The sequence below is a fragment of the Mytilus californianus genome, unplaced genomic scaffold (genome assembly GCF_021869535.1).
Source record: "Mytilus californianus isolate M0D057914Y unplaced genomic scaffold, xbMytCali1.0.p SCAF_23, whole genome shotgun sequence".
Classification (NCBI taxonomy): Eukaryota; Metazoa; Mollusca; class Bivalvia; order Mytilida; family Mytilidae; genus Mytilus; species Mytilus californianus.
The window spans coordinates 4632654-4704742 of NW_026262672.1; the positions used below are offsets into that span (position 1 = coordinate 4632654).

The following is a 72089-nucleotide window of genomic DNA, read 5'->3' on the forward strand; positions in this document are numbered from 1 at the left end:
TGGCAGTAAAAGAATATGATAATTTGAAACAAACTTACCTCAAAATAATAGCAATATCCATCTTTGAAACGTGTGTTTACGTGATAAGACACTCATGACAAGGTGCCCGATCAGCTGATGATCACGAAGTATGACGTGATGTGCATGTGCAAGCCCAACCTTGACGTTGATGGAACGATCAGGCCAATCAGATTCCGCGTAGTTTGGTAAATGACGTCAGATTTCGATTTCGATGCAAACACCGATATTCAGTGCCAGTTTTTTTTAAAGTACATTAACCTACCTGCGAAGTACAAAGCCAACACATACCAAGCTAAGAGACATCATGCGGGACACAATGTAAATGCTAATATTTCATTAAAGAAGTTACCACGTTTTGGGATGGTAGAGGACTGGTTGAGGAGAGATAAAAGCCCATTATTGCAGGTCAAATGTGAATTATCAACTGGACAGAAGCACTGAATTTAAAAACGATTTTGTGCAGAATATGGGTAAAAGTATGAAAAAAACTACTAGAATGGACCACCAGTTTGACTAATCAAGAACAAACGCAGGCACACCAATGACGCATTTATTTTTAGAAGCATTATCTACAAATGTTGTCTTAAAGACTGACAATTCTACAGTGATGAATGTTGAAAGATCAGGACAACCTGTTACTCTCGTGAACATTTCTCTTTACGAGCCAGACACTGTACATTGTATTTATATTGATTGATTGATTGTTGGTTGCTTAACGTCCAGTGGCAAATATGTCATGCATATTCAGGACGAGAACAAGTTAACAATAAATACAATAGGTGGGTTCTGTAATAGATTAAGGGATTGAGGTCGGAGAAATTTAGACTGCCACGGGAAATGAGGGTATATTGGATAGGGACAGAAATTTAGCCTTGCAACAGGTCACCTACGGACCCCTCAAAGAGTTGTTGCAAGGGTTCTTAACGTGCAAAGAACGTGGCACTTTCTTCACACGAGGCATCGGATTTAACGTCCCCATTCTGACCGGACGTGGCTGCAAGTTTGTACATCCCGCACAGCCAAACGGACGCCCCACTTTAGAACGGGTTTTACTGCCGGTCGGAGGAAGACCAATGGTGACCATACTTCTATTCCCCAGTCACCCTTGGGGGGCATTGTATTTAGATGTTTCAACGAATTGTTCCACCTGTTGACCATTCCTAGATCACTTATCTCGGAATCAAGAAACTGGCACTTTGAAGAAAGGCTGGATATTTGTTGTTGATTATGGTCTATCTGTAGCTCCATCAAATTCTTTAGTCAGAATGTTCTTGGTCAGATTGGTCAACTTCTTGAAATTTGACAAAGTTTAACAAGTTTCATTTGAAAAGATTGAACTAAACGGACAAGTTCCCGACAACCCAGCAGAACGTCCACATGCATCTGAAAACTTAGCACTCAGCAGACATGGTCCTTTCAAAACCTGTGAAATCTTCAAATACTCCAATGCTAAACCAGGTAGTAGTGAACACATGTTAAATATGGAAGAAATGGCAGAATACGTGATTTCATGTTTGTAAACTGCTCACTTTGGAGCAAAGTCTTTCTTTTGGTTTCGTGGAGTCAAAGAGAATTACATTATTGATGATGACATGGCTTTGCACACTTTCATCAAACGGTCTGAACAAGGCAAACATGAACGTGTTGAAGAACATATCGCAAGAAAATGCCATCACAAAAGTAGGGAAAATAAAAGAAGCATTTAAAGGAAACTACATTGCAAAGCCGTTTCTAATTATTTGTTTGACCAGAAATGGACAAAGTGACAAGTTCTAGTGAATTTGTCGAACAAATGGTAACATTTATTGCAACTGGGTTATACTTAATCAGTTATGTTAAATATTGACACATGAACGCAATAAAATTCCTTTTCTTCGGACTTCATCCATCATCTTTGAAATGAAAGGAAGTCAATGGACAAGCATTTATCTGAGGTTCAGGCAAAAAAGAGAAAGAGAGAAACAGCATCAAATACAAAAAATATTTCTAGGGGGAAAAGTGAATCTCGCATGGGGTATGGCAAATGGTTTACCTGCTCACCTGAGGATTAGGATGACAGGACAATAAATATACAGTGTGGCTGGCTGAAAACAGACAAAATGAGGCGTTAATCTTAAGATGAATTTAACATTTACTGCTATTGTTGATCCTTATCCATTTCCCAAAGAAAAGAGACAGTTTGTACTTTTTTATTTCCAAAATTCTCTGATTGTTGGAGTGATTTTGTTTGTTATAAATAAACTTGAAATTGATGTAGGTATAAATTCATTGTGAAAAAAACAAGTTTCTCCGACTCACTTAATATATATGTACAATAAGATTTACGACTTCTCATCTCGCATGTCACCAGTTTAAAATATTCCTGCACTAATCATTTGATTATTTATTCCAATGGACCGAACTTATCCCAAGTTAGTAACCTGTACCAAGTGATATGAATATTAGTATATCTGGTGGATAGGTTGATCATACCATGTTTTTTATTCTTAAAGTGTTTTTTTTTTTGACTTTTTTAAAATTACTAATGGAGTTCACACGTTTGGGTCCAAATGAAAAGGATGGTAGATTAGAGGATGTCTTTTACAGTGGTTTTGGACAAGTTTATTGGGTCCAACTGTTTCACAAACTAAGTCTAAGAAACTCTTCCCACAACTGAAAGAACAAGTAAATCAAATTGTTCTACTAAGAACAGAAGTGGAGAGAAAATGTAAGTTCAAATTGATTAATAACAAATTGTCATGTAATAACTTTTTTTTAAATGTAAGAAATGCCTTCAACTTCTCCATTGTACATTGTATGTTGCTTGCATGATTATTTGTGCATCATTAGCGCTCTAACTGGTACAATCTTTGTGACATTTTTATCTAATTTAGATGAGCAATGTCTCTCAGTCTGGAAAAAATAGAAAATCCGAGCCGATAAACAAGTTTTAAGAGATATCCTCTAAAAACAGCAGTTTAACCTTTCTAAATGTCCACAATTTTAAGTGATGGTTAACACCATTAATAGCAATGGGAAAACCAAGTCATATAAGATACACCAGATTCTCCAACAATTCAGAGAATAAGTACATTAACCTTACCAGTACCAGTAGAACAAGTGAAAGTGTAATACACACCAGGGGGTGTACAAATAAATGAATTGAACAATTATTTCAGGAGGCAGAGTACAAAGTTCCTTCCAAGATTTATCATTTGAAAAAAAAACGGTGAAGTAAACTACTTTTATAACCAAAGCTGAAAAGGAAGTGGATAAGCACATAAAAAGCAGCAAAGACGATGAGGAACCAGATTTATATTATTTGTTAGTTAAACCAGCAGAATTTATTGTAAGGGAGAAAGTACAATAGCATGATTCAAATGGCGTGTTAAAGTGTCTTCAATTTAGATTATCCTAGAAAATATAATCAGTGCATAAGATTTTGGCAACAGTATGTTTAAGGAGGTGCTTTTACAGGTTAAAAGTGTGTAAAATATAAGAGTTTGTGAGTACAATAACAAGTTACATCTAATTCGTGGGAATAAGGAGAAAAATGAAATTAGATTTTACTCATTAGAAAGAGATATTTACTGTGGGTTTTTTTTACAACATTACACCTATCTCACATTTAAAAACAGTTTATAACCAAGACATAGTATAATGTCAGTCCAACTTTTTACCTTGTCATTTTTACTGTTTGAAGGTAAGCTCAGACACTCCAACAGGAATTAATATTGCTTGTCCATTATCAAGGACTTATTCAATATAATCATAAACCTCTGTTACATCTGTAAAATCAAGCACACAATCATTTCATCGAATACAACTGTCAATTTACATCTCCAATATATGTGTGATTTGTGGTTCTTCTTTATTCAGATTGACATTACAGATCATCTTCTTGTAGGTTAACAGTAATCGTGTGTTCCATTAATTGATATGTACATGTTGCTATTTGAGAAAAAAAAGTGTTAATAATCATTAGGAATATAATAATACCCCTTTAATAAATATAACTATTACAAGGATTGTTACCTTTGTCCGTATTTAACGCAATTCAAAATAGATCTACACTTACAATTTTTTAAATGCATATCATTAAAATGTGTACATGTATGTTTCTATAATAACGTAGAGATTGTGAGGAAAAAGAAAACTGAATAACTTGGAAACACAAACCAGTAAAAACTTAAAACAGATACAATGCGGGAACAACCAGCCCTTTCGAGTAGGAAACAGAATCCCTCCATATCTAGCAAGAGACGATGACTCTTCCTCAAGGACAGAAAAAAGCTGTCCCCACCGGAAAATGAAGTAACCTATAATTTTAATGCCATTCACCTTTCAAGATCGGCAGATATTCATATTGGTTAAAAGGATATAATATTAAAATGTACATATATTTAGTTAAGGGTTCAATTATGAGTTTGACGTGGGATTCAAAGGTTCTGTTTTTAGGCTGTAAAGGCAATAGTAGAATACCATTGTTCAATAGTCCTAAATCTATTTAACTAAAACAAATCCGGGTCACTAACCAAAACTGAGGGAAACACATCAACTGTAAGAGGAAACAAAACGAAACAACCGAAACACTGAACTGCTACATAATACAGTTGATAACCTGTTATCAGCAAAGACTAAACCAGATATGGCAAGACGACAAATTCAAAATAAAATTAGTGCAAAAAGATTTTTTGGCCCTTTCAAAACCTTTGACAGATATGCATTTATCCCTTATTGGCCTATCCGAAAAGAAACTGCCTGTGACATATAGAATGATACACCACTTATCTTTCTCTGAAGGGTCATCAATCAACGACAGCATACAACAAGACAAATGAAGCGTACAGTATGTTTCCATTCAAGAAGCAATGGAACTGATAATGATCGTAGGAAGATAAAGTTTTTGTGCACAAACTGACATTTCCAGTGCATTTAAAATCATAAACATAAAATAATCACAATATAACCTGTTTTGTTTCATGTGGGATGGGAAATACTATTACGATTAAAATTTGCAAATGGGCTGTAGTTCCAGTTGTCATTTTTTTTAATATTAGCACAGTACTTCATGATAGTTGACAAAACTGAAGATGGATGAAAGAAAAAAAAGATTGTTTCCTTGCGATATAGAGTTACTCGGAGACGTAAAAGGAGAGTCAACATTACTCGATAATCACAACATTGAATGCGAACTTTCACAAAGAGCAGTGTCACAAGCAAAGAAGTGCTCAAATATGAACTGTTTGAAAAATATAAATTTTGACACCCCATATCAAACAATGAGATTCCCTTACTGTAACATGAAACAAAAGGTGTCGAACCTTATCACATCTACAACTGCACTTTTAAAGACCAGAAACAACACCACATACACACTGGATGAAACAGAACTACAGGACTTCCTCAAACGTCAGAACCAAGAGTCACTATTCGAAGACCCTCATCTTCTGGAAGATGTCATTTTAGACGTTGAATCTTTCATCATTCAACATGACAACAAGAACAAAATCAAAATCTCAAGAAATTGTTAGCCATGTAAACCGAAATTTCACTGTTGCAATGAAGACTTTCATATTATTGATAAAAATCTGAATAAGTACATTACAACTAGTATAATAATATTTGATGACTTTCAGATAAAAGAGATTGTTCCATGTAACAAATTTTTTACAGTAACCAAAACTTACAATGAAATACTGCACTTCTTTTGTTCATCATATGGTACGACAAACACTGACAGTTCCACATTTTCATTATAATCAGCGTTGCAACTTCACCAACACCAATACTATTACTATAGTTTTTTTTTATATATATACTAATAAAAAATATCTAACATGAAACTATTACTTCTACATTGTAATTTACTAAATCAAATAGAAATACTATTTGTATTCCATCTAGACAGATTCTTAGAAACGGTTTTCATACATAAGAATTATGTATATAATATAGGTTTATACAGAAGACACTTAACCCCTTTCCGTTCCCCGTTGCTTTTTATCTACACTTAATTATTTTAACACGTGAGAACTATTTTTAAATTCACATTGTTTACGTTGCAAAAATCACCATTCTTTGCTGTTAATATTATTAACAATTAATCGACTAATTTATCTACAACCAAGCGAGTTCTGATTAAATTCGATTTAAAATTGACATTTCTTATCAATCAGGTTTTATCTTGACATTAATGTGTAGTTTACATTTGATTCACAGTTTTACACACACATTTCATGAACTATTGATGAACCTTCGAAACCCGAGATGTTGATTTTTAATGTGTTACAGAGGATAAATGTATACACATATCTATCCTTCGTACGTAAGTACATTAGCTAGAACAATATGAGTGGTAGAAAACGGCCACGTCGGCAAAACAGTGCAAACATTAGAAATTGGCCAAAAGAAACATACCTAGCAAACTAAAAAAAGATGAGTATCGGGGTCAATTCTACGTGGAAGGTAGAGAAGCTGCGTCAATTGTATTTGGCTAATAAACCAAAAAAACTACATCGATTACAAGTCCTAATTCATCAAATCAGGCTCCCATACCTCTACCTGTTAATGAGTCGCAAAACCTTACAAATGCGGCTGATACAGAAGTAGAATTATTTCACTCGTCCATGTTACTTTTTGTAACTGATATGCGTATTCATACGCCTGATAACCTTCCGGCTTATCAGGACAATGTAAACAATGAGGTATTCTTTAGGGTATCTGCCGCAGCACTAAGTAAAAAGGATAGAAAACTTTTAAGGCCTACATTTGACATTAGTAAAAATCAATGGAAAATTGTGTGGGCCAAACAAAAGCAGTGGAACATTCAATTTTAATTTCAATGCAAACTGCTAAATTTAAATTGGCAATTTTTCTAAAAGTTCTAAGTAAAGTTGATAATCAAACTGTTAAAATTTGTTATATTTTGAATTTCAAATTTGATTTAACATATTATCTTTGTTCAGTTTCATTGCTTCGTTTCTATACTACAAAAGGAAGAGACCGATATCATTGAACCGCATTTTCTCTGAAACCATACAAAGTCGGAAATATTTGTGATATGACGTATAAATGAAGTGTTTTGTACTTCCTACATTTTTCTTTGAAACAATCTTTTTCCCACAGAAAACGACTATTTTTAAAAACAGTCAAACTTGCTACACCTGCCCCCGTTACTCCATCAGTCCCAGTACTTTCACCAACACTAGTTGCTATACCAGCCCCAGTTACTCCATCAGTCCCAGTACCTTCACCTACACCAGTACCTTTACCAACACAATTGCTAAATCAGTCCCAGTACCTTCACCAACACCACCCCCAGTTACTCCATCAGTCCCAGTACCTTCACCAACACCAGGTGCACTGCAAGCAGATATCTGCCTAATTGATTTTGAAGACATGATGCAAATAGACTACACACTAGACTTTCTAGAGATAGAGGCAGTGCGATTTTAAGTAAGTTTTGTACTCAGTTGGTGACAGTGCAGGAAAAAACACTAGAAAAATGACCATTAAATGTGATGTGTGTAATAAAATAATCAGCTGAAAAAGCAAAGGCGTCATTTAAAAAAACACAATGACAACATAAACAACCTAGAAGCAACACTAGTAGATGAGAGAAACGAGATTTTTTAGTAAATATAATCGGTAAAGGACCGCAATACTCAGTACATGTACAGAATAAAATGTACGGGTCATTACATCGGGTAGTTTGTACCGAAAAGACATGTTTTGACACTAAAGCATTGGCGGTAGCCTCAGGAAGACATGGATTCACGTGTCGAACACGTAAAAGCCACACAAGACCTGAAGGAAAATGCGGATATGTTGAACCTTCAAGATAGAAGTTTGGAAGAATGTTTGGCAGAAAATTTAATGAATAATGATGTGGTGGCGACGCAGCAAAAGAAATTCCTGACATTCAATGTTTGGAAAGCATCATTAGTACTGAACTACGCTCTAAGAAACTTATAAAAGAGGATCCATTGTTATTGATTGATTGTTGGTTGCTAAACGTCAAGTGGCAACTATTTCATGCATATTCAGGACGAGAACAAATAAACACAGTAAGTAGGTTATGCAATAGAGGCGTCCGGAATTTAGGTCGGGGAAATTTAGACTGCACAGAAAATTAGCCTTGCAACAGGCCACCTACGGACCCCTCAAAGTGTTGTTGCAAGGATTCTTAACGTGCAAAGAACGTGGCTCTCTCGTTACACGAGGCATCGGATTTAACGTCCCCATTCTGACCGGACATCGCTGCAACTTTGTACATCCCGCACAGCCAAGCGGACGCCCCACTTAGGCGAGGGTTTTACTGCCCGTCGGAGGAAGACCATTGGTGACCATACTTCTATTCCCCAGTCACCCTTGGAGGATCCATTGATAAAACTGCTTGATATTCCCAGTGCTCTGGTTTTCTACGGGAAATGCTTCAAACAATCTCAACCGTTCTATCGTTTCAATAGTAAATATGTGAGCAGAATGACAGTGACATCCTTGCAAGTTGTCTACACAACAGTATGGCAACATGCGAGTTTTTTTTCATGCTCTTCTTTTATCTGACCTATTTGGTAAGATAACCCAGCTTTTGGTAAGATTGATTGATTGTTGGTTGCTTAACGTCCAGTGGCAAATATTTCATGCATATTCAGGACGAGAACAAGTTCACAATAAATACAATAGGTAGGTTCTGTAATAGATTAAGGGATTAAGGTCGGAGAAATTTAGACTGCCACTGGAAATGAGGGTATATTGGATAGGGACAGAAATTTAGCCTTGCAACAGGTCACCTACGGACCCCTCAAAGAGTTGTTGCAGGGGTTCTTAACGTGCAAAGAGCGTGGCACTCTCTTTACACGAGACATCGGATTTAACGTCCCCATTCTGACCGGACGTGGCTGCAAATTTGTACATCCCGCACAGCCAAACGGACGCCCCACTTTAGCGAGGGTTTTACCGCCGGTCGGAGGAAGACCAATGGTGACCATACTTCTATTCCCCAGTCACCCTTGGGGGCGCTTTTGGTAAGATAACCCAGCTAAGTAAATCGCTTCAGAAATGTGACTTGTCATATGCCACCGTTAAACAACTAGATATGGGTCGAATTTCTCAAATCCACAAATACTATCATCTTTAAGCGTTACTGTCGTGAAATTAATCTTAAGCCAAGAGCCGTGCAATGTGCTCGACTCAAGCATGACAATATTCGTGATTGATTTCACGACAGCAAAATTTCTCGAACCGTGTCGGTGACCTTCCGCGCTATTAGTCCAGTCAATCTAGAGGTGAAACAACTTAAAGCTCAAAACGAAATCGCAACACACAATTAATCTATGTGTATATAGCACTGTCTTATATATACTTCGAGTCATATAAAAAGTTTTATTTTGTGTACTTATGTAGAAAGTGGACAAGAGCTGTATCTGTAATTAATGTATGTTAACAGTTGGTGTTTATTTTAAAGTCTCAAGTGACAAAATTTTAACCGAACACACGAGAACATCAAATATTTTAAAAGTGCTGTAAGAATATTGCTGCACAAGAACTTGTATGCGGTCATTTAAATTTCATTACAAAGTTAGTCAACGAGAAGAGAACACTAGTCAATAAACCCTGCAGTGGTTGTCCGACAAATTGATGAAGCAAGCCAATGTTGATAAAAGTAAACGGGTTCTAACAGAGAGAGATATTAGTTTGTCTAACTGCATTTGTCAAAATTTGTAACATCATTAAAAGTGTGTATTCCAGAAAATGCCTTTCTTCAAACAAGACACACGAGAACGCTATTGTGTCAGGTTTCGACAGAGAACAACCAATTACATAACAGCAGTGAACTGGTTTGAGGACTACGTCACATTTCAGGGAGACAGAATGACCCATGATACTATTGTTTATTTACCGTATAGAACAAAAAGTATGTAATTTTCAAACAAAATAAAAGAGATTAACAGTGCTCAGAAAAGGTCCGCCTTCTGTAGGATGTGGATAGCATTGTTCTCGCATGTTGGAGTGAAAGAGGCAATGTTCTTTATGGAAATGCAAGGCATTTGATATTCGGAAACACACCTACACAAGAAGACTACGCAGAGATATTAAGCATTGGATAACAGATACAATGTTTTACAAAGGCAAGCCGAAGCAAACATTTATTATACATATTTCTAAAAATAAATTTGGAGTAAAATTTAAAGAAAACAAGAGTGCACACGCTGAAATGTCTCGCCTTCTTTACTAATCATTTATATTATGTTGATAGTCCTAAATAGGAAGCTTTATTACAACTGTCACATAAACTTAACATAAACCAAGTAAACTAAACATTGACCAATGAACCATGAAAATGAGGTCAAGGTCAGATGAACCATGCTAGGCAGGCATGTACAGCTAACAATTCTTCCATACAACAAATATAGTTGACCTATTGTTTATAGTTAAAGAAAAACAGACCAAAACACAAAAACTTAACACTGAGCAATGAACCTTGAAAATGAGGTCATGGTCAAATAAAACCTGCCTGACTGACATATAGATCATAAAATATTTCCATACACCAAAAATAGTTGAAACTATTGCATACAGTATTAGAAAAAAAGACAAAATTAAAAAACTTAACTTTGACCACTGATCCATGAAAATGAGGTCAAGGTCAGATGACACCTGCCAGTTGGACATGTACACCAAATATAGTAGACCTATTGCATACAGTATAAGAAAAACTGACCAAAACACAAAAACTTAACACTGAGCAATGAACCTTGAAAATGAGGTCAAGGTCAAATAAAACCTGCGTGACTGACATATAGATCATAAAATATTTCCATACACCAAATATAGTTGAACTATTACATATAGTATTAGAAAAAAAGACCAAAACTCAAAAACTTAACTTTGACCACTGAACCATGAAAATGAAGTCAAGGTCAGATGACACCTGCCAGCTAGACATGTACACCTTACAATCATTCCATACACCAAATATAGTAGACCTATTGCATACAGTATAAGAAAAACAGACCAAAACACAAAAACTTAACTATAACCACTGAACCATGAAAATGAGGTCAAGGTCAGATGACACCTGCCAGTTGGACATGTACACCTTACAGTCCTTCCATACACGGAATATACTAGACCTATTGCTTATAGTATCTGAGATATGGACTTGACCACCAAAACTTAACCTTGTTCACTGATCCATAAAATGAGGTCGAGGTCAAGTGAAAACTGTCTGACGGGCATGAGGACCTTGCAAGGTACGCACATACCAAATATAGTTATCCTATTACTTATAATAAGAGAGAATTTAACATTACAAAAAATCTATACTTTTTTTTCAAGTAGTCACTGAACCATGAAAATGAGGTCAAGGACATTGGACATGTGACTGACGGAAACTTCGTAACATGAGGCATCCATATACAAAGTATGAAGCATCCAGACCTTCCACCTTCTAAAATATAAAGCTTTTAAGAAGTTAGCTAACGCCGCCGCCGCCGTAGCCGCCGGATCACTATCCCTATGTCGAGCTTTCTGCGACAAAAGTCGCAGGCTCGACAAAAAACCAGGTTTCATTGATCTTATAAAATGTTTCTTTAAATATCATGGAAAATTGGAGTAAAATTAAATTATTTATTATGTTTTATATCGCAGGTTTTTCAGAGATTGAAAGAGGTCCTCTCAAGTCTAGCAGAAGTACAGGGTTTTGTTGCTGATTTTGCGCAAGTTTTATATTATTAAATTAATTAAGCATAATAAAATAGTAATATTGATTTTAACAATTATTTTGAGATGACATGTATGTGATATTAAACTTTTGTTTATATTTGAATTTCATATCACATGAATTTGAAATTAACGATTTTTTTATGTATCATTGTTTTTTATATTATATGTTTATGAAATTTAAGATTTCTCGCACATATTTATATTGATCATTTTATTTTCGAGGTGCATGGAGAGTCATCCTTCAATCATCAAAAGTTGTGCTTTCCCCACTTCGGTAAGGCAGTTTGGCGTAGGACAACATATACATCAGGGGTGCAGAGTATCGGTTTATTCGTTCTTTAATGGCACTTCTCTTTTTTACCAGCAGCAGACATTCAACCAGCATTTGATAAGTTGTCACTGAGAGTAACACCACAAGAGCTGCAACAACTGGTCCGATTCATCGACAATACTTGGCTCAGCAACACCGTACGACACCAATGTAACTAGAATATCTATGAGATCAGCATCATGACCAATAATGATGTAGGTATGTTTATAATTGAATATGTTATAAAAATAGTATGTTCATATCAAACTGATCACGTTATTAAAGTTATACACATATCGATCCAAGCCGTTACTGTCAATTTGCTAGGTATTAGGTAAATAACAATTTCATGTTACATGTAAATTGATGTAATTACATATAGCATTGGCTCACACCGAACAACAAGCAAGAAAGGTCCCCAAAACGACTAATATAAAACAATTCAAACAGAAAAACCAACGGTCTCTTCTATATAAAATCGAGAAACGGCACGCCTATGAACCACACCAACAAACGACTACCACTGAACAACAGGCTCCCGACTTACGACAGGTGCATACAAATGAAGCGAGTTTCAACGTTTTGACAGGCGCCAACCTTCACCTGAACCTGAGCAATAGTGTAAAATTACAACATTGAATATTAAATAACAATTGGGATGGCGTACCTCGATCAAAATGACATTTAAACAAACACAAGTAAACATACACTGAACGATTTATAACACAATACCAGTACAATATTAAAACGTAGGTGCATGTGTATCATAGATTGATTGATTGTTGGTTGCTTAACGTCCAGTGGCAAATATTTCATGCATATTCAGGACGAATACAAATAAACAATAAATACAATAGGTAGGTTCTGTAATAGAGGCGTCCGGGATTAAAGTCGGAGAAATTTAAACTGCCACGGGAAATGAGGGTATATTGGATAGGGACACAAATTTAACCTTGCAACAGATCACCTACTGACCCCTCAAAGAGTTGTTGCAAGGGTTCTTTACGTGCAAAGAGCGTGGCACTCTCTTTAAACGAGGCATTGGATTTAACGTCCCCATTATTATATTGCCTAGTCACCCTTGGAGGTGTGTATCATAGACGTTACAGGTAGTGATAAACAAAGACGTAGGGACAGTGTCCAAAAGACGACTCTATCATGGGGAATTTTGAATATAATAATTTCGTCGTTTGGAGTAGAGAAGTAAACAATTTTACAAAATTAATAAATTTGTTGTTCAGAGTACGAGTACAGAAGTGAGAACAAAATCGTCATTCTTCATACTTTTCAAGGTGGTACATATCGAAAATAGTGAAACGCTGTTTCACACGAAATAGGTACACATAGAAATATAGAAATGCATTACAAATTGTGTCAACAGGTCATATTAACAGGAAAGTACAAACTGAGAGCATTTACAAAAAACTTTCCTACTGCCGACGACAAAATTATTTTAAATTTACCTGTGTGACGTCTTGCAAATTGACAAAATTTTAGACGGAATATCCTGCGTCAAATGGTAAAATCAAACGCTAAGCACATCAAACAATTGCAAAACAACTGTCATATTTCTTAAAAGGTACAGACATTTCACTTTGAAGAAAATAATGGAGTTCACCCAGCTTTTTAAGCTAGCTAAACCACTCACTTGTATGACAGTCGCTTAAACTCCATTATATTGACAACAATATGTGAACAAAACAAACCAGACTTGATAGGTACAAATGACCAAGTAATATTCATACCAGCAGTCGAGACTCTGCCATTATCCCCTTTCCTAAATAAAGTCCATATTGACATTAGTTGTATATCATTGAATCAGCTCCAGTATTTATTATTATATTTTAAGATATACGATAAACACATGTGATTGGCAAATACAGTATTTGTTTGATACATTTTATAGTTGTGCAATGAATTTTTCGCAACCTGAACGTCACGCGGGTGAATGGAAAATAATTTTGTCGTGTGTAGTACTACAAGTTGTACAATGATGCCTATACTCGGGCCTTTATAAACACCTCAAAGACCATCCTTTGCACAAAGGACCTGAAATTCCCTATAAAGCATAAAAATATTAAAGGTCCTGAAGAAAAATGTATAAAAAAACTAATTGCAATAAAAATTGTGATTTTAATAATGTGCTATTTGGTGTTATCACCGGTATCGGTTCGGAACCGACTTTATATCCGGGTTATGTGATAGCTCATGTAGGAGAATTTTTAAATAGTTATAAAATAATATAAATAAAATAAATGTCAATTATTAATGTCTTTATATTTTATTGTTGTAATATTTTCTAAGATAGACCCCTAACCAAAACTACGAAAATTTTGTAAGGATTCCGATGGTTTGCTGTTTTTTATGTCTCGTATATCATCATCTGTTTGTTTTCATCCGTATGGTAATATATTTTAGCGATGTAAGAATAATTGCATTATAACAAAAAAGTCTTACTTTATATTTCCAATTAATATTGTGATTTAATAAGATAGAGAAATAAATATGTATGATTTTACATAACATTTAGAATTTTGGTTTTGTCCTCACTGCAGCTAACATTGGCTGGTGACATTGCCCAGGCGTCTTGGCTAGACGTCTAACCTTCGGTATCTCAAAATTTTACCATTCGCAGTATCAAACTTTAAACTTCAAACATTTGAAAAGAAATACTGGCAATAGCAAGTATTTTTTTTTCAAATGGTTAACTATTAATAAAATGAAAAGAAGTAAATACTTTTAAGTGTATAATAAATCATCTATGCGCTAAGTAGCTTGTTAATATGATTTATCATATATTTAGATAATTAATGAAAAATATAAGAATAAGTTCTCAATTTCCTTAGCAATGCTGATGAAAATAAAATATATATAATTTAAGATTAATACATTACTTTGAAAGTAAATATAATTTTAAACAAACTTGAAAGGTATTTATCCTGTTGGTGTCTAGATAGACTTGTATTGAGAGCGAATCATGTTGAATTTATATAGCTTTGAATGTTTCAATGAAGAACTCTCATTTTATATTTTCTTATAAACTTTTTAGTAAAATGGTTTATATTTCTCTTTGCACGTTAAGAACCTTTGCAACAACTCTATGAGGGGTCCGTAGGTGACCTGTTGCAAGGCTAAATTTCTGTCCCTATCCAATATTCCCTCATTTCCCGTGGCAGTCTAAATTTCGCCGACCTTAACCCCGGACGCCCCTATTACAGAACCTAATATTTATTGTTCATTTGTTCTCGTCCTGAATATGCATGAAATATTTGCCACTGGACGTTAAGCAACCAACAATCAATCAATCAATTTATATTTCTCATTTACTAAACTTCAATAGACGATGTCTTTGATCGCCGCGTGTGAGATCTATATATAGAAAACCTGTATATTTTGCATACGTCTGAAGTTTTTTTTTTTTTTTTTTTACTGTATAAAGTAAATACATACAATATACATACAATTATTTTTTAAACAATGTTATTGTTTTAAGGACTGCATTTTAACGCTGATAATTAACTGTAAAGAATTTATAACGCTAGTTCATTCATCATAAGCGCAGTCAAGTTCTCATTATACATTACATTTTAATTGTTGAGTTGAATTCTTGACAAACAATGTTAGTGTTATTTATTTTCGGTTTAATGTCCAGTCTTTATAATATTTATATGTTTATGTGTTCTCAATATTTTTCAAAATATACATATATGTATAATAAAATCTTATTGAAAAGGGCCGTAATCTTATACATATCCGTACCGATTCGGAACACGGTTAAATACAACTTTAATACCAATCTAACTCAAGAACTTAAAATAATTTTTTTTTTCGTAAGAAATAACTTTTCCCTCATTTTATAAACAATTTCAGGTCCTTTGTGCACTTAACAAACGTCTTTGTGCTCAAGGGAGGTCCTTTATGTGCACAAGGGAGGTCCTTTGCGGTGCTTTTAGAGACCGCAAAAACAATTTCTAACTTACTTTTTGACATTGCATTGCATATAATTGTATTCTTTAAAATTTATATAACGAATTTAACGAGCTCTAAGGGAAATTCAAAACGGAAATTTCTTTATTAAAGAGCAAAATCAAAAGCTCAAATGTGTCATATTCCTGACTTGGTACAACCATTTCTTTATGTAGTAAACAGTGGTTCAAACCGTTAATAATCCATTATTTCTTGTGAAATTCTCTAAAACAGCTCAGACAAAGAAAGACATCACATCCACTACATTTAATTTTAACATCTTTCCTCACTTTGTTAGCAAAACATTGTTTGCAACGCCCCCTTTTGTCATTTTCATAAGGCCAATGTTTAACTTCCTGAGGATCAATGCTTGATAAGCGTTGTCTTTTTCTGTTGCCTCCTGAAATTTCCTCGGAGTTGCTTTGCTCTTTCCAGTATTTGTCTTCAAATGATGTTTTGGAGACTTCCATTAATATAAAAGAGTTTGAGAGGTCCAGAAGAAAATAGAAAATGTATGTCCACCACCTTTTACACATTCGATATGTTGGATATTCCGTCCTAGTTTGATCGGCTTTATCCACACCATTCATTTTGACATTTGAACTTTGTACAACAGATGGACTGGCAACCATTTTCTGGGTACCATCTTTCTGTCTACGATGTACCTGTAGGTTGTCTAATGTTGGATCGTCCGCAGAGGACAAGAAAAAATCACTTTCTTGTCTTTCCGAGCATAAGCTGTTATCCTCCCTCTTTGAACCTCAATTTTTCTCCCCTTGATTCTTTACACATTTAGAATGTAGAGGCTCAACTAATGGTTTACATGGTGCTGTGATCTCTTCTGGAATGTGTTTCATGGCGTCCACTTTAATGTTCTCAGGAATGTCGCCAATGCCTCCTGTCAGTGACATTTATGTGGCACTGTTCGTAATGATGGTGTCATCTCTGTAGAATCTTTATTGAGACATGTTTTTCTTTATCATCCACTTTACACTAGTAACCGGAATTTAGCTTAAACGGCCAAATAGGTATTAACCCTCTTTAAAAAAGATTACTGGAATATTGAATCAGATTAACAAAAATTAAAAACGGTTTTTTATCTTATTCAATCCATTTTAAACTATTTTAATACCAGTCAAATAGATTCCCTTGCGGTCATTCAAGTTATTTTAAGACCCGGTTAACCTCCGTCAAACTAATAAGTCACGCCCCCGTTAAACTAGTTCAAACTGATGTTAAGTCCTTTTAAACTTTAAAGCGTTCGCCTCCTTGTAAGGTAAATCAATCAAGCAGAAAAGAAACCCCGATAGATATATCTTTAATCGTCTGTCCATTCCAAACGTTATTGATTTTCGTTAGATAATATATCTCCATCAAATATTCCCCTTTAAAAATACATATCAATAAATTAAGTAAATTTTAGTTTTTGATGCAAGACTTCTTTTAAAATGCTGCAAAAAAGAAAATTTGTTGAATAAAACTTAAATATCTAAATAATATTATTTAAATTTGTCCACATGTAGTTTAAGTATATTAAGTAACTTATAATTGAATATTCTCAGTATTTTCCAAACGAGTCAGAATTTCTCTCTGTACGTGTCAGTTTAATGTTTAACCTTTCATTTCGGTCGAACCATCAACATCACTTACGTGACTTATGAATCAAACGTTAGACTTGATTTTTATACGATCTGAAGATGCTTGATAAACATATATATTTGCCACTGGACGTTATATTAACAAAGATAAATTCAAAGGAAGCTTTACCAACTAGGATCTCCCGTGTAATTGCAATGAACTAGTTTAAAAAATAATCAGTTTCGAACTTTTAGAATTTCATATCAAAACATGCGTCTTGTTTTTTTTTTTAATTTATAAAGACAAAATATGTATAGCTTTTCACAATACTAGTATTCATGTTGCCAAATATAAACTAATTATTTCGCATGAATATCTAACACAGTAAAGCCAAATAATATCGTTTTAATTTATTCATCAAGACATTTACATGTCAACGCGCAACAGTTAAGATTAAACCGTATCAATTCCTCAAACCGACCATTGTGGATGACCTGTGTTAATACACAGGAAATGGTAGGAGTCTATTAGATTAGCAATCTAAAAAGTCATCACACGATAAAACTTCGTACTATATCAATACATTTGAAGATTCTCAAACAATTAATTCATGTATTGATTATCATGTGTTCTCTTATTATCTTTATTGATGAATTTATTGTCCATGCAGCCGGCACTTAAAACGTTTTTTTTTTTCAATTGTTCAGGTTTCCAGGTTCATGTTTTTCGTATCAACTTTGAAATGTTCTGTCTTGACATCTTTTAAACGAAAGCCGAGAAGGATCATTCAAAACCCCAAAACCCCCAAATCCTACATTCATTTATCATAATTCCTCGCGTTTACGAAAGCCCAAAAAAAAATTCGCACTTTACACTTTAATATACTACCGAAATCTATTTTATAAAGTTTGTTAAGAACACGAATCCATTTAAAAAAAACAAAGGTTCCGTTAAACCTTCATAGGGATACATCCAACTTTACCATTTGAAACGAACTTAAATAGAGATTTATAATTTTTACAAAATTATGAGGGCACGTTACACAACTACTCAGCCGTGAAAAATGCAATCAACAAAATAGATTGGATTCTCCTTATTGCTTATGAATATCATGTTATAAGAACAGTGTAAATTAAATTTAATTATGCAATATTTTAAAGTTGTTTCGGAATTGATTTATGTGTAGTGAATTTTAAGACAATGGAGAAAAAAATCAAAAGTGCCATTCAATGTGTTTTAATATGTAGTTTATGTGTAATGAGGACGGCTAAATTAATATTGTTATTGTACGTTCTGTAGTTCTCAAGTTAAAGAAATAACAATTGATATTGTTACATAGTTTGCCTATTACAAGTTCGTTTTTGTTTTTCAATGACATCAAATGAATAAACGAATATCAGATTTTATCTTATATCAAGTTTAACATACAAACTTTTTAAGGTGCACGTGTTTTTTTTTTTGCTAAGTCTAATATCTTGGCAGAGTACGTGCTTTCTTTGGTTCGGCTAACGGGCAAGTTTCTAGTTTTTTTTTATTCAAATCTGTGCACGAGGTCTTAATTGTTGTAAGAACGGACTGAGTAACATTCAACAGTCTTCGAAATAGTCTTCTTCGCTGTTCTTGAGGCTTGCAAAAACCAACATTGATGTGAAATAACATGTTTTCTGTAAGACCAAAAAGTTAATAATTTCCCATGAGCTCGATGTAAAACCAAATCTAACTACTTGTAAAGAACAAATACCCAAATATGATAAATGACGGGATTTCAATGCACGCTAGCATTATTTTAACCCGTTTGTGAAAGGGGGTCTTGATCGGGACAGAAAACTGACCGTAAAACGGAGACAAATTCATTTTTAGAATTTATTTTCATATTGAAATTCGTTCAGGCTCTATTCAAATTCGTTTGAGGAATTTATTACTGGAAAAGAACGAGTGTAAATGGGGGGAATACATCTTACTCAATAAAGTTTGTAACTATACACGTATCGTACGTTTTTTACGCAATAAAGATAAAACCTAAGAAACAATTCACAGTTTCGATCGTATAAGAAATGTAGTACTGGACAAGAATGAGTTTAAATGGCGAAAATGTTTTTTTTAAACAAAATTTGCATACAAAAGCTGTCTATGAATAATATTAACCTATAATACATGAGGAGTTTAAAGAAATTAAGTAAAAAAAAATGAAAACGCCAAAACAACAGTGTCTTGTAAATATGTGGATACACTTTCAATAGTCAAAACGTTATTTATTTAAATGGATCTTCATTACAAGAAGTTAGAACAAAACACGCACATAATAAAAGGATATTTATATACATACATTTCGGTATTTTTCTTTTATGTATTAGGCGCTCCATTGATGCATTATCCGGTGTTTTTTACTGTCAATGCTGAACTATACCTACGAAGTTTTATATTATAGGACTTTCATCGTATAGTTGAAACAGGGTTTTTATTTCAAAGGGAGCCACGGTTTGCAATGAAAAAGATCAATTTTAACGTTTTCAAACGAAATTAATTGAATGGAAAATTTCCAGACTATAGACAAGACAAGACATGTGTGAAGATTTCTTAAATTTTCAACTGGCTTCAACTGTTACAAACAAAACGAAAAATGTATTAAACATTTTAGCTAAAACAATAAAAATCTTTATTATTTTTGTTTTCCCAAGGAAAGATTTTGTTTGTTTGTTTTCAAAGCTGATTTTTATGTGGTTACTGCCATCACAAGTCACTTCTAAGTATTATATATTTATAAAGATCAAAGGACCCAATCAACATGATAATTTGTATTCAGTATAATAATCAGTCGTGCATGACATATCCCAGGACACGGCGCGTGCCATTTAAAACTTCAATTACTTCTTAAATATTGAATAGATTTTATCTGGACAAAAACTATAACAGATAAAAAAATAAATTATCTATCGAATGCATAACCTCAACGCTCACTAAAACATCTATTACATGTCCTGAATGCACTTTGTGTGTCCTGAGTGCACTCATGAGGTCCTGAGCGGTTTTTAGACGTACCGCTTGGTAACACAGCGTCCTTGCAAGTAGCAAGCCTCTATCAAGAAAATAGAAAAGGAAACCAGAGCCCTATCCAATTGTATCGTTTAGTATAGAGAATTTTATAGTTTATTCGTTATTTTCGTTTCAAAAGCAAGAAGAACGTGATTTCCAATTCTACACACCCATCAAAGCACTAACTATTCTAAGTTTGTTGTAATTGAAATCTAATATATCTGTCACATTCACTGTATACGTACTGGTGTTGTTAAATCTTAACATATTCTAAACGTCTGAAACTAATTAATTGCCAGTGACAATGTAAAAATGGGAAGATGCAGTATAATCGCCAACGAGACAACTCCCCACCAGAGACCACATGACATAGAGGTTCACAACTATAGGTCATCGTACGGCCTTCAACAATGCGCAAAACCCATAACATAGTCAGCTATTAAAGGCCCGAACTGACAAATATAACACATTTAACAGTCTGATTTTAGTAAATGATGAACGCAAAAATGAAAAAAAAGTTTATCTAGAAAAAAAATTATTGCTGAGTTACACGAAATGCTACTGTATTCGATGAATATGTGATGATAGATTTATACTAGAACGTCATAATTTTAAACAGTCTGGTAGAACTAATACGAATCTCATTTCAGGAACATAAAACAAACACCAAGATAAATATCATAACCCTATACTTTGATACAATAAGTTCTTATAAAACTTTTCCTATATGATTTTTTTTCGAATGTAAGCTAAGTCCGCAGTCATGTTATATATGAAAGTTAAATATTGAAACATATATTATTTTAATGAAATGGATTGAGATATTCTTTTACTCTATATGAAAATATAAGGAGATGCGGAATGATTGCCAATGCCGTCATAACGATCACCAAATGTTGTGTCGGTCACCTTCCGCGGTCTGCAACAATGAGAAAAACATACCAAATATTCTTAAGAACAAACAGAGTAAAGAGGTTTATTATTCCAATATATTATTATATAACTGAATATTTAGATATTAAAACAGTTTAGCCATTTCAATGATTTGTATTGTCACATTTTGGAAATTATTGATATCAAAGTAAAACTTTTGACGACGGCAGTTGCTAAACATCGAATGTCGCTATTCTATAATGATTTGGTATACTTTTGATCTTCCTTCTATTCCGAATGCATTTTATTTGCGGGGGAGGGGTAGGGAATTATCCGTATGGTATAGCCACACTAACAAACAATAGCTTCTGCAGTTCTCTTTGTAGAGGCATATATTTAGTGGAGTTGCCGTCGGTTGCTGAATCTGATACTCGAAAAACATTGACGCGTTGTAAACTATTAATACTTGACTGAGAGGAAAGTATTTGCTAAAGCTCTGTCATGATTCTTAGGATAAGTAAAAATTCCCAAGCATCATGTTCAATTAACCTTATGCAATAAACAATTGATTAGTTGATACAAGGATTTCTATAGATTTACATTCCTTGGTTGATAGTAGGTCGATGAAAGAACACTTGAAAAAAAAACTTTATAAACGGTGCCATTATTATATTTTGTATCAATTAGAATAAAGTAAAACTTCTTTTTTTTAAGAAGTCATTTTTCAGTTATGATTAGAGCAACAAAAGGGCGTTTTTTCTCAAGTTGGTTTGCTCAGAGACAATGTCACAGTCTGGTTTGCTAGAAAGTAAGTAAGTTATTTGTTGGAAATATTAACTTTTGAACATGTATAAAATAAGTATGACACTATAGTACAAGGTGGTTTGTATAGTCAACGTTACACCCGGCCTATTGGATCTAGAATTCACCTTTTTGACCATTTTTTTACAAGTATCACATACTACATGTAAATATAACAGGGGCGGATCCAGAATTTCGATGTCTGGGGCACCATGAAGTTAAAATTGAATATTTTTATAGATATGTAAATATGCGAAAGTGTGTTGTAGTTGTGGTGAGTTGGTGGTGGAAAATGGGGGGAGGGGGAATTGGGGGGGGGGGGGGGGGGGGGGGTTAGATTTGCATTTGTGGACCATTTTTTCTCTTTGATTTTCTGCCATTTATTCTCTATTCTTTATATTTTGTCACACTTTTAATTTGTTTTCTATACTTTTGGATCCATTTCTTTCTTCTAATCCTTTATTCTTTTCTTTTTTACCATTATTTTCTAATCTGTAAACCTCATCCATACGTATACCCTCATTCATGGTGGTAACCCATTCATGCCCTCTTACATACTAATTGAAACAAGAAACATACACACACATGACTGTATTATAGGACGGTTGTAAAGTAGGTCTTCTAAAAATACAATATAATATATACTTGTATTACATTAAGCTTTACAGCTCATCGGTGTAAACAAGAAATAATAAATTATAATTGAAATAAAACATGTAGATAGAGAATGTTAATTATTTTTTTAAATACTCTCCTTCCTTTTAAAAGCCAGGATAATAAAATTTCCCCAAAAAAGTCAACTGCTTAACATTCTGTAGAGTTAACAACTGTATCCATTTATATACGCTCGGTCTCTACCAGTAGTATTTTTTTTATAAACTTTGCACGCAAGTCTCTATATGCCGGACACACAAGAATAAAGTGGAACTCGTCCTCAATACATTGACGACATACTTTGCATAAACGATATCATTACGGGAACATTCAGAAAACGACCAGTCTCAATATTTAATGATTTAGTCTTATTTTTGTAAAAGCCTTTCCGGGCTTTCGGTATAGAGTAGGGATATATTAAGTCAAGTAATATTGAAAATCTAGGTTTGTGGTTATATTTTTGTAATTGGCACACTACTAATTGCTACTGTTTTCCAACAAAGAATATAGTTCTTGTGTTTTTATATCTAGAAGGCGCTGTTTTATAAGTGAAAAGGCGTTTTCAAATGTCAGTTCAGACTGGCGTAGCCACAATTCACCTAGTCCGATGTTGTGTAATTCATCCTTAATCAATTTTACCCTGTTCTAAATCACAGCCGTACCCTGTACACACTTCCCAAACAGTCAAAGTATTTGTGCTAAATACAACTGTAGGACCATTGTTCAAGTTTGACGTATTTTGTAGACAGTGAATTGTTGACGGATTTTAGTTAATTGTGTTGTTGAGTTGTTGATGTCTCCTTGACGTATCTATCACATCTCCTTTTATTCATAAGGTGTATTCGTCTCGATTTTGTCACGATCACAAAACTTTTTATCACCAGTTATGACGATTTTGTTAAATAGATTTTACTGTTGTCACGTGCCCTCATTTTTTGCGCACTCATTTTCAAAAGTATTTGATAATAATTCCTGGACGTTAGAATGGTTGCAACTTCTTTAAGCCAGATTAATATTGTGTTGTAAACACATGTCTATTAAAATATTAGCAGTTACAAATATTGATTAACGATATTTATATTATACCTAAAAAAACATGATTATCTGGTACCCAGTCGACGAAAAACTAAACGAAAAAACAATTTAATTTCTTCCAAAGTTAAGAGGATTTTATCATACGCACATTCTAGAAAACATATAAGATGCAAAAATTTAAAGTAACGGTTTCATGTAGTATATAGTTTCCATCCTTACCTTTAAATTGTTGATGGATTGCTGTATTATTGCGGGCAATCCATCGAAAGGAATTAAAAAGAACATGATGTTCTTTAACGATGTGTGGCCCTCGTGTGAAGTAAAATTGATTATACATCATCAATTAAAAAAAAATTGTGATATAAGTAAAAATCAACAAAATAATGTTGCAACTAGATAAGCTTGTCAATTACAATGGAACAAATTTCTTTTTTTTTGTATATACTGAGGAAGAGATAAGAAATAAATCCAACACTTCAATGGGATTTGTTACTTTCGTAGGAATGGTTAAGAAAATCAAGTGCATATTCTCGCGTATTGGATAAATAACAAATGATGTATAGTAGTTGTTTTAACAAGATAAATTTATTTAATATATATATAAAAAAAAAATCAAAGCAAAACTTAAAACACAAATTGGAGGAATCTATTTTTCTGTGTATTGCAAATGAATCATATATATAGGATGTAATTTTCAATACGGTTTAATTAACAGGGGAATTTTTAATTTGGAAAGAAAAGACCATCATTAAGTATGAACAGATAAAAAAAAAACATATTAAAGAATGTACGGAAATATTTCAAATGGCAAGCATACAAAACTATCATTCTACGAACCTAGAATAAATTTAAGTTTAACATGTTTAAGTTCATCATACTCTTTTAATTTTGTATGTACGTTGTATATTCAATGTATAATTTCTTTTTTGCTTTGCAATGACTTATTGTTTTGATCGTAATGTTTAAAACCCCTTCTGTAGGCCTGTGTATTACAAAGGATTTATCGATTAAAAAAACTATTCCATTTATCACACTCGGAAGAGCGTGTAGAACGCCACCCCCTCATGTGTATACTCGTAATAATTTCTACGCTCCTGTTTTAAGTTGCTCTTTCGTTATAACCACTGTTCAATGTATTATGATACATAACCTTTTCCGGTCAATTGAGTTATTTGCGGGTTACAGCGATATGCGGCACCAGTGACAAGTATTACAACTTTAATACAGAGTTAAAAGTAGAAACATTTGGTAATTTATTTCAACAAGACTATACTGTTTACGGAAAAAGTCAACAATCTCAACATTTTCACAATCAAAGGTTTCATTACTTTTTAATAAAACTTTTAATACATATTGTTTTATTTGTCGGTAATTGTAAAAGATTTTTACTAACCTAAAGGATTAATAATTTTATCGATTTTAATTATGTAAACAATGACTATTGTCTGTTCTTTTTACATTTGCCCCTTTATTGATTATCCGTAAGGAATACACGATAGGAATACAGACGAAGAGAAAAAGAAAATATACGGGAATACGACAAATTAACAGAAATATAAATAATAGTCATCCCATACAAATAATAGTCATCCCATACAGAGTAACAGACTGACAAATTTATTGTATTTAATTTATTTCTATTTGATATTTTTATTGTCTTTCACAATCCTTGATTCCGTTTCTCGTTTTAATTTTTTTAGAAATTATTGTTTAGAGACCACAAATACTGAGATATCTCGAGTTTTCATATCAGTTATCAACACTCTTTCAGATAAAGAGCTACTGCATGTGGACACATTAAAATCATATTATTTACCGGAAATTTCTATTTTTAACTGGTTCATTTTTCTTGCTGCATTTTAAAAATATATCTTGGATCAATAACTTTAAGTTACTTATTTTCTTATGTATTTGTCATTAAGTCATTTTAATTGTGAATATTTGTAAAGAAAATCGATAACGTATGGAATGGATTGCAGATAAACATATATCTATCGGGGTTGCTTTTCTGCTTGAGTGATTTACCTTACAAGGAGGCGGACATATTAAAGTTTAAAAGGACTTAACATCAGTTTGAATAAGTTTAACGGGGGCGTGGCTTATTAGTTTGACGGAGGTTAACCGGGTCTTAAAATAACTCGAATGACCGCAAGGGAATCTGTTTGACTGGTATTAAAATAGTTTAAAATGGATTGAATAAGATAGAAAACCGGTTTTAATTTTTGTTAATCTGATTCAATATTCCAGTAATCTTTTTTAAAGATTGTTAATACCTATTTGGCCGTTTAATCTAAATTCTGGTTACTAGTGTTAGCTTCGACTGATGATGAAACATCAGCAAGCCCCAAGATGGTCCATAACTTATCCTTTCCCTCTTTTTTGTATTTTTTTCGACGGTGACACTTTCATCCCTATGACCTTGAGGGGGTTGTATACGGCACATTTCCTATATTCGACTTTATCTTCATTAGATTATTCATGTTGCTGGTTATTCTTGAAAGTAAATACATATGTAGTAAATAGACATATTGTATTTCAACAAATGTACATAAGAAATGGCATTGTAAGCATAATAAATTCAAATGTTCTGATAGCTTAATGATTAAAATGTCCATTGGTTGAGGCAATTTATATATTTATTCACTAAAATAATTTTTTTTATTTAAATTATGTCATCTTAATATTTTCGGCAAAATTGCCAAAATTTAATTGCACATGTAATTTTTAAACACAGCCCACCCCACCACCACCCTTGCAACAACTCTTTCAGTTGGCCTGTTGCAAGGCTAAATTTCTGTCCCTATCCAATATTCCCATTTTTCCATGACCGTTCAAATTTGTCCCGACCTTCATTCCGGCAGTTTCAAACACATCACTCAAAGATTGCTTTTATTAGTCAGAAACTAAAAGTATTCTAAAATATCAATAACGAGTAAAAACACAAATTATTGTATTCACTTCTGAGTAAAAAGTAAAATCACAAAAATACTGAACTCCGAGGAGAATTCTAAATGGAAAGTCCCTAATCAAATTGCAAATGACACAGAAATTAAAAACCGTACGGCCTTCAACAATGAGCAAAGTCCATACCGCATAGTCAGCTTGAGAGGATAGTTTTTCAATAAATATTTTAAGAATAGACTAAAGACATGTTTTTTAGTTAGACGAAAGCACAGATAATAAGCTTAACAACGACCAAATTTGTTTGCATATGAATATTGCCTGTTATTTAGCAAGCACGTCAAATATGAGATAAAAATAACTGAGGGGTTTATTAACCTGCAAGCTTAAACGATAAGTAAGAGATTTGGTATTTAATATAACGATAAATTTCTCTTCAGTTCTCATACTTTGTACAACAAATTGAATTTGTAAAAATTATGTGAAAACATATTTCTGTACAAACAACAAAATTATTATATTTAAAGTTACCAGTGTACGTTAATTAATTTGGTAACCGGACAGAATGTCACAAGACAACAAAATCACAAATTATTTGTTGACAATTGTTTGAATATATAAGATATAAGAGAAAGATCATTAAATATATTCTTTCTATTTCATATTTTCATTTCACAGTTAAGGAACTTGTAAATTGAAAAATTACTAAATTTTAACGATCTTTAACCAATTGATTTGATAATTGGTATATTGTTTTATCATCACAAGTTACAGATCAAGTTACAATTTTGTTCCGGTCTGATGATTTTCTGCAGAGTTATGGTCCTTAGACTTAGAAAAAAATCACTTAAGTAATCAGTCTTTAACACTTTTCTTCGTCATGCTGGAACCCCCCAGGGTGACTGGGGAATAGAAGTATGGTCACCATTGGTCTTCCTCCGACCGGCAGTAAAACCCTTGCTAAAGTTGGGCGTCCGTTTGGCTGTGCGGGATGTACAAATTTCCAGCCACGTCCGGTCAGAATGGGGACGTTAAATCCGATGCCTCGTGTAAAGAGAGTGCCACGCTCTTTGCACGTTAAGAACCCTTGCAACAACTCTTTGAGGGGTCCGTAGGTGACCTGTTGCAAAGCTAAATTTCTGTCCCTATCCAATATACCCTCATTTCCCGTGGCTGTCTAAATTTCTCCGACCTTAATCGCAGACGCCCCTATTACAGAACCTACCTATTGTATTTATTGTGAATTTGTTCTCGTCCTGAATATGCATGAAATATTTGCCACTGGACGTTAAGCAACCAACAATCAATCAATCAATCGTCATGCTGGAAGATATTGACTTGATATTTGTTATTTAATTTACACCATAATAGTTGTAGATCAAGTTAGAATTTTGTTCCAATACAATATTTTTTTAACTGGTAGGGGACTATGTATTTCCATGCAATACTCACAAAATGCTTGTTTTTTTATATCACTGCCATTAGTTTAATTTATAGATGTACATAAATCAGTAAATCCATCAGCAGTCGTTCACCTAGGGCAGAGTTAATCTGTCATAATTGACGCAGGCTCCTTTATATTATTTTATCATTTTGTCACGTCAGGTTCCTTTATAGATTACCTTATGGTATTGGTTTCCCTCATGTACCACTAAATTTAAACATTAGGAGCGTGAGAGCCTACCCAATGCACCACCAAGTCATAGATAAATCAAACGAACTGAACATACAGTTTTGGCATCCAATGGAAATATGAGTATTAAATATTTTTGGTGGCATCAGGGTAATTATTACATTTTCACCATCGGGCAGAATGTCAGTAATCTCAAATCCTCTGTCTGCCATAACATTGTCTCCTGGCGGAAGTAAATCCAGTAAGCAACTATGTTTAGTGATTTCTTTGTCGGAAACTCTTCCACCCCAAAATTCAGAAACAAAAAAAGGTAACATTACCAGTTGGACCAACGCCCACTTAAACTTGCATTGAAGAAGGAATTTCCACAAACACTTTCGTTTTTATTTTTTTTAAAGAACTCAGGAGATTTAACTCTTTCAATAAATTTCTCAGTATAGGTACGTCATATGATTAGATGTTATGACCGACAAGCAAGGTCGAGATTTTGTTTGAATCTTTTCTTTAACTTGAAGCAAGGCTTGTTTTATACACACTGGAACACCACGGTAGTACATTTGGTTTCTCTTAAAAGAGAAAGTAATAACAGTAACATCGCTTGCCTTTCGAGAAATGGCTGTCGAAGAGACCAATATAGATTCAGCATGTTCTTCCCGTCAGATGCTGATATTAGTGTGATGTTTGAGGTTCTTGATAATAAAGTTCCTTTTAAGTCAAGCACAACAGATTCAGCTAAGCCATCTTAAGAACATTTAGTTGGGATGCTTTCAATATAATTTACCGACAAATCTCGATTTTAATTTTAAAAAAAGATTCAAAATTAATAACTATATGGTATCTTTACGATTAAATTCTTTCTTCACATTGCCCTACTTTTGGTTCATTTAGTTTACACAATATTTACTCAGATAATCATCACAAAACGATATGATGCAATTGAAATAAATATTAAGAATCCAGAAACAAGCAAATTTGCTTTTACAAATATGTCTTCTAAATTAGATCATTACGCAACTCCAAATGTGATGCTTATACTAACTAGCATCGGTCATGATGACCCTAAGCCAATTAAGTGAGCTTAAAATAAACAGCAACACTGCAATGATAAACAATTAGAAAGACATCTACAATGTACATACAAACCTGTTTGAAATTCATTTTCTCTCATATCACGATAGAAGTAATCCAAAAAGATATAAAAGTAAAACAAAAATAACCTAATTGGAAAACATTTGAGTGAAGAAGTATATGAGTAAATGTGTAAGAATTAAGCTAGCCTTGAAATCCTCTGACAAATGTTCAGAAGAAGAAAAGGATTCAAATCTGATTCCAGCAACAGTGTGACAATAATCTTTATTCCACCATTTGCATTAGCGACAAGTATTTCTTTGCGTAGACTGTTTTTGCTGAAAAGCAGCCTCTGGACATAATGACAAAGATCAATCATTCGAGTGCAAACGGACGGCTCCAACATTTGAGAATTCTGTTCTTACAACAAAAGTTCTACACACGGCAAAAGACCCTTTGACCCGCATGTTATTGATTGGAAACATGTCAATGGTCGGGGGAAATGTTTCTCTGATTATATCGTTTTCAAAGTAGAAACCATCTGGTTTGACCTGATTGTATAAATGCTCTCAATATTATTTTAACTAATCCAACATTTAGAGCTTTTCCACACTTTATCATGATCATCATTTATATTCGATTTCATCACTATCTCCTGTTGTCAGAATTATGAACCACATACAAACCATCCAATTCGAGGGTCCGTATGTGTTGGAAGGCAACATTAGAATGAGGACGTTAAATCCGATGCCTCGTGTAGAGAGAGTGTCACGCTCTCTGCACGTTAAGAACCCTTGCTACAACTCTTTGAGGGGTCCGTAGGTGGCCTGTTGCAAGGCTAAATTTCTGTCCCTATCCTATATACCCTAATTTTCCCGTGGCAGTCCAAATTTTCCCGCCTTCTACCCAGTTGACCTCTATTACCGGACCTACCTATTGTATTTATTGTGAATTTGTTCTCGTCCTGAACATGCATGATATTTTTGCCACTGGACGTTAAGCAACCAACAATCAATCAATGTCTTAATTTAATATACCCTAATTTTCCAGTGGGATACCAAATTTCTCCGACCTTCATCGCAGACGGCCTCTATGCAGGACCTGCCTATTGTATTTATTGTTTATTTGTTCTTGTCCTGAAATGCTTAAAACAGTTGCCACTGAACGTTTAGCAAACAACAATCAGAATCCATCGAATTGGGCACATTTGAACCTGTCCTCTTTTCCACTGAGCCCGATTAAGATTTTTGTACACCAGAGTAACATCACTTGTCACAGACCTTTTAGATAAAGATAATAATTGTAGGGACTTGAATTTGTCTCGTAGTGGAAAGTAAAATCACAAATATACTGAACTCCGAGGAAAATTCAAAACGGAAAGTCCCTAATCAAATGGCAAAATCAAAAGCTCAAACACATATTTATGAGAGTTTGCTGTTTCATTGTTCCATTCGGATTTCGTTATTTTCTTCCTCATCACTTCTGATGATAATACCATCATGTTCTTCTAGGTTGTCTTCAATTCCTGAACTAATTGAATCATTTGCAGTTATCGATTGAACTCAATTGTCTTCTTTGTTATTTTCATCTACCACTTCCATACTGTCACCCTCTGAATGCGTGGAAAAATAATCATCTATATCAAACTGATCAACTATCCTCCACTTTATTTAAATCACTTACCAAGGATAGTGTCATCATCACTTATATCAGAATATTAACAATTTAATACCATTTTCAATAATAAGTTGTAGATTATCAATACAAATAGTTAAAAATTCAATAACTCTGTTGGTAATACTACCCATCCGTAAAGCATTTTTAACTTCATCGCCTGATTTTTAAAGTAAGGTTCCGTTAAATTTTTACATATTAATCCTAGAGCTCTCAATATGCACAATATTTTGTCATTTGACAGTGCACATAAAATATAATCTTGAATGAAATTTAATAATGCTTTGAAGAATTTAAATAATTGATGAGATGTTTATGTCAAAAAATAAGTACCAGCTGCATTATTGAATACATAGTTAAATCGATTTTAATGTAATTTCATAATAGGTATTCGAGTAATATTCAAACTTTTTATAAATATTGTTGGCAGTTCTGGATCTGCAGTGCCATCTTTTAAAAACAAATATTTGGAAACACGGTTCAATAAAAATGACGGTGCTTACATATTGCTACATCCGTCAACTTAGACATTAAAATGCTTTTCCAGTTGAACTATTCGTTTGGTACAAACATCACTGTATAAATGACCAGCACATTTAAAATAATGAGTTATGGTACTTTTATTTCCATCGTTAGATAATAATAAATAGGCTTTTATGTTCCGTAACACAACGGTCTGTCATAAATCATGATACTTTAGGTGAAATTTAATCGTGGATTAATATCTTTAATTATTTCTTTTTTTAAATCTACATACGTTATTGCCTTTCCATTCTCATCCTCTCTTAGGCCAGCAGTTAATATTATGTCTCCTGTTGATAATTCCAATCCACGAAAATGTCTATAGTTTTTTTTGTTGTTTTGTTTCGTTGGTAAAGGGGCAAGCTTTTTCCTTTTGTTGGTTAATAGCAATAATTCATAATTCTGAAGTAAATTTCGCAGCTTTTAACTTGCTTGGTAGTTCATCTGTTGAAATATTTATAACAACCAGTGAAAGAACACATTTTATCAGTGGGGCTATGAGTTCCAGTCAATCTTTTGGCTGCGAAAGCAGTAATAAACCTGCCAAATTTGATTTTTTTTTTTAAATGATTTGCCTTGTGTTGGCTCTCTCAAATTAAAGATTTTATTCAGTTATATGTTCTCTATTGTCTTCTAATGTGTCAATTTCAGATTCTAAATACTCTATGTTGGACTTCAGGTCAGAAATATGTTGGATGGAGTGCTTTTATCTACAGCTGATGGTTTTGGATGAATTTATATTAAAATTTCTTTCGATTTATACAATTTCAAATCATTAATATATTTCCGAGTAATGTCCCTTGATATGTTAAGGCGTATCGTGCAATACTCCATATAAAAATTGATTTAATTTGTTGATAAAACTGAAAATGAACGCAGAAGTAGAAGCATTATGCAGAAAAATGACTCAGGATCGCCTTAAACGGCTTATAGAAGGTCTACAGGATACTGATGCATTTACATTACAAAATGAAGTGACTGTAAGTCCAGATGTAAACAATGAAAAAAAAAAATGGCGACATACGCCGAGGCAGTTTATATTCATAAAAATCAAAGTAACATTCAATCTGATCAATCATATACAGAAAATAACACTTATTATAATACACAAAGAGAACAAAGTGACCCGAGTGATTTTGTAAAACCTATTTTCTTGAAAGATCAAGATGTTCATGGCTCAGTCAAACCTCCTCGCGCCCAATGGCTTACAAATGTCGAAATATGCAAGTCAAGTGGAGCTAAAGTCCCGAAAGAGTGCATTAAGGGAATACAGATAATAAGAGAGATGTGGCGTATATACATGGACAATGAGGGTGACAGACTGTCTTAGTTGATACAGTAGTTAAATTTACGTGGCAGGCAAGTACCCCTTCACTCACAAAACCCTCACAACCCATCTACGTTGCAAAGTGACACAATCCGCATAATTCCCCCAAGGGTGACTGGGGAATAGAAGTATGGTCACCATTGGTCTTCCTCCGACCGGCAGTAAAACCCGTGCTAAAGTGGGGCGTCCGTTTGGCTGTGCGGGATGTACAAGTTTGCAGCCACGTCCGGTCAGAATGGGGACGTTAAATCCGATGCCTCGTGTTAAGAGAGTGCCACGCTCTTTGCACGTTAAGAACCCTTGCAACAACTCTTTGAGGGGTCCGTAGGTGACCTGCTGCAAGGCTAAATTTCTGTCCCTATCCAATATACCCTCATTTCCCGTGGTAGTCTAAATTTCTCCGACCTTAATCCCGGACGCCCCTATTACAGAACCTACCTATTGTATTTATTGTTAATTTGTTCTCGTCCTGAATATGCATGAAATATTTGCCACTGGACGTTAAGCAACCAACAATCAATCAATCAATCAATCCGCATAAAGGTGAAGAACATCCCCCTCTCCGGACGATGGGCAAATACATCGAGCCCTATCCCTTCAAGGCTGTGACATTCAGAGATTGTTTAGGGAGCGTTTGCGTGCAGACGGAAAAGTTACCAACTGTGAGACTGGAGATAGACTAATGATTAGCAAGACACTAGAAAACCAATACCTATAAATTTGCCAATTGGAAAATACATATTAGGCAGAATTTTCCATTCGGGCCAACCTGAATTCGAAAACAGAAATAATATTTCAATAGAAGAAAAAAATCTGTCACAAATGTCTTAAACCAGGGCATATGCTGTTCCAGTGCCCCAATGATTGGGCTTGTAAAATTTGCAAAGAAAGTGGACCCAAAATGATTGACTGTCAAAAACACTTCCAGGACAAAGATGGAAATGAACAGCAAATTAAAGCAGAATGGCAATGAGTATTGTGATGATAATGTACAGGAGGAAAGTGTAGAACTTACAATTTCAAAAACTCCAACAAAATCTCCTACTTCAAAAACTTCTGAAAACAGAAAAAGAAGTAGCATGAAACATGCCAATAAGTCAGGGCAACCAAAAACCAATCTGGGCAATGGTGGCATTCCTTCTATTTCTCATTAATACGTAGATTTTTTGGAAAAAACACCGTCATGCTGGTCCATCAGGATCAAATGACTATGTTTTAGTGAACGATAGTAGGGATGACACAGATGTGTCAAGCATGGTTGAGATGTGGGCGAAAAGGGACAAGAGGTTTAAATTGCATACAGACAAAGAAAACCTGGAGAGCTTTTATATATTTCATGTGACAATGAGCATGATGGTCGTAGTATGAAAGTAGTCAGGTCGTAAGAAGAGCGTGATGATGAAGGCACGGGCGTGCTAGAATCGTACTATGGTCTTAAAAGCGTGGTATAGTCGTAGTAGAAGCGTGGTTGGGTCGCGGTAAGAACGTGATGGTCGTAGTAACGTCGCTGAGATCGTAGCGCAGTCTCTCAGACTAGAATCGCGCTTTCGCTACGATGGTACAGCGATATTGCCAACCTTACTGCGCTCTCACTACGCTTCTACCACGACCTGATTTCGCCACGACCGCACCACGATTGTTTTGAACATGTTCAAAGTTGGCCACGCTCATCACGATCATGAGGACCTCACCACGACCTTACTGCGATCTACACGATCGCACTACGATCGTCAAATTTTTTCAGAGATCGTAGTGTGATCGTGACGTAGTGTGACTGGGGTATTACATATATGTAATAGGCATATTTTACCTACAGATTCACTTGTTCGACTTAATACCAAATAACTCGCCATAAAGACAACAAAAGTCCAAGACCCGAGTCTTCTTCCGTTAGTCATTCTTGCTCAACAACGAGACGTTGGAAGTGGGGTTTCGAGCACGATAAGTTAGTTTTATTATGCACAAGCACTAAGTCCTTGAAATATGTACAGATGAAATAATAAAAACAGCAAATCTAAATGTACTGTTTTTACATGTCGGTACGAGCAGAATACTTAAAGTCAATGGTAGTATTGCTTCATCAAATAGTCACCATTTAATATGTTTAACACATTTATTATCTTCAGGCTTAGTATTTTTCATAGTTAACAGTACCGACTATATGTAAAAATAAAAAAAAAAAAAATTATAGTATTTATTGCATGTACAGGGACTTTTTTAAAACAAAATTGTCTAATTCATGACAAATTTTGTTTTCAAAATTTTTTCATCAATTTCATATCACAAATGCATCCTTTCTCAAAGTTGAATGTTGGCTTTTGATTAACTGCAACGGTGAACGAGAAATAATAAGATACAAAGCACTGAAACTCGTCGAAAAAGAGAGTTGAATGTTTACTCCAACTCACCCTCTCCGTCCTTCCGTCCGAATTGTGATGCACTTATCTCAGCTCCAGCCGGACGGTTTGCTTTTAAAATTGATATGCTGCTTTGTATTGATGGGGCATACGTTGTAAGCGATTTTCACTGCTCTCCAATATCAACTTCCAGTTTCGTGGGACTTAGCATTTTTTCACTTTATGGAATAATAGTGAACATTTTCGTTACAAAATCTCAGCTCCAACTGAATGGATTGCTTTGGAAACTGGTGTGCAGCTTTTTGTAGATGGGGCATACGTTTTCAGCGATTTTTGATGGTCTCTAATACCAACTTCATGTTCTTTGGACTTCGCCATTTTACGCTATATGGAATGATAGTGAAAATTTTCGTCACAAAAATTGAAAATTGGTATGCATTTTATATTGGTGGAAAATATGTTGTAAGCAATTTTGGATACTGTACAATATCAACGTCCTGTTTGGCGGGTATATTTAGCATAAAGAATGTCATCTCATTTTAACAAATGGCATTTGACTAACAGGTCGAACAACTGATGTTCTTAAACCCTGCTGACTGCCATTGGCGATTGCCAATTAAATTGATCACCAGGTGTTACATGGATCTTACTTATTAGTTTTAATACCAAACAGAAAACAATAAACTTGCGAAAAGATGGTATATCGCAAATATAAGGTGCAAAAAATTTGTACACCATATCCGGATTTCGACAATTAATGTATATATACAAAAACATGTACTCTGCTCTATTTTATTGCTGTTTCCAAGGTCACAAAAGCAGTTTTACTTGGCAACAAGCTATCTTGAGCAGAACTACATGTGCACAATGAAACAAAACACTTTTGTGTCCATCCAATATTGTAATACATGTACCATTGATATTTTGTTGACATGGAAAGTCAATAACTGAATGCGTAGATCCGTAGGTATGTATTTATTATTTATTAATGTATATCTCTGTCCTGAATGTTCTGGCATTTATTTGTACTGTATTTCTGTCACATAGTGCTGTCATTTTAGCGGTATTTTTCAACATTGCCATATAAGCGCGAGGTTTATCTATTTAGAAAACAAGGTTTCAACCAACCATTTTTTTCTTAAAATATCCTATACCAAGTCAGGAATATAACAATTGTTATCACAAAGTCCGTTTCTATGTATGTTGGCGTTTGTTTTTGTAGCAGTTCAGTGTTTCTGTTGTTCCGTTTTGATTCCTCTTATAGTTGATGTGTTTCCCTCAGTTTTGGCTTGTGACCCGGATCTGTTTCAGCTAAATCGATTTATGAATATTGAATAGCAGTAATTATTTTTTAAACTACAATATTGCCTTTATTTGTGAAATATCAGTTGCACATTTGATCATTCCATATAAAAATCAAAGACAATGTGTTTTGCAAAAGATTATATAATTAAAACTTTCTTCACAGAACATACTTACTTCATTATCTCCATTTAAATATTTAATCCAGTCACCAGAATGAATTAACTCTAGTTTATTTGATGTCATTGCAGCTCCCCTTTTGGTGGTATACTGCTCAAGGTGTAGATCTTGCAAGTTCAAGGTGATTAATGCTTGCAGAATCACATCTTCATCTTGGTGTTCCAGAACCACATGGTTATTTGTTTGTCTGCACAATTTGGAAATGGACCCTGCCTGTCTGGCAATATTTGCTGAAACACCCATATAACTTTAAACTGCTTTTTCCTTGAATAGGACCCCCAAGGGTGACTGGGGAGGCGAAATATGGTCACTTGGTCTTCTCCCGACAGGCAGTAAAACGCTTGCCAAAGTGGGGCGTCCGTTTGGCTGTGCGGGATGTATCAAATTTGCAGCCACGTCCGGTCAGAAAGGGACGTTAAAACCGATGCCTCGTGTAAAGAGAATGCCACGCTCTTTGCACGCTAAGAACCCTTGCCACAACGCTTTGAGGGGTCCGTAGGTGGCCTGTTGCAAGGCAAAATTTCTGTCCCTATCCAATATACTAGTACCCTTATTTTCCTGAGGTAGTCCAAATTTCCCCGACCATCATCCAGGATGGCCTCTATTATTACAAAACCTACCTATTGTATTTATTGTTAACTTTTTCTCGACCTGAACATGCATGAAATATTTACCACTAGACGTTAAGCAACCAACAATCAATCAATCAATCAATCAATCCTTGAATAGGTTCATGACAACCTATGTAGCCTGATTCCTAAAAAAGTTCATATGTTAAAGCACACACACAACTTGAAACACCTTTTTTATACTTTAAAGAACCATATTTCCTGAACAGTGAAAATGAAAATCCTTACAGCCAAATGCTTTGAGTGTGTAGGTAAAGGTTATATCTTTGGTTCGAGTAGACTTACATATCCGAAAGAAGACCAATCTATCTGTCTATAGGACTATACTACTCCAAAAGAAGGATAGTATTGCTAACCTACTAATGACTTTTAGCTAGCAAGCAAGCTAGCCAAAGATATTACCTTTACCTACACACTCAAGTCATTTGGCTGTAATATCTAACTTGACCTCCATTTTGTCATCAGTATCTCAAAATTTGAAAAATACTTTGGTTGAACGGTTCATGTGTAAATGCTCGGACACTGTTTCGCAGCTGCCATAACATCCGAAAATCAATATCTGATTTCTTTCTTCAGAAATCCATGTAATTAAAGTTTGTATTTTGCTTCTTAAAAAATTATCTCTCTTCCTACACCCCCCTTTTCCTTTTTTGCAATTTTATTATTTTGATATTGTGTTGAATTTGTATATGCAAAAGAATGATAATCCCTTTTTATGATTAAGTACGAGCGTTAGCGAGTACTCATCATGAAGTAAAGGATTATCATTCTCTTACAAACTTAGAATACTGTAAAGTGCTCAAGGCTCGAATGATCCCTTGATTGGTTTTATTCAAGAATTACACTGTAAATAAAAGTGTGAAGAATCTGAACACTTTTTGAACGCCCATTTGTAACACTTCTGGAACACGTAACAGTGTTCTAAATATTAACATTGGTGTTCCAATTTTTAGGCAGTTAAGCTGCCTTATGCTATCACCCTAGATTTGTGTTCTTCCTAACGAATGCTGAAAAAAGTGCCATTGTTGTAATCTAGCAGGCTAATATGTTATTTATAACTAATTGGACATTTTTTTCATTCTTTTAATTCTGGAATACAAAAAATATGACCAGAATAACCTTAAATGATCGTCGAACGACGCATAATATTTGAAGTTGCACATAGGAAATAGTGCTCAATAGAAATCCGTACGTAGTTTATTATCCCCTGTGCTTTTGGCTAAGATGGCAAAGAACAATTGTATGAAATATTTCATCGCCGAAAATCTGTAATTACAAGTCGTTTATATTTCCCAAATGGCAAAATGCGCAGGAATATTGTTCATGTACACCAAATCTCTATGATAGAGGGAATAAAGTTATATATAGTACACATGTAGTCTAAGTTGGCGGTAATTTTAACTTACACGAAACGTAAGTTCGTTTGATTCTGATGATATAAAGTCCGATTAAGCGAAAGTACTCTTAATCATGATATTCTTTTAGTTTAAGAAGATTGTGATTATTTAATTGATTTCAATTAAATGTATGCACATTTAAATTCCTTTCTTTTATTAAATTATTTCCGTTTATCACTGAACTCACAGGCACTTGTTTCTATCCATGGGAAGCCCCACTATCAACGTATATTTACGAGAAGGTACCCAACTACTTTTTTCACCTCTCCGCTTCAAACCCTTATTTTGCTGTCAATTCATTCTCAAATTTATTGTTCCATACACCATTCGATTTGTGAAAAGTTTTTCTTTCAGATGGTATGGATTGTATTTACCCTTAGGGTACCCCTCACCTCCAATACACAATATGGAACAATAAATTTGAGAATGAATTGACAGCAAAATAAGGGTTTGAAGCGGAGAGGTGAAAAAAGTAGTTGGGTACCTTCTCGTAAATATACGTTGATAGTGGGGCTTCCCATGGATAGAAACAAGTGCCTGTGACTGAACTTGTCGTTTTTGTGAATGAAATACCGGAAATCGACGTAATCAATGTCGACCAATCAGGTCGATGTTTTAAGAAATGCGGAATAACTCGTCCCAGAGACAAGTCGGACCGAGTCCACTCGGACCGTCTAAGAAAACAACTCGGACCCCTTGTCAGATTAACTTAGGGTTTCATAAAATGTAAGACTAACATGTCTAGCGGAGCCATCAATCTTTCGTTTGTGCATTGGGAACTATTTAGGGGTATTTTGAGGGGCCTAAAGAAGGGAGGGGTTTACTGTAGAACCCTATGGGGTTTTATTTTCAAATGACTATTTATACTCGAAAACAGTAAGTGATAGACACGCGTGGTCTTCAGTAATGAGAACAGGACAATGAAACAAATCAAATAAAATATAGGGTGAGTCCCTGGGGGTCATCCCACCCCCCTTCAATTTGAAAATGTTCTTTTATCTTGTAAACGGTCGCGATCCCCACCCCTAAACCATATATATACTTGTATGGGACAATAAAACAAATCAAATGAAAATTTGGGGGAATCCCTGGCGTCACCCCACCCCCTTCTGTTTCAGAACTTGTAAACGGTCGATATCCCCACCCCTAAACCATATATATTCATGTATGGGACAATATAACAAATTAAATGAAATATAGGGGAGTCCCTGGGGTCACCCCACCCCCTCCTGTTTGAGAACTTGGAAACGGTCGAGATCCCCACCCCTAAACCATATATATTAATATATGGGACAATATAACAAATCAAATGAAATATAGGGGAGTCCCTGGGGTCACCCCAGCCCCTCCTGTTTGAGAACTTGGAAACGGTCGAGATCCCCACCCCTAAACCATATATATATTAATGTATGGGACAATATAACAAATCAAATGAAATATAGGGGGAGTCCCTGGGGTCACCCCACCCCCTATTGTTTGAGAACTTGTAAACGGTTGAAATCCCCACTCCTAAACCATATATATGCATGTATGGGACAATATAACAAATCAAATGAAATATAGGGGGAGTCCCTGGGGTCAACCCACCCCCTCCTGTTTGAGAACTTGTAAACGGTCCCCACTCCTAAACCATATTTATTCCTGTTTGTCATTTCAAAATAATTTGAATGATATACAGGGTCAATCTCCTACGCGTCACATTATGTGACATATGCATATCACTTTACTAGACCAAACCAATGTGTACTGGACTTTGCCCAATGTCAGGCGACCATGGGAATGACGAATTATGGGAGCTTTGTTTGGGAGACTTCGTCACAGCATCCTGTTACATTTATTTCTTGTTTATTATAAAATTTTATTGATGCAAAAAAATGAGTCTAGGTAAATTGAATTTACTTTAATTATTTTTTGAATTATTTCTGGGCATATAAACATTTTCATTTATGGCTCATTTTAAAGAAAACATATAAATCTTTCAAGCAGTGTAAAGCCCAAGAATGTTTGACCAATTGTTTTATTTGACCGGAGAACCTGAGATCACCCCCAGTTTTTGGTGGGGTTCGTGTTGCTTAGTCTTCAGTTTTCTATGTTGTGTCATCTGTACTATTATTTGTCTGTTTGTCTTTTTATTTTTGGCCATGGCGTTGTCAGTTTGTTTTCGATCTATGAGTTTGACTGTCCCTCTGGTATCTTTCGTCCCTCTTTTATAATCACCTGTCATTTTATTCCAAACTTGGTATGGAGTGATATCACGGACTTGGGGTGAAGGTGGGGGTCATTTACATTTACTATGGTCAGGGCAGTCAGACCTCACCTTTGATCCCTGTAGTAGTAAACATTTGTCTGATTTGTGTCTCATAACTTTTGTACTGTAGAACCCAAACTCAGTGTTCCTTCCAGGGAAGCAAGTCCATTCATACAATTACGTCAACTTGTACCACTAAAAGTCAACTGTTACCAACGTTAACTACCAACTAGAACACCTGCAATCATTGCGAACTTGTACCACTGCAGACTCACCATTAAAAATATACATTGATATATGCGTTGCTTTAGAAAACCTTGATAAAATATTAATTAATTTGCCTTAATAATCAATTCATTAAATAAACATAAATGTACAATATACGAATGTTTAATGTTTGTTCTTTCAAATCTGAAAAAAAAAATTGAAGCAACACTGACACAGTTTTCATAATTACGTTTGCCTTGGTTTTTGGTTAACTGCCTGCAGCGCTTACAGTGCTTTGATTAATATCATGTGTGCATCTTTCGAACACTATGTGTGTAATTCTGGAACGGATAGTGTGTACTCCTTGAACGCCTAGTGTTTGATTCTGGAACATGTCCTTTTGAGCAAGATTGTACGCCGTTACGCGTTCCAAGCCTTGTAACATTTCTGGAACGCTCGGACTGTGTTCCAGAAATATGTGTTAATATCCGGAACGCATAGGGTGTACTACTGGAACACGTTTCTACATGTTCCATTATCTGAAACATTTTTTTGTGGTCAAGTAAAAAAAATAATTGAATAGTTATAAAAAAACTTTAATAGATTAAAAGAGGCAAAATGCAAAATAGACATTACAATGAGAAACATTTCAAAATTACAAGTTGGACAAGTTAGAAAGAAAACATTCGAAATAGCATTATAATTAAATTATCAAAATATGTCCAAATTTATATATAGTGCACATTTTTACATGTTCCATTCTTTGAAACATTCTTGTGGTCTTGTAAAAATAATAATCAAATTAATTAAAAAAAAAACATCTTTAATTGATTAAAAGAGGCAAAATTTAAAAAAAAAGTACAATACAATGTGAAACATTGAAGCAACTTCAAAATTACAAGTTAGACAAGTTAGAAACATAACATTTGAAAACCAGTTTCGAAATTAAACTATAATTTAATTGGCAAAATGCGTCCATATATATATTGCAGATTCTCTTCCTCACGTCGTCTACCTTTGTTGTTTAATCATGCGAAAGTTTCGTCACATTAAAAATTATCATATTACAAGAAAGTCTTCTGGCTTATGAACTCATCGTTTGCAACCTCTAAAGTAAAGCACTGTCCTGCATTTCTTTACAAAAAACTCAGAGGTCTATGACTCACCAATATTTTCCATAATCCACTGCCCTCATAGCACTTCAGATATAGTCAATATCAAACATAAAAAACCCTGTATATATGCTGCTAGTTATTGAGTCAGTTCTCATGTAACACTGCTACCTTTGCATATAAAACATAATTTAAGTCGCCTAAAATTATTTTTGAGCTTCCTTTTTTAAGAGAATTCGTCTACTTTGGTTATAACTACTCCTTAATCTTGAAATCCACCAATTGTAAGTTCTGAAATGTCAAAAAAAAGTGTATAAGTAAAATCATTATTGTTCATGTCGATATTTTTTTTTAAATCAGTGCAATATATAATACTGTTTAATATTTTTTACTGTTTGATTTTTAAAGAGTGGTTTATTTTCAAGTATCGGACTCTCGTGTTCTATTGCTTTTTGAAATAAAGATGATAGGAAGTGTACAGCAAATTGTTATAGGTGTTTTATGCAAAATTTTGTCGTTAGATATGTCAATTAATTGACTGCTAACAGCTCAAGAAACTAATGATCATTTGCTTTAATATATGATATTTCAAGTCCTGTTTTAAAAAAAATGCGTAGGAATTTCAACATTGATCTGTATACGTCTAATGCTACCATTTGATTATCAAAATATTGATTGATTGATTGTTGGTTGCTTAACGTCCAGTGGCAAATAGTTCATGCATATTCAGGACGAGAACAAGTAAACAATAAATACAATAGGTAGGTTCTGTAATAGGGGCTTCCGGGATTAAGGTCGGAGAAATGTAGACTGCCACGTGAAATGAGGGTATATTGGATAAGGATAGGATTATCAAAATACTTCCCTAGATTAAATTTGAAGTAAATTGTTTTAGGTTTCTGCTAAAATAGTTTTGTGATTCATTTCCACAAGTGTTTGTGAAGGTGCACATTTTTAGATAAATCTGCATGAACAAAACTCCAAAAATTGTAAGAAGTCAATGGACACTCATGAAATTCTTAAACTTACATAAAATTCGTTTATGGTGATGGATAAGTAGCCATCTGTAAGGTTACAGAAACGCAAAATTTTCTATGTATTCTCCAGGTTTGAACGTACAATTACCTCTAAGTGGTTATGTTTGTACCCTACAAAAGTAGCAAAGGAATACATTACAATATGAAGTGCACAATGGTGCACATTTGCTGAAATGAAATGAATTACTTAGCTTAAATACTTAATTTTATCAATACCATATTCATTAGAAAATTAAAATTATATGTCTTTTTACAACTTACTGTCTTGACATTGACAGTACTTGTTTATGTGAACAAACCCTTATGCATTGTTTTTATCTTAATCTAACAAATGTACATCATCAAAAGTGTGGAACCCCCAAGGGTGACTGGGGAATAGAAATATGGTCACCATTGGTCTTCCTCCGACCGGCGGTAAAACCCTCGCTTAAGTGGGGCGTCCGTTTGGCTGTGCGGGATGTACAAATTCGCAGTCACGTCCGGTCAGAATGGGGACGTTAAATCCGATGCCTCGTGTAAAGAGAGTGCCACGCTCTTTGCACGTTAAGAACCCTTGCAACAACTGTTTGAGGGGTCCGTAGGTGACCTGTTGCAAGGCTAAATTTATGTCCCTATCCAATATACCCTCATTTCCTGTGGCAGTCTAAATTTCTCCGACCTTAATCCCGGAAGCCCCTGTTACAGAACCTACCTATTGTATTTATTGTTAATTTGTTCTCGTCCTGAATATGCATGAAATATTTGCCACTGGACGTTAAACAACCAACAATCAATCAATCAATCAATCAAAAGTGGATAATCGCCTAATCTAATTGTTGCTTTCTATACACATGATGTGCTTTATGTTCCTTGATTTTCAAGATGGCAGTTTAGAACTTGTATTTACCAACTTGATAGATACGGTAAATTAATACGTCACGTGCTATTATTTATGCGGAAATGTTTGGAACACATGGTGTTCAGGGAAAATGATAAGTTGGAACGCATGATGTCCTAGAAAAGAACGTTTTTACAATAGCAACGATATCATCAGCATTTACGTTTTTACATTGGTTAACAAATAAGAAAATTGGATCATTTTCATGTATTCTCACACAGAACCTCCTAATTTCTTTGAACCAAAGTATGGCATAACACCACGTTACAAACGAATACACCTTATCGCTATTTGTCCGCCATTACTGTACATCACAAAGGTTCCCGTAAATGTTGACGTCATAATAGAAATTATCTGACGCCACAATGGAAAAGTGATTGTTGTATGACGTCAAAAGTTCAAGCGGGACAGATTCTCGGGTCAAGCGGGACAGATTTCCAAATAGCGGTAAGATGTATTGTTCTGTGTTCAAACAAAATGTTCTGTCAAAGGAGGAATTTGTTGATTAAATATTTAAAAATTAAATTTTTAAATTCGTAATTTATTATAAATATAGATATACATACCTATCAAATCAAGTTATGTTGCTAATTTCCGTCAGTGACGCTTCAATTCATAACAAGCGCGCTCAAAACCCAAACTTCCGGTACACTAATACGTCACGGGCTTTTATTTAAACAGACATGTTTGGAACACATGGCTTTCAGGAAAAATGATAAGTTAGAAAGCATCATGTTCGAGACTAGAACGCTCTTACAATACCAACGATTTCATTATCATTTACGTATTTACATTGGTTAAAAAATTTCCACGCTTATAAATACGCTACTGTGACATGTTTCAAAGTTCATTTTACCCAACTTTAATTTGGTTATGTGGATACAGCTAAAATACAGTTATCGTCAAATTATGATATTAACCATCCTTATTCATCGTCTCTTTGACTCTAAAGCTATGAAATATTATTTCACACCCCCCCCCCCCCCCCCCCCCCCCCCCCTTTACAGTATTAGAACACTAAAGTGTTCAAATTCAGAACACTGTTTTGAACATGTACATTAAAAGACTGAACACAATGTGTTATACTTTTTAACGCTTGTGTTCAATGTGGAACACGAGTGTTAATAACCGAACATTTGTGTTTAAAATTGGAACGCGTCCGGACGCGTCAGGCGTCCGCAAAATTTACAGTGTAGTTTCATTGTCAGCATGGTCAATGTAAATTAAATGTTTATTATTGATGCATGACTTCATTTTTTAGCATTTCATTTATGAGTTAGTTTTAGTGATGTAAGGACTGTTTCTTAATTTGGGAAATATTTAAAAATGCGTTATAGACATTAGGTGACACAAGAGTACAAACGCATGTGTGATCAATCAATAAAATGTGAAAGGAAATATAAAAATCAAAATGGCAAGTCCAGCAGTTGTTGTGGTTTCGGCTCAATGCTGTGGACAGATAATCATTGAACAAACAGCTATCCGGTATTTGTCATCATTTACATTTGAAGATATTTTCTATGAAGAGAAAAGGGTAAAGTCCGTCATTATTTCTTTTGATGATACCAAACACGCACAAATTCGTCAACAACCGTCGTCATCACCCATCAATGTTGGCACTGACATGTATATGTCTGTGTTGGGCGAGTTAAACTGGAAATTTGTGAATTTTGAAAAAGAAGGACCAACACCATCAGATCAAAACAATAACTTAACTGAATTACCGATATGTCCCACTAAAAAGATTGCATTTGCAGTGTTAATGAAAAAACCATAGAACTTCCTAAAAACCTAAATCAAAATCGTGTGTACAGGGCAAGGAGAAATTAATAGGCCCAGAGAAACTGTTGTTTGACCTTATTGACATAGCTGGTACAATGGAGTGTGGTGGACATCAGATAGTTTGGAATCGGTGACAATTGTTTTGAATAAACTGGAAAATGCTTTGTGGTATATAGACCATATCCATGAAAGATTGCAAGAAAGTGGATGTCAAGTTCCCACTAAGTTTCAGACGTTTCACGGGTATAATAGTTTCTGGAAATTTCATCATAAGGCACCTTCTGTGACATATGAATAACTTGATATTATTTATTCTGATCTTGCAATAGCACTCAGTTTCCAATCAATGCAAACTAAACGCAATAAGGTGTTGTATGATAATATCGAGGCTCTTCTTCAGTGTTTAACTAAATATAAAACAAAACTTGACAAAGATAATTTTAGACATTAAACTGTGCATCATGAAAGAATGGAACCAGCAAGAACTGTAGAACAGGAAAAGAAAAGAAAGGCGGACTACAATAGCATAACACTTCTTAAAGCCCTGGGTAGGGAAAAAGATTTTAAAACAATTGGAGGACGGATAAAAAAAAATTGTGTAGATCCCTAGCTAGGGAAATACTAGTTTTACTCACTAACATTGCTTGGTCACTACGTTCCTCCCCGCTAAAGAGCAATATTACTTGTAAAATTGATCAAGCTTTAAACTTAATAAAATGCATCTATTACATACTCCAATTTGATATTTAAGGGTTAAATTAAAGTCTTTGAGAATCTCTGTCGAGCGGAACTTCAATCAAAGATGTTTGAGACTGTAGAAGATCTAATTTTTACTTTTAATACAGTTTTAACATCAATTGCTGACAGAACAATTCCTAAGACCTCGGCAAATCCAAAACATCCCTGCAAACCATGGTTTGATGATGCTTGTGATCAAGCCATAGATGACCGTAAACAATCTGAAAGACGGTTCAATCAACATCCTACGACGGAAAATTTAAGTAATTTCCGTATTTTTCGCGCTAAGGCACGACAGACTTGCAGGCAAGCACGACGAACGTCTTGGGAAACATTTATCTCGGGAATAACATCTCGCACTCCGATGACAACAGTATGGAACATGATACAAAAGATTAAAGGTAAAAATTCTAAAGCCACGGTAAAACATTTGAAAAATGGCACTGATTCATTAACATCTGAAAAAAATATTGCAAATAAGCTTGGTGAAACTTCGCAGGGAGGTTAATGCACTTTAGAAAAATTAAGCAATGATTTTCGATGATTGCATCGAAATCTAAATTTGACGTCATAATCTAAAAGAGGGACGAAAGATACCAGAGGGACAGTCAAACTCAAAAACTATGCGGAACGTGATTGCCTAAAACGTTTATTCGACGTCAAGTTTGAGCTTGTCACGAACAGCTGATCGGGCACCTTGTTATGATAGACCAGATAACAAAGTCACGTCTAAAGAAGGATGTTGCTTATATTTTGAGGTAAGTTTGGTTTGTTTAACACTATTATAGCTAATTATTGCCGAGGTTTGTAGATTTTCATTTCATTGAAGATAGCGTCTCGATTGGGTATGAATCTAGAATCTAGATTAAGCTGCAACTTAGGCGTTTTGATGTCAACATAACAAAAGAAGTAAACTCGGAGGCGAATTAAGGGGTAGGGAAGGGTGCCCCTTTAATTGAGCTAAATGAAATGGCTAATGCATAGACTTTTGACATGTCCCACTCCAAACGTTGCTTAATTATGGAACCCCGGGTCCCCCTTTTGAAAAATCCTGGATCCGCATCTGATTTGACTTCCAATGAATAAACTATCCAAGTCAAAAGTATTTAATTGTGACTTAAATTAACCTTTATCTAATAGTCAAGGGTTTAAAGGATAATTTCTTCATTGACTATTGATTAATTTTATGACGACATTTTGCAGACTGGCCTGCCATGATTTTTAAAAAGAAAGGATGGAACTTGTAAGAAGTCCGAGCACCCTGGTTGCACCCCACCACTTCCCCTATTCGCCTCTGATGCATGTCATGTTTTTAAGTTTAGGTTGGAGGCAAACACTAGACATAGCTATTCAGTAAGTTTTGATTGTTGTTTCGTTGACGTCCAGTGGCAAATATTTCATGCATATTCAGGACGAGAACAAATTAACAATAAATACAATAGGTAGGTTCTGTAAAAGGGGCGTCGGAGAAATTTAGACTGCCACGGGAAATGAGGGTATATTGGATAGGGACAGAAATTTCGCCTTGCAACAGGTCACCTACGGACCCCTCAAAGAGTTGTTGCAAGGGTTCTTAACGTGCAAAGAGCGTGGCACTCTTTTTACACGAGGCATCGGATTAAAAGTCCCCATTCTGACCGGACGTGGCTGCAAATTTGTACATCCCGCACAGCCAAACGGACGCCCCACTTTAGCAAGGGTTTTACTGCCGGTCGGAGGAAGACCAACGGTGACCATACTTCTATTCCCCAGTCACCCTTGGGGTCAGTAAGTTTTGAGCATGAATCTTCAGATTGCACATGAAAAATTATTTCCTTATATGTTTATTTCATTGTATAACATACATAAAGAGAAAGAAAATATTTTAAAATATATGCATGCATGGCACTGTGTATGCAATCATACTAATGATTTGCCAGAATATAATAAAATTGAAAAGGCAGGCACATGAGATGTTTAAATATATATCAGAGCTATTATTTATTATGGCCATAATTTAAAGGAAAACAATCTCATTTTGTATGGTTTTAAATCTGATATTCATTAGATACCATCATCTTCATTCATCCCTTTTTGTTTACATTTAAATTTTTACATTAATTAATATATTCTACCTTAATATATGTAAGTCTATAGATTAATGTTTATTTGTTATAAATATTGGTAAACTTTCAAAATTTGTATCTGAAATCTGTTCGTTTTAATTATATTTCTTTGTGTAGATCTTTTTCACATTTTGACAAGCATCACTTAAAACAATAAACTTATTCTTGTTCATTTATAATGGGATGTGTAAATTTAGTTTGAAACCTTTCAGTAATTATTGTAACTTCTTTTGTATAATGATTCACACCATACTGTTACATTAAAATGACAATATTTATGCTTAAAGACATGTTTCAATTATACTAAGCAAGAGGTCTACACAATGTAAGCATTGATTTTATAATATATGTCAGCAAGGGGTCTGGATAGGGCTCCTTAATATCTTTATTCTTTGAATTTTTAAATTTCTCTAGTCTTTATTTATGTTTTAACACCCCATTATTCTCTTTTCTTTGTCCCCTGTTTTTCTCTGTCCTTTCATTTTTTCACCTTTTATTCTGCACTCCCCTAATTATCTGTGAACCCCATTTAGACCCTTATGCAGTAGGTGTTCATATTTTTCTGCTTCAATGAGTTGGATTCAGTCAAACTGAATATTGATTGATTAAGTTATAGTTAATAACAAAGTGGTTAAGCATTGTGATGAATAAATATCAGTTAAAGTATCCTGTAGTTAAACTTTAATTGTAGTTTTACAGAAAGGGCTTAATTTTAAGGTACATTTTAAATCAATACAGAGTTTTATTCATGACAAGCTTAATTTACTTAAATGCTATTTAGGAAAACAAAATTTAAACTGAAGTTTACTATGTATGGAGAGTTGTCTCATTGGCACGCATACCACATCTTCTTATATCTATGTGTATCATAACATGAATGCAATAACATTTAGATTGCCTCTAACTGTTACAATATTTTTTCAGTATTATAATTAAGATGACTTGGAAGCAATGGTGTAATATTAGTTTTTACAAACTGAAATGAAAATGTAATTAGAGGAAAAGATTGTGCACTTGTTTTACTTGAGGTTCAACAGACACAAGGACAGACCATATATATAATCATATTTTGGGATAATTTTAGATCTATGCATGAAAAGAAAAAAGTTTTAAAGATAATAATTGTGAAGACATATATAACACAATTACTACAGAGCTTAATTGGAAATAATCCATGGAATTGAAATAAAAACTTTGGAATGAAGTAATTTTCAGTTCAACAAATGAATAATAAAAGAAAAATTATATGTTTAAACTGACTCAGGAACACTGCAGAAAGTAATGAAAGTATTACAACAGAGGAAAGGACTGTGTACTTTCTTGTAAGATCAACACAAAAAAGGAAATGTTCACATCATTATTCATTATATGCCAGTTATTGAGATAATTTTGGATCTATACATATTGAAATGAGTGAGGATTTTAATCCAAACATCATATTTGGCAGGCTGGTAACTGCATGTGCTTACTGGTATATTGGAATATTCTTTGCATGTGACATATGAATTAAAAGAAAAAATAAGGAATAAAGAATTTTCCAGTGGAACAATAACATATGAAAATCAACAGGATGATATTTGTCTACATTTATTATGGATCATGGAAAACCCAAAAAAAGTATTGTATGTATTGTGTTAAGGATTATTAGTTTAATGTGACCTGTACAATACTTTTGATATTAAGTGTGAGAAAACTGTTTTGAAATGAATGAATAATTATAAGTATTTTATGAAACTTTCTAAATAGACATTATGTACTTAATAAATAATTAATACTCATGATGAACTCAAGAAGTAGTCTTTGTTTCACATGCTTTATAAAATTAAACAAATAGTTTCACCTCTTATTTTAATTTTTTCTATAACAATAAAAATTGAGTATACAATTATTTACCTAGTATTATAGTTTTTGCTGGTTTAAATCCTGGACCAAAGGACTTGTTATCAAATTAATTGATTTAATAAGTTTTATACTGAAGAAACTGCAATGAATGAATGATGCATGTTCAGCAAATTAACATAAAGAAATTCAAGCTTAAAGCAAATATTGTCTCGGGAAAGATGCATTTACATATGTGACAGTTTTCCGATCCATACTTATTTCAGTGAAGTATTTAAAAATGTTTTTAAAAAAGAACATTTTCAAAGTTTTTATCAGGTCTGGGCAGATAAATATTTCTCATGAAACACGCAAAATTTGGAAGAATTGGCTCGATACGTTCTCTTCATTTGTTTTAGAAAAAAAATTATTGCCGTTCGTCATCTTAAAATCGTAAAAACCATATGAGAATTGAAGCTAAGTAAGTAAACAAGTTAATTTATTTATAGTCGTCACACATGTGGAGTTAGAAATAAACATGAGGTTACGAAGGTTCTTATAAAGTGTATATGGTGGCTAACGTTAGAGTCCCCCCTTTTCCCCCTCATAACATTCGTATTCATCGTGATTCTTTTTTAAGATTCATTAACACATTCAAGTATAAATGATAAAAATAACATTGTTTGACATCTTTAATGTGTCCATTTCAAGTCAAAAACTATCAAAATGTCATTTATTTCTTTCCTGGCACTTTGACACCGTAAAGGGGAATAATCGATCTGAATCATTTCAGTGTTTACATGTCACCGCGAAAGGACTTATGCCTCATTCATTTATAAAGATGGACTTGGCGCACCTCGTTAATATTTAGTGATCTATTTGAAACTTGGCATATTTATTCTTGAAAAGCTCATGAATACCGAGATTGCTGTTTCTTGTTTTTAAAATGAGCACAACGCTTTTAAATGGACAGGAAAGTTGGTTTTTGGTGTAGCCATGGTTGGATTGTATGTCACTTCTGTTATTTTCTATTAGAAAAGGGCATAATTTCAGAAAGAAACAGCTGTTACAGGAAAGAAAACATTTTTATCAACCAAATACAACTTTATTTTCATTCATTAGTTCTTTTGGGTGTGTCGGGCTCGTGAAGTTGAAGGTTGACACGCCATCTTTCAATATCGCCCGTTACCATAGTAACCAGGTGGGCAGTTCTGAGACAACAGAAATTAAAAGTTTGCATCATATAAGGGACGATCAAAATTAGTTCTGGGTATGAAAGTTACTGGAGAAAAATTCTAAATAATTTCAAATTCTTTAGATTTTGTTATGAATAAATACCCAATTTACCGTAGAACAGCATTAACCTACCTGCGTTTTGCGAAATCTTCTTCTAAAAACTACAGTGAAGATTTTAAAAAAGTTAAAAAGCAAAAAGAAAAAATAAAGTTGAATTTTAAATCGAAAAATGGTGCAAATTATAATAAACTCTTTTCTCTGGAAGAACTTAAGACATCCATGTCCAAGGCCCATGATACAGCTTGTGGACCTGATAATATTCACTACCAACTTTTAAAACACTTGTCAGATTCCTCGCTTGAAGCTATTTTGCAACTCATGAATAACATCTGGGGATCTGGTGACTTACCATCAATCTGGAAGCTTGCAACCGTCGTGCCTATTCCAAAACCAAGTAAAGATCACACGGACCCTATTAACTATCGACCATCTAGTTCGATTCGAATCATTTATCCGTAATGGTTTTGCGAAAAATTAACACGTGGTGTCAGTCTTTTTCGATCTTGAAAAGGCATATGACACTACATGGAAGTATGGTCTTTTAAAAGATCTTTTTGATATGGGGTTGAAAGGCAATATGCCAAATTTTATTTCAATTTTTCTGTCTAACAGACAATTTAATGTTAGAGTAAATTTAACCATGTCTGATCTGTATGATCAAGAGATGGGTGTCCCTCAGGGGAGTATTTTATCTGTTACATTATTTAGTCTTAAAATTAATAGCTTTGTTGAAGTTTTGAAAAGTAATATTGAAGGTTCATTGTATGTTGATGATTTTTTAAATATGTTACAGAGGCAAAAATATGAATAACATTGAAAGACAATTACAATTATGACTTGGAAGAATTGAAAAATGGGCTTCGGAAAATGGTTTTAAATTTTCTACTTCAAAAACGGTTGGGATGCATGTTTGTTACAAAAGGAAACTGCATCTTGATCCAGAACTCACCTTGTACGGAACCCAATTAAAATGGTTGATGAAACCAAATTTATTGGGCTAGTTTTTGATAAAAAGTTAACCTTTCTACCCAATATCAAAATGTTAAGATCGAGATGCTTAAAAGTATTAGATATTTTAAAGGTTGTCGGCAACAATGACTGGGGTGCTATTCGCAACATTTTACTTAATTTATACAGATCTATAGTTAGATTTAAACTAGATTATGGTTCAATAGTGTATGGCTCTGCAAGGAAGTCTTACATACAGATTCTCGATGCTGTGCATCACCAGGGTTTGCGTTTATGTCTTGGCGCCTTTAAAACCTCACCAGTTGAAAGTCTGTATATAGAGGCTGACGAGCACTCACTCTCCAACAGACGCTTGAAGCTTGGACTTGGACTTCAATACGCTGTCAAGCTTAAAGCATATCCAGAAAATCCTGCCTTCAACTGTGTTTTTAATCCAATTTATGAAGATTGATTGATTGATTGTTGGTTGCTTAACTTTCATTTGCAAATATTTCATGCATATTCAGGACGAGATCAAATTACAATAAATACAATAGGTAGGTTCTGTAATAGGGGCGTCCGGGATTAAGGTCGGCGAAATTTAGACTGCCACGGGAAATGAGGGAATATTGGATAGGGACAGAAATTTAGCCTTGCAACAGGTCACATACGGACCCCTGAAAGAGTTGTTGCAAGGGTTCTTAACGTGCAAAGAGCTTAGCACTCTCTTTACACGAGGCATCGGATTTAACGTCCCCATTCTGACCGGACGTGGCTGCAAATTTGTACATCCCGCACAGCAAAACGGACGCCCCACTTTAGCAAAGGTTTTACTGCCGGTCGGAAGAAGACGCCTAGTGACCATATTTCTATTCCCCAGTCACCCTTGGGGGGGGGGGGGGGGGGGGGTAATTTATGAAGATATATTTGCAAAACATGAAAATAAAATTCCTCCATTAGGCATTCGTTTAAAACCACATTAAACCACATTTGATTTAAAATCTGTTGCACAAGTTGAGACTTGCAAATACCCTCCATGGGAACTTCCAAAACCGAAAATGATATTTGACCTCCGTAAATACAAAAAGAAACGAAACAATCCGTCTTGTAATTCAACAACATTTTGCTGAAATTAAAGGCAAATTATTCAGATTTTTCAACTGTTTATACAGATGGATCGAAGGATGGTAACCGAGTTGCATCTGCTGCTGTCTTCGGAGACAGCTGCGACTCTCCGTTTGTCATCTGCCGCATCCATATTTACAGCTGAAGCAAAGGCAATAATTTTAGCTTTAAAATGTATTGCTACTTCAGACAAATGCAAATTTATAATATGTTCTGATTCACTTTCATGCTGCTTACAAGCTATACAACATACTAAAACTAAAAACCCGATAATTCTCAAGAAAAATAACCATAAAACATTTAATTTTAATAAAACCATCATTGAAGGGCGTTTTCTTTTATAGGAAGATCTTCAATCAGTTAGCCAAACTACCTTTCTTGTAAATCATTTATTGCTCTTCGTTTTTGCTATAAACAGTGTCTAACAATCTATTTAAATGATTCAAGATTCAATGTTTAAATAGGTATGATATTTATTACTGTATATAGCATATACATTTAAACAAACTAAACATATTCAAAGAAGGTCTTCATGTGTTCATATTTTGTCTTCTTTTTGGCAGCACGGGTTTCTTCTAGAGTTTCTTATGCTTTAACAGCTGTAAAAGTAAAAGAAATGTCATTGATCCTTGACAAAATTTAATAGAATCTAATTATGGCCAAAGCTCTAAAAGGGCTTGATATAAAATCAGAAATCACAATCGTGGTATAACATGCCCCAATATTCAGTGATACTAAAAGGTATTCTCCAGGTTAAACAGACACAAGTCAAAGATGCTGAGTTAAAGCTTTGTACAAAAAAAACTGTCATAAAGACAGCAAACTATGTTCTAGTAACATTAATTCAAGAACCATTACTTATATTTTAAATTAAATTAATTGAAAACGTGAATAATATATTACTCGCTACCTATTTTTGAACTCTTTCTGCATGTTTTGGTTCTTTTAGCATTTAGAGTACTGAAATAAAAGCTGGGATGGACTGAAGAAAGTCAAAGGTAACTCTTAATGTTCCTTTCACCTAGCTGCAACGGCTAAAAATCAACTAAAGTTAACAATTTTATTTAATATTTTAAAGTGATGATAACAGTACAATTAAAGTTGCCAACGTTTTCATAAATTCTGTACTGGGTCTTGTATGGAAAGACTGTGATATCAGTGTTACGTCTCTTCAGTGTCATCTACACTAATACAAATTATTTTTGCTCTGTATCTGTCATGCCTGAAAAAAATGTAATGTTTTATTCAGCAATATATTAATCAAAAGATTGTCAATCAAGTTGACCAAATATTCAAGTTATCATGTTTTTACTTAGGTTAAGAAATACTCGTAAAATACTACAAGCTGATTTATACAGGTTTAAGTTATTAATGATTTTCCAGTTTGTCATATTTGTGCTTTTATATTATATCTGGCTTACTTTTTGGATACTTTTGGTGATAGCTGATAGTGTACAAGGAGGTACATGCACTTTTTTGTTTGCTTTCAATAACACCAGTTGGACTCTTGGCACATATAACTCTGTTCTTTTACATATTATTATCATACAACTGTTATAACTAGATATTAGACAATGATTATCTGAATTCAGTTCATTCTGAACTGCATCTTTACATAGATTATGTAAGAAGCTTTATATTTTTACCTTCAACACTGGCTGGATAGGACTCAACTGTGGCTTTCCCAACAGGATATCCTTGGAAACCGAGGCCGACTTCAGTTCTTGAAAAAAAATAAAAAGTCAAATGACAACGAGTAATTGGTTTATCTTTCTCAAAATTTTTGATAAATAAATGCAATATTTATTGTCTTGGTTCATCTTACATGTCTTGAAAATAATAAATTGTTTGACGTTCATAACCCTAATCACAACCTTTTACTTATAATTAAGCAAATACCCTCAATGGAAATGGGTTGATTCAATACCATTTCATCACAGTGAATTTCAATGTATTACTGTTACTAGTCCCAAATAATATTCTAGAAAAACAGCTGAACTATCTCAACAATGAATTAAATAATGCATGGTACGGATATAAAATGCAATATGTCTCTCTAAGCATCTATTGTACACTTTACAATCGACTGCATCTTGCTGCAATCAGAACCCTCTGTCTGAAAAACTGAAAAAAAATTCGTAAGATATCTAACAATGTGTGTGTAAAAATTATAAATCTGTTATGTATAACCTAATTGTATAGTCTCGTAGCAGTAAGGTAAACTGCTGCCTCATGTCTCAGAGCATCGGCCAGTGCTGGGTAATGTCCTGAAGATCAATTGTACGACACACTCTAAACGTAATCAACGCATGATGTGCACTTCAGATATACATAAGTTCTGGCAAGTTGAAGATGCTTTGATTTTGTCTTAATTTGTTTGGACGTTAAGCACTATTACTAAAGTAATGAAGAATGTTTCATACCATTCTCGAAAAGTATTGTGCTTGAATTTCTCTAATATATTTATAGCTGCTCGGGATGTTTCTAAACAATACCTGTGTGCTGTAGTGTACCCCTCTTATGTTACACCTACTACAACACCAGTCTTTTTACCTGTAATCACACATGCCCCCTCTGTTCTTATACCATCCAGCTTGTTGATATCCTAACCGTGTGACTTACGATCGAATAAAAATAAGTATGTTATCATCTCTCCATGAGCAGTACCTGAAGATATCTGTACATGTAAGTCTGAGAGAAAGCATGTCGTAGTTGTGGATGTACTCAATGTATGTTATTAAACCCCTTTTCTTGACAAGATCTGTTGATTCGTTGATAGTTATTGAAATTCCAACCGAATTATAAATGTCACATATCCTGTTTTACTTTAATGTATTTGATAACACAGAACAATGAGCGTGGCACTCTCTCTACACGAGGCATCAGATTTAACGTCCCCAATCTGACCGGACGTGGCTGTGAACTTTATACACCCCGCACTGCCTACGCCCAACTTTGGCGAGGGTTCTACTGCCGGTCGCAGAAAGACCAATGGTTGCCATATTCTATTCCCCAGTCACCCTTTGGATCTATGACACAAGAGGCCAAGTCTTTAAAATAGTTATGTTTTGTACCGGGCTAACAACGTTTGGTACACAACTACTGACCTGTAAATTGTGGACCATTTTGGTCTTTTAGCTTTCGTGCTTTCATGCAGCTACTCCTTTCAGCCATCATCATCTTGAATGTATCGTTTTAATTTTGTCCGGTAGATGATTTGTTCTCTCGTTCAGGTCAAAATTTGTCAATGATAAATTTCACGTGTTTAAGACACTTATCAAATGTTAAAGCCACGGATATTTGATCTAGCATGTCTGAGTGAAAAGTTTCTATCCCATGAAGCGACGACGACGTCAAGCAGACACCAACATTGTCTGGTCTATTAATGATGAAATTTTAGTCCTCTAAAAGGTCTTCTGATCGACCTCCCATGTTTCGTCTCACGAATAGAAATCTTATTTTTGATAAAATATTCACATGAACTGATGCATTGCAGCTAGAGTGATGCTTTCCACTGCCGGCCTCTATCATTTTAAATCACATTGGAACACATCCGAAGTCATCCGGCAAATGAAGAAAACGTAAAGTATCATATGTCGTAGTATAAAGTCTACACATGTTTTTTATCGTCGTAAAGACCGAATATCGAATACAAAAATCTGAACTGGTTAATTGGACCTTTTTTCAAAAATAAATAAAACTTATATAAATCATTAGTAAATCTAGTTGAATGATTAAACGATCATCGTGGTACTCAGTTTAACAGGTCAGCTGTCCAGATGTTGATTACTCTGATAAACCTTGAAAACATTTAAATTCTACAACTTGTCAGCTCCAGGCAAGATATGAGATAAACATAATTACAAATGTAGCATACAGATGCTAGCTGTTTAAATTTTGCGATTCAGTTAATTTCTTTACTTTGATTTCATATTGTGTGTACGTGCATGGTAAGATGCCACCTCCATCATTTAAGGATTGGTCCTTCTTTAACGTTATGCTGACCCGAAAATAGTGAAATGCAAACTATGAAAAATGGAGTCTATACTGGTGGTACAAGTTATATGTTAAATCATCCAAATTGAAAAAGCCCTTTGATTTTTCAGACACACCTCAGAAAGAGAAGCAATCGTCGGTTTTAGACTTTGTTTATACACCGAGATCAAGAAGACTTTCGTCTACTCAGTCTGAACTTATAACAAATGCTATAGTGGATATAGTTAAATCGGATTACTACCCATTCGTGTTGCTGAATGAAAGGGATTTTCAAAACTTATATCGATAATAGCTCCTGAATTTAAAATTAAAAACTAGAAATACTAGTAAATCCAGAATAGAAAATTCATATAGTGACAAAGATTTGATTAAAGAGTTAAATCTGATTGACAGCGTATCCCTTACTCTTTGATACATACACAGCAAGTGCTACTAAAACCTTTTAAACAGTCACATCACATCACATAGACAAAATATGGACTTTACAGTCAAATGTGAAATGCCTACAGGTGAAAATCTTTCGAAACGGCTAAAATCTAGTTTCAGAGTTTGAACTGGACGGTAAATTGTGAGTAATGTACATAACAATGCCAGAAACATGAATTGTGCATCAGAAAAATGTGGCTTTTAGGATATGAAATGCATTTGTCATACCAGTCATCTTAGCATCAAACCATCTTGGAAAAAAACTAGAATATTTGAAACCAGAAATCCAAAACCGGGGAGATTTTATCTTTTTTACAAATTTATTCATAAGGCCAATAACTCAGGAAGACCTATCGTTTCAAAGACACAACATATTATCTTAGAAAAATGCAGGCCTTAAATCCTCTTCCTCGTCACCTCCCTCTACACGAATATTCCACATGCAGATGGCATTGATGCATGTTAAGACGTTTGGGATTCCCGACCAGTAAAATATCCACCTACACAATGCCTTGTCAAAATGTTCACGCTGGTACTAAAGAACAACAACTTCACCTTTGATGGAGATTATTATCTTCAAGTTAATGGGACTGCTATGGGTAAAAAAATGACTCCATCATATGCCAACATATTTATGGGCAAATTAGAAAAAACAATAACTTGAATCTTCAATCGAAAAACCGCTTTCCTGGTTTAGATTTACAGATGATGTGGATATGAAATGCAATAAAAGTGACGATGATTAAGATACATTCCTCACTCATGCCAACAACAAACATCAAGGTATCAAATTTTATACTCACTCCCAAATACCTGTCCCCTAAAAATTTCCATACTGCTCATTGTACTAAGAGCACCCCGTACAGTCACGCACTCAAGAGTCAAGCGAATATGTTCCAACACAGAAATAACCAAAAGACGACTGAGTCAACTCGAAACCCGCTTTAAAAGAAGGGCTATAAACACAGAACTTTTCAAAAAAGTTTTCAGAAAGCGGAAACTATCCCATTGGGTAAACTGTTAAAATACAAAGATAAAAATAAAAAATAAAAGGACTCTATATGTTCTTACTTACAACCCATCTCTCAAAAACAGCTTCGGTGTTATTCGTAAGCATTCGAAAACAGTTGAAAAGAATTCCAAGCTATCCAAGATTTTTCCCGAGCCCCCATTGAAAGCTTTTAGGCAACCATTTGTCTGGGGAACCTGAACCTAGGGCTGAAGTGTAATCCGAGTAGTACTTCTGGAGAATGTCGTGAAAAACGCTGCCTACAGATGCATCACTCATCAACTTTTCACAGTAAGGCAACCGAAAATAACTATAGGATATTTTGCAAGTATGAATGTTATTTACATTCTAGAATGTTTGGTTTGTGGCCTCCAATATGTTGGTGAGTTAAAGCAGCCTTTCCACAAACGCATCAATGGCCATAGGAGTGATATCTTTAAGAAGCCACTTTTCCAAATTGGTCAACATTTCAGACAGTAGGGTCACGAACTTGATGACTTGAACCGCTTGAAACTCCTAGTGACTGAACAGATCATCAATCAATCAATCAAACTTTTATTGCCATATAAACCAACTTATACGATTTGTGACAAAAACAACATTAACTTAATGACAAGAAAAAAGCATGTATAATCATATTAAACAAACTAATGAAAATAGTTCAAAATTCAATTATGAGTCCCCTATCCTTAGTGCCAATGACTTTTTAATAAAGGAACCTATGCTTTCTACCTGTTTTTGTGTTGATGGACAAAGAATATTTATCATTTTTTCATTTTCACTGAGGCTATCAAAATTTTCTATACTTTTAGCCTTTGTTAATTTTTCAATAAAAACTGGTCTAATGGAAGCGTTTTTCCTGCAATACAAAAGAAAATGTTTTTCATCCTCAATTGTATTGCAGGACTGACACAACCTGTTTTCCCTAGGGATTTGTAGGTGTCTCCCTTTTTCTATTAATAAATTATGATCACTTAATCTTAATTTAGTGATATTACGTCTATTTTCAAATATATTAGAGTTCAGATATGTTTCTATTTTATTACTTTGTTTTAATGTTTTATATAATAGAAGTTTACTGCTATTATCTATTTTCTCAAATTTATGTTTATATAATTTTTCATAATGATTAAGGAGTTTAACTTTTAATTCAGTTTTAAGTGTTTTTATTTGGTTTAGATTCTTACACTCCTCAATATGTTTAAAATCTACATTTGCTTCCTTTGCAATGTTTTTTATATACGTAAACCATGTGTAACATCCTGCTGAGTCTAGATTCTTTGATAGAGTGAAAGCCTCATATTTGTGACACTCGCGACAAGGACCGGTAACTCTGTAATTATTTTTGCGGGAAAATATGAATGGCTTCTCATATCCAATCTTTTAGAAAAATGGATTTTTTTTACCATGTGTCCAACATGCACTTGCACTGCACTATTATTAGAATAGTACAATAGAATGATATACAAATGGATGAAAATTATATATACATGTAACTGTTATATTAATATAATATATAACAACAAACCAGTGTATACATACTCTGGGACTATTATTATATTAGTATAATAGTCCCAGGTATACTGATTTGTATCACCACAATATAATAGTTATTACGGTGTGGTTGAATTTCCTGTCATTTATTCATCATCCACGCACGAACTTGTCTCAGAAAAAAAATATATCTGTACAAAACCTCAGTGTCAGGTATAGAGATGTAATCTTTTTCTGTGACATGTGCTTTTGACCATCCACAAGAACTTGCGGTCATCCGATGTTCAGTACTTCAGTATTTTGATTTTATTTAGCGTTATATTCTGAATGAAAAACTTAGAAAGAGTGTGCTGGCCTTTTGGTCGGGTTGGTGTATGATTGATTGATTGTTGGTTGCTTAACGTCCAGTGGCAAATATTTCATGCATATTCAGGACGAGAACAAGTTAACAATAAATACAATAGGTAGGTTCTGTAATAGGGGCTTCCGGGATTAAGGTCGGAGAAATTTAGACTGCCACGGGAAATGAGGGTATATTGGATAGGGACAGAAATTTAGCCTTGCAACAGGTCACCTACGGACCCCTCAAAGAGTTGTTGCAAGGGTTCTTAACGTGCAAAGAGCGTGGCACTCTCTTTACACGAGGCATCGGATTTAACGTCCCCATTCTGACCGGACGTGGCTGCAAATTTGTACATCCCGCACAGCCAAACGGACGCCCCACTTTAGCAAGGGTTTTACTGCCGGTCGGAGGAAGACCAATGGTGACCATACTTCTATTCCCCAGTCACCCTTGGGGTTGGGTTGGTGTATGTAAAATTCTTGAAAGATAAAGTGGTGTCGTATTGATTTGATTCAGTTTTTTTTATTCTATTGCTTTTGATTTAACATGTACTAAGAAGATCATCTCAAAAATTGAAAACAACACGTTTAATAATTTCATGCGTCCGAAGCGCTTTTCTGGATTTACCTTCATCAGGAACGCTCAAAGTCAAACATTTGAAATCCGAGGGATATATAAGTACCGAAACGGTTAAAGAGCGATATGACAAAAATACCTAAAAGCCAAATCCATTTAAGGTTCATCTATACACTTTAACAGAAATGGCTGTGTTTACACCATGAAATTTTCTCTGAGTACAGACAAAACTGTGTTATTTTTAAAAGTTTAAATGCCTGGCAGCACCTAGATAAATTAATGGTACATCCAATTTATGTTCTAAAAAGTTAAAACACTTTATGGATTTTGATGAACATTTTCTTTCCTTGCCACTGAAGATGGTGAAATAAACAAAAACCTGAGTTTTCTTTGATACAGTCCACTCATTTATCCTATTTAAATCACCTTTGTTGTGAGTAGATTTCTATTGTCCCTCTATTGTCCATATCAATCAATATGATACAATACAATCATTACCTGAGGGGGGACCATCTCAAAGATTTCACATGACTTTGTTTATTTTTCACCACCTGTGGCAAGGAAAGAAAATGTTTAGCAAAATCCACAAAAGTTTTTTTCTTTTCAAAACACAAAATGAATACAATTTGTTTATATCTAGGTGCTGCCAAGATTTAAAACTATTTGAATTACACAGTTTTGTCTGCATTTATAGAAAATTTCATGGTGTAAACACAGCCATTTTTGTGGAAGTGTATAGATGAACCTTAACTTTGCCTGAGGGAGTTGAAACCTTAGTTTCTTTACAATTTCAAAATTTGTAAACGGACAATTTTAGATTGATTGATTGATTGATTGTTGGTTGCTTAACGTCCAGTGGCAAATATTTAATGCATATTCAGGACGAGAACAAGTTCACAATAAATACAATAGGTAGGTTCTGTAATATATTAAGGGATTAAGGTCGGATAAATTTAGACTGCCACGGGAAATGAGGGTATATTGGATAGGGACAGAAATTTAGCCTTGCAACAGGTCACCTACGGACCCCTCAAAGAGTTGTTGCAAGGGTTCTTAACGTGCAAAGAGCGTGGCACTCTCTTTACACGAGGCATCGGATTTAACGTCCCCATTCTGACCGGACGTGGCTGCAAATTTGTACATCCCGCACAGCCAAACGGACGCCCCACTTTAGCACGGGTTTTACTGCCGGTCGGAGGAAGACCAATGGTGACCATACTTCTATTCCCCAGTCACCCTTGGGGGGGGACAATTTTAGAAAAGTTTGTTATAAATCATGTCAGTACTGACTACTGAGCTGATGATACCCTCGGGGACTGATAGTCCACCAGCTGTGGTATCGACCCAGTGATGTAAAAAATTGAAAACAACACGTTTAATAATTTCATGCGTCCGAAGCGCTTTTCTGGATTTACCTTCATCAGGAACGCTCAAAGCCAAACATTTGAAATGACAGTTACATATGGAGTCACAAATATTTGTAACATGATTAAATGCAAAGCTTGAATGCGCATGCCTATCCCTTCACTTCAATTATCTAGCAATACTATTTACTTGAGGACTGGCAACGACAAAATCATTTACTTGGAACTAGCAACGTCAAAATAATTAATTTGAGCACTAACAACGACAAAATAATTTACCTACGTGCAGGGGTCTTACTATTAAATTTGGCCATTGCCAGAATCCTTCAACTCTTATACCTTAACTTTATTTGATCAAATGCAAATTCCGGGCGGCAACAGATAACACAAGGCAAAATGTAAAACCAAACGTTGAAATGATTTTTATTTGCATATAACTCAAACAATTAGACACAAGACGGTACTATTATACTTCTGAACAATTACAACAATCAAAATTATGCTACACAAATATTTGCCATGCTTCACCGCGCAGGTAAACGAAATTAGTTTGTCGTTGTAAGTACTTAAGTAAATTATTTTGACGTTGCTAGTATGGAGGATTTTGTCTTGATTTGGGTCTCTCATGGAAGCGATGATTACATTGGATATACAAAAGCACTTTTGATTACAGATATTAAATACTTGCTACTCCAGTGAACATACAATACAATACAATACAATTTTTTTTATTGTCAATCAAGGACGCCCTAGGAGAGCAGTATAATTACAAATAATTGATTACAATGATTATTATTAATTCTTAATGATATATAATGACTAAATATAGAATAGAGAAAAAAATAAACACAAAAGAAAAAGCAAAACCCCAGATATGTATATATATTTAACATATAGAAATGTTGAGGCTTATACTGTTTATGGATATCATTAGTGCCATAAAATTCAAATTCGGCCTACATGTATGAATGATTCACTGGGTCAGTTAACCGGCATCATTTACTTTTTTTAACATAATATTATCCCTCTCAGTCCAGAGACTGATTATTAAATTACATAGGCGTTTTAGAACTTCTAGATTCTCACAACCCATTAGCCATATAAACATATTTTCGGTGCTACATTTCTTTAGATTAGGATAAGAAATACAAAGTTCTTTTATAAATGTTTTTCTATAAGTTTCTAATTTTTTGCATTGAAGGAGAAAGTGGATCTCATCTTCTACCTCCTCCTCACAAAGTTTACAAATACGCTCAGGAGCTTGGATGTTTTTGTGTCTCCCTGTTTCAATTGCAAGCTGATGGTCCCCAATTCTGATTTTTGTTAATGCCTGCCTTTGTTTAAAGTTTAGCAGGTTTAAATAGGGTTCAAATTAAAATTTGTTTTGAATAAACGAAATGTACGAAGTTTATTTTTTTGGTTATTAATACTTCTTACATCATTAAAAATGTTAATCTTCCATTCTTTTATATACAATCCTTTAAGTTTTCCCATGACTATATTTTTAATACAATATTTACTCTTATGTAGTAAACTGTTGGGAGTGAGATCCAGAAGCTCCAAAACTTTAATACTATAACTATACCATGAAGTGTGACCTTTTTCATGTAGGCTTTAAGACAGTGCCAGTGCTTCTTTTAGTAAAATGTCTTCAGATTTTTCTAAAGTTATCAAATATTTAAGGATGCTTATTAAAATAGGCAATTGTATGGGTAAATGTCCCACTTCTGCCATGACAGCATTGTTTGTGCTCTTTCTGTTCACACCAAGTATATATTTACAACTTTTTACATTCAATTTTTCAAGTATAAAATCATTACATAGTTTATAAAAAGAAGATGAATCCTTGAGTTTTGAGGGACTGCCAGCACCCCATATTTCAGTAAAAGTAATATTGGCTGAATTGTGTGGTCAAATATATGAATGAAGGTTAAAATTTTTGGAAGTGAATCATTAAATGATTTTCTTAGTTTAAAAAAGACCTTTAACCCCTTTTTGTAAAGTTCCGATTTTGCCTCTGTAAATGCACCAGTTGCTGAAAATACAACTCCCAAATATGAATGATTGAATGAATGATTTATTATAGTGCAACCTGCATATATACAATAGATATATTAGTACAATATTACATTGCAGCCAGCCAGATAGGCTTACGATGCACTGACAAATTAAAACTCAAATTTTTGAAAAAAAATAGATAACAAATAGTTTTGGACGAATGTCTAAGTTATAAGAAAATTCAACAGTTAAAGTAAAATAGTTAGAGAATTTCTCTTCGTATACGATCACAGTCCAAGATAAAGTTCGCTATACATTTGTTGTTGTTAGATAACAGTTCATTCAAGGCAGCATTTGGAGAAAGTTCATTTATGCGTAGAGGATAAGCAGGATCTGGTGATATTGCAGTAAATAGTTTATTTCTTAAAACCGAGTAACGATCACAGTATAAGATGAAGTGTTGCTCATCTTCAATAGACCCAGAATTGCACATTTTTCATACTCGTTGTTCGATTGGAATGTTTCTATAGCGTCCTCGTTCGACTTCTAGAGGGAAAGTACCACAGCGAATTCTAGCGATTGCAGATCTTTGTGTCCTTGTTAAATGCTTATGTACGTACGGCTCGGCACAAAATTCGGTTTTTAAATGTTTATATGTCCTCAAATTTGGCATATTGTTAATTTCGTTAAACCACTTGTCTTTAAAGTCTGCTACAAGTTTACTTTTCACAGAGTCTAAGATGAATCTTGTTGAGATATCGGAGTCGTTGTCAGTTAGGTGTGAAAGATTGCATTTGTCCAGAAGCGTTTTTACACTGTTAAACCACGTGTTTCGGTAACGTCTCGACATTTCACGATCCCAAACAAATACTTTTCGGCAAATTCTGTGACCAGGCATGTTCATAAGACGACACCATAAGCGGATAACGTTACACTGGTTGTGAATAAAAACTGGATGCCATCCCATGTCTGCTAATATTGCTAGAATTGGTGTTGTTTTGCCGACGCCAAGAAAAGTTCTGATGCTTTATAATGTAAGCGTTCGATATTGTCATATTGCTTGGCTCCCCATACCCCGGATGCATAATTAAGTACAGGAATAACAGTGTTTTCATAAATTTTCGTGAATATGTCGTAGTCCATATTTCCCATGTTAAAGAATTTAGATGTCAATGATCCCAATGATCTACTACCTGCACTTACGAGTTCATTGACAGAGACATTATAATCGATATGCTCGGATAATGCGAGTCCCAAGTAGCGATATTTAGTTACAAGTTCAACTGTGTTGTCCCCTAGTCGAAATGTAAATTGAGGTCTGTCCTTTGTAGTCTTTCGAATATGCATATTTTTTGTCTTTTCTGTATTAACGTTCATTAATTGTGTCTTTGTCCAATCGTTCAGAGCATTAAGCTGATTTTGTAATCCATCAACAGTGTCCGAAATAAGGACTAATCGTCAGCATATAGCAAGCAGCTGATCATATCGTCACCGACTAATGCGCCACAACAGAGTCCGTTAATGAGTGGTACCAATTCATCAATAAACAACGCAAAAAGAGTGGGCGCGAGGTTATCACCTTGACGGACACCGGAATCAACTGAAAACCATTCAGTAAACATCGTAGGCGATAATCGTACTGCACTTTGTAGCTTTGAGTAGAGACACCTAATTACTTTGTACATATTTCCATACACACCCACGGCTAAAAGTTTATTCCAGAGTATTGTATGATTCACTGAATCAAATGCCTTGCTGAAGTCAACAAAGCACAAAAAAGTGTCTTTGTTCTGCAGTTTTCTGTTTCTCAATATTGTACACAGTGAATAGATATGGCCCAGACATGATCTAAGCCGCCTAAATCCGTTTTGTTCCTCACAGAGAAAGTTATTGTTTTCAAGATGACTGATGAGCCTTTCGTTCAAAATCTGACTAAATGTTTTTGCGACAGTTGACATCAGACTTATGCTTCGGTAATCCATCGGATTGCGGAAATCCTTGCCTTTTTTTTAGCAGACGACATATAATGCTTCGACACCAAGGATCTGGAACAATTCCATAGCTAAAACATACATTGAACAGTTCGTAAAGAGTTTTCGTCAGTATATCACTTTTCAGTATTTCATTAGGTAAATTGTATATATTGCCCAAATATCTATAATGTTAAACATTTTCTAATGTGATATTATTGATTGTAAATTTTGAACCCAAGAAGCGACCAGACGTGTTAAATATCACACATTTAGTTTTTTCATAGTTTATTTTCAGGTTCCACTGCAAGCAATAAGATGACAGCTTATTAAGAGAGGTCTGCAGTCCCTTTTCACTTGAAGATAACAATACCATATCATCAGCATACAGCAAACAACTCAATGGATTCTTATTTAATCATGCTGGGTCACTAGAGATATCAAAATCATTCTTTATTTCGTTAATAAATATTTTGAATAAATTTGGGCTTAAATGTCTCCCTATCTTACCCCAACATCAGATTGAAAACATTCAGTCAAATTATGACCTGATTTGACACATAGTTTAGTATTGGCATACATGTTTTTCAATATATGATAAAATTTATCACTTACGCCAGATTGTCTCAGGCTATAGAAAAGCCCCTGAAGCCAAACTGAATCAAAAGCTTTTTTAAAATCACTAAAGCATGCATACAAAGGTTTACTCCCTTTTTTGTATGTTTTTCAATAAGGGATCTTAGAACAAACATGTGATCCACAGTACGTTTTTTCTTTGTAAATCCTATTTGTTCGTGGGGTATAATATTGTTTTTTAAAAGAAATTTATCTAACCGTAAATTGAGGACTTTTGTGAATAATTTTCCAACACAGCTATTAATAACAATGCCTCTATAATTAGATGGATCATTTTTATCTCCATTTTTATGAATAGGATAAATATACCCTTGACTCCACTGAGTTGGATACTCCCCTGATGAGAATATAGTATTAAATAGTTTTTTAAGTGGTTTCAACAAAACCGACTGGCCACATTTAAGCATCTCATTTATTATTACACCAAAGCCTGCTGCTTTATTATTCTTTAGCTCTTTTATTGCTTTATGTATTTCATTCTCAGATATGATGTAATCTAATTCGTTAAAAAATTTGTTTTTTTCTAAATTTTCTAAAAGTATATCCATTCCTTTATTTGAGTATGTCTCTTTGTTCAATTTCCTGAAATAATCATACCAATCAGTTTCAGATACATTACTTTCATAATCAGTTTTTAATTTATCTTTTGATTTAAGCTGATCAAGCAGTTTCCAGTATTCTTTTGGATTTGTATTGTATAAAGTGTCAAGTCTATTTATAATCTCTTGGCGGTATTTGCGAGACTTAAGTTTTCTAAGTTTCCTATATTGCTGAAGTGTACTAAAATATAAAGATCTAAGATTTGGGTCACTGCCATATTTAAGAAAGAGATTAAGTCTATTGTCAAGATATTTTTTTTTTAGGTTTATCAATAACATATCATACCACTTAAAAGAGGAGTTACTTGATTTAGCCTTTCGGCATGCAGAATTTTTGTTCTTAAGGCTCCCCCTTTCTTTTTGAGGCATTGATCAGCTGCATCATAAATAATTTTATTGAAATTGTTAACAATATTTTCAATTTTATTTTTCTCTGTGGAAAAGTTACTAGAGTTTTCAAATTCTTTTAACTCGTTCTTTGACTGTATTGGATTCTAATGCCAGTTTAAATTTGGTTTCAGAGTTATCGTCCCATTTATATTTATTAGGTAGACCAGTCAATTTTGGATTAACAACATGTAAAAAACAATTAACATTTATCATCAAAGATATTTTACAATGATCAGACATAAGACCATCAAATTTATGTATCTTGAAAAAAGATATATATTCTAACAATTGCTCAGAAACAATAAAGTAATCTATTACACTATTACTACCATACTGGTATGAGGTATACTGACCCAGTGAATCTCCAAAAATACGGCCATTTAAAATGCGTAGCCCAAGTTGGATACATAAATCATTTAATTGTCTGCCCCTTGATGTAACTATTTTATCCATACTTTGACGTTGACTAATTTTATTGTCAGGACTATATCCATCAAAAAGGGGAAGATGGGCCCCATTATCTTCTTTTATAAAATCAAAGCCTATTCCGGTTCTTGCATTTAAATCTCCCCCCAGGATAATCTGGCCTTGTTCTGAAAAAAGGGATATTTCTTTTTCAAGAATATCAAAATCATCTAGATTAAGAGACTTAGTTTAAGTAGAATCTGAAGGGGGATTGTACATATAGCAGATAAATATATCTTTTTTAAGGCAAAAAAAAAGCTCCTGCATAACTGTAACCAAATGTAATCATTTGTTTGATTTAATTCCTCTCTTTAAACATGATTTTACATATACTGAGATGCCCCCAAATCTTTTCCTAGACTTTTTAGATTTTGGTCTTACTAAATGGATAGCTTTAATATCTGGAATTTCTAAATTGTCTTCTGGGCCACTATGAGTTTCCATAAGACATATAATGTCACTATTTTTAATATTTGTAATAAATTCTGGGTCGGTGAACTTATCATGCCCCTTGCTAGTATGTCCTTGAATGTTCCAGCTAGAAATTAATAAATTTTTCTTTTCCATCAGAATGATGATTATTTTAAGAGTATTGACAGCTAAACATGCTCATAGAACCAATATACATTAAGGCAATCAGACAGGAAATTATACAAAAGGAATGAAACATATGTACTATATTGCAACTAACTTCTTCCTATTCAGTTTGTAAAAAGGAAAGTAAAAATAAAAATGTTGAGAGTTATCTTTCTTTGAATAGTACTAGCACTTTGTTCTAATGAACTAGAAGTTAATTTCAAATTATTCTTTGATTTTTACAATAGACACTGTTATCAATGTACCCCCCAAGGGTGACTGGGGAATAGAAGTATGGTCATCATTGGTCTTCCTCCGACCGGCAGTAAAACCCGTGCTAAAGTGGGGCGTCCGTTTGGCTGTGCGGGATGTACAAATTTGCAACCACGTCCGGTCAGAATGGGGACGTTAATTCCGCTTCAAAGTAACAACACCAGCAAGTTATAATGACCATGCAAAATGACTTGTTAATTATAGGATATATTCCATTACATTTAAAATTGTTCACATTGATAAGTACTGTATTAGTTTGTGATAAATGAAAGAAAAATATTTGGTACTATTAATTATATTTGATTATAATTTGAAAATAGATATACATTGTGTTACATCATATTTACTTTAGAGAATTATTAATCATGAACCATATCTAATGTTAGAGTTCTATGTTAAACCATATTTATGTTCAAAGGGAAATAACTCAAACTTACTCCATGAACCAGTAATGATAAAATCAAAATTTCTTTATAACTATTTTTTTAGTCATGTGTGTTATGATGGCAGATGTCGCAGTTGACAATATTTTGATGTATTTTATTTTTGTTGTGTGTGTTAATGTTTAATTTTTACACGGGGGTTCAGATTTGCAAATATCATTTTTATTATTAATTAGATAATAATCTATTTAAGATATTCAATCACAATACAAATTTAGAGCCGTTTCAAGCTTCAAAGTTATGTCCATTCTTGCTCTACTGTTCAGATTTCGACCTCTGCAGGAAAATCCTATTTGCTGTCACTCGACAGCCTCTTGTTTATGCTTTCATTTCTATTTTAATAATAAATTCTAAATAAACAGTGATTTACATTGATTTATTACTACATAATATTAAAAGTAACAATGAAGTTTGCACTTCAAAAGGTGTTTCGTTTCTGCTTCAAAAATTTCCATTTCCGGCATGAAGAAGGTTTATGTCTCACAGTTGAATAGACAGGAAATATTTTATTGTTAAAGGAGTTTTCGAATATCACTTTTATTACTTTCAACCCATGTTTTGTCAACATTTATTGGGGGCTGTTGTTTTAGTAATTACATTTTCACACCTAGCAATGCCAGGTGATAGGTAATAAGACACATGTAACTTCATTTACCTGTAATTTTAATTACCTGTTAAAATCATACATTTTGAATAAAATATATATTGATTTATAAATGTTGAAATAATATGTCATTTTTTTATATAAATAAAGTATTCAAGATCATAATTTATAATGACTTAGTTAGTAAGAATAAGTGTTTAAAATTTATAAATCATTTCAGATTCATTCATTTATATAAGCTGACATATGCATAAAGATAAAAGTTAAAATTTATTTGACTTTTCATCAAGTTTTTAACCAATAAATAGTAAAAACAACCATGAAAATTTCAATCGGCCAGTATTGGCCACCTGATGAGTATTGTCCGAAGCGGTAAATACAGGTAGCGGTATTTACCACCAAACCTTGCCTGGATGTGAAAACTTTGAACGAAATCTTCAAGCGATATTGTTACCAGGCGCGAAATAGGAACTGTCAGTTTCCAACAGAAGACGGTCTAGCCGCACGTTCCTCACTATGATGTAGGGATATACAAGTACCCGGCAACGTCCACTCTGTGTAGTATTTCTGTTTGTATTCATCTGATTAGTTAAGTCTTTTTCAATTGATTTTTATAGTTTGTTTGAATGTTGTACTGTTACACCACTGTGCCAGGTTAGGTGGA

The 72089-nt window shown here is 34.2% G+C and overlaps 1 long non-coding RNA gene across 1 annotated transcript in view; it reads right to left on the reverse strand.

Annotated features, from left to right (window-relative positions):
- Positions 1–135, reverse strand: part of LOC127732336 (uncharacterized) — a 2124-nt gene extending 1989 nt beyond the window's left edge. The window contains exon 1 of the long non-coding RNA XR_007996198.1: positions 39–135. This is a non-coding gene — a long non-coding RNA (uncharacterized LOC127732336). The remainder of the gene's footprint in view (positions 1–38) is intronic.
- Between the last annotated feature and the right edge of the window lie 71954 nt (positions 136–72089).